General features: G+C 42.6%; 2 protein-coding genes across 4 annotated transcripts in view; both read right to left on the bottom strand.

Annotated features, from left to right (window-relative positions):
- Positions 1 to 7,612, bottom strand: part of POLR1B (RNA polymerase I subunit B) — a 24,368-nt gene extending 16,756 nt beyond the window's left edge. Inside the window, exons 1-5 of the mRNA XM_059943433.1 lie at positions 7,403 to 7,612; positions 5,262 to 5,429; positions 4,509 to 4,655; positions 3,161 to 3,293; positions 496 to 632 (exon numbers count right to left, since the gene is read on the bottom strand). Of these exons, the coding sequence (XP_059799416.1) occupies positions 496 to 632; positions 3,161 to 3,293; positions 4,509 to 4,655; positions 5,262 to 5,429; positions 7,403 to 7,579 (762 nt within the window). The 5' untranslated portion in view covers positions 7,580 to 7,612. The remainder of the gene's footprint in view (positions 1 to 495; positions 633 to 3,160; positions 3,294 to 4,508; positions 4,656 to 5,261; positions 5,430 to 7,402) is intronic.
- Positions 7,613 to 15,850: 8,238 nt separating this feature from the next.
- TTL (tubulin tyrosine ligase) lies at positions 15,851 to 52,990 on the bottom strand. 3 transcript variants are annotated; one of them, XM_059942777.1, is made up of 7 exons: positions 52,692 to 52,988; positions 49,234 to 49,312; positions 42,975 to 43,207; positions 33,524 to 33,659; positions 32,240 to 32,509; positions 25,690 to 25,833; positions 15,851 to 19,302 (listed from the first exon to the last, which is right to left on the bottom strand). In XM_059942777.1, the coding sequence occupies exons 1-7, from the start codon at positions 52,846 to 52,848 to the stop codon at positions 19,188 to 19,190; spliced, it is 1,134 nt and encodes a 377-aa protein (XP_059798760.1). In that variant the 5' UTR covers positions 52,849 to 52,988; the 3' UTR covers positions 15,851 to 19,187. The 3 variants fall into 3 exon arrangements, with proteins under 3 accessions (XP_059798760.1, XP_059798761.1, XP_059798762.1); XM_059942778.1 differs by having other exon boundaries at positions 15,851 to 16,273; XM_059942779.1 differs by lacking the exon at positions 15,851 to 19,302 and adding an exon at positions 26,524 to 26,596 and having other exon boundaries at positions 25,746 to 25,833; positions 52,692 to 52,990.
- Positions 52,991 to 72,089: the final 19,099 nt, after the last annotated feature.

Below are 72,089 nucleotides of genomic sequence, written 5' to 3'. Positions count from 1 at the left end.
AACTGAGACCTCCTGCCAACAGCCCACAGTGACTTGCCAGCCATGAGGGAACCGCCTCGGAAGGGGATCCTCCAGCCCCGGGCAAGCCTTCTAAACAACAGCAGCCCCCGCTGACATCTCACGGCAACCTCCGGAGACCCTGGCCAGAACTGCCCAAATCTGGAGCCACTTCCAAACTCCTGACCACAGAAACTGTGAGAGAAGTGTTTAGCGATGTTTTAGCCACTGCCTTTTGAGTTAACTTTTTTTTCTTGGCCGCGCCGTGTGGCTTGCAGGATCTTAGTTCCCCAACCAATGATCGAACCCCGGCCCTCGGCAATGAAAGCGAGGAGTCCTAACCATTGGACCACCGGGAAATTCCCTGAGGTAACTTGTTATGGAGTAGTAGATGCCAGCACAGCATGAACTCTATGAGGACAACCCATCCATCCCGCACAGGACACCACTTCCAGTGACTCACTCCCCAACGAAAGAAGTATATTCAGTAAGTCACACCTTGAGTGCAAATCCCAAAGGAAAAAAAAACAGTTCTTTCCGGTAAATAAAGTTCAACATAACCGTGCCATTTTCCAAGTAGTGAAGGTTCATATTGACAGCGGAATGTTCTTCTCTCACACAGTGCATTGAAACTCCTATTTAAACAAACAGAGCAAATAGTCAGAAACTCAGCAATACTACCAGTAAGTATAGTATGCGTGGCTACAATTAGAGACTGATTTTTAGCTCAATTATAAGAAAACTGTTTAACTATAGGGCTCATGAATGCAAAATGCTATTTTGTGAAGCCAGCCACTGTCACGGAGAGTGATCAAACAGAGGCCAGGTCACTGTGAGCCAGAGACCGAGGGGAGTGCCACATACCCTGAACCAGAAGACTTCCGAGGCCTGTACCTACACCTTGCCAAGTCAGCCGTCCTTCAGCACCATAAGCAGTAACATAAATACATGTGTTCATTCGGTTTGAAAAAAAATTGAACACAGTAGAAAGGTTTCCCACTATGAAATTATAACGCAGAAATGCTTAACAGAAAAACAAAAAATTATACATATATGGGAGAAAAATATCAAAGACTCTGTTTGTATGCATCTACTTTTTAATATCGGGTGGGCCAAAACGTGCCTTCAGTTTTTAAGTAAAAATAAAAGACATATTTTTCATTTTCACCAAGAACTTTATTGAACAATGTATTCACCCTTTTGCTCCACCACCTTCTGCCATTTTTCAGGCAACTTCATAATTCCATCTTCCCAAAACTTATCTTTTTGAGCAAAGAACTGTTCCAGGTGCCTTTTATAGTCTTCCAGGGAATTGAAATTTTTTCCACTAAGAGAATTTTGGGGCTTCCCTGGTGGCGCAGTGGTTAAGAATCCACCTGCCAATGCAGGGGACATGGGTTTGAGCCCTGGTCCAGGAAGATCCCACATGCCGTGGAGCAACTAAGCCCCTGCGCCACAACTACCAAGCCTACGCTCTGGAGCCCACGAGCCACAACTACTGAGCCCACGTGCTACAACTACTGAAGGCCACGTGCCTAGAGACGGTGCTCCACAACAAGAGAAGCCACCGCAATGGGAAGCCCGTGCGCTGCAATGAAGAGTAGCCCCCACTCGCCGCAACTAGAGAAAGCCTGCGCACAGCAAAAAAGACCCAACGCAACCAAAAATAAAGTAAAATAAATTTATAAAAAAAAAAAAGAGAGAATTTTGTAAAGACCAAAATAAACGGAAATCCGAAGGAGCAATGTCTGGTGAATATGGAGGGCGAATCAGAACTTCCCAGCCGAGCTGTAACAGTTTTGCGTGGTCATCAAAGAAACATGCGGTCTTGCATTATCCTGATGGAAGACTATGTGTTTTCTGTTGACTAATTCCAGACGCTTTTTGTCGAGTGCCACTTTCAGTTGGTCTAACTGGGAGCAGTACTTGTTGGAATCAATCGTTTGGTTTTCCGGAAGGAGCTCATAATAGAGGACTCCCTTCCAATCCCACCAGATACACAACATCACCTTTTTTGGATGAAGACCGGACTTTGGTGTGGTTGGTGGTGGTTGATTTCGCTTGCCCCACGATCTCTTCTGTTCCACATTGTTGTACAGTATCCACTTTTCATCGCCCGTCACAATTTGTTTTAAAAATGGAACGTTTTCATTACATTTCAGTAGAGAATCGCATGCAGAAATAAGGTCAAGAAAGTTTTTTTTGCTTAACTTACATGGAACCCAAACATCAAACCGATTCACATAACCAAGCTTATGCAAATGATTTTCAACGCTTGATTTGGATATTTTGAGTATGTCAGCTATCTCCCGCGTGGTATAATGTTGATTTTTAAAAATTTATTTTTTAATTTTTGGCTGCCTTGGGTCTTCGTTGCTGTGCGCAGGCTTTCTCTAGTTGCAGCGAGCAGGAGCTACTCTTCGTTGTGGTGCAAGTGCTTCTTATTACGGTGGCTTCTCTTGTTGCAGAGCATGGACTAGGTGCGCGGGCTTCAGTAGTTGTGGCACGTGGGCTCGGTAGTTGTGGCTCGCAGCGTCCAGAGCACAGGCTCAGTAGTTGTGGCGCACGGGCTTAGTTGCTCCGTGGCATGTGGGATCTTCCTGGACCAGGGCTCGAACCTGTGTCCCCTGCATTGGCAGGTGGATTCTTAACCACTGCGCCACCAGGGAAGTCCTATAACGTTGATTTTTCTCAATTAATGTCACGATTTGATCGCTATCAACTTCAACTGGTCTACCCGACCATGGAGCATCGTCCAGAGAAATCTCCAGCACGAAACTTTGCAAACCACTTTTGACATGTTCGATCACTCATGGCACCTTCTCCACACACTGCACAAATTTTTTTTTGCATTTCAGTTGCGTTTTTACCTTTCTTGAAATAATAAAACATAACATGCTGAAAACTGTTGCTTTTTCTCTTTCATCTTCAATATTAAAATGGCTACACAAAAATTCACTAATTTTGAAAAGTCTTTTTTTAAATGCACGCTGATATGACAGCTGTCACATACAATCTAACAAAATTGTTTTGAATGAAGTTAAAGACAACTAAGAGCTATTAGAGCCATCTTACGGAAAAAAACGAACGAACCTTTTGGCCAACCCAATAAAATAACTTAAATTTTTCTAAAAGAACATTCCAAAAAATCACTACAACTTACCATACTGAGTATAGCCAGGCCCTCTGCTTTTCCATTTTGGTCTTACCATTGCAATGGGGAAATTTCTGCGAGGCATAATCAACATTCGGATGACTTTTTCGATGCCATTGATTATAAAATAGCCTCCCATTTCCTGCCAAAGAGATGAATTAAAATTTGTTAAACAAAGATATATAACTACCCGTAAACATGAAACTGACCAACTGCAATCACCACCCTCATTCTTAAACAGATGTGCAGAAGAGGGGCACTCGGGCAAGAGGAACTGTGGATCCCTTGGAAACTGCAGACTTAATTTTACGTCTTCTTAAGCACATTAAAAAGGCTGTAGAGACTTGGGAGAAAACTATGGAAGAAAATCATAGCACTTTCTTCTACCAGACAGGCTGAACCTAACCTGCCTTTCTGTCCCTAAAATGACTGCAGTCTTCAAATGATGTTAAAAAACAAAAACAAGTTACTCCAAAGAGAAGTCTAAAGATGAAAACAGTAATCGTTCAGCTCCCAGACAAGTATGGTTTCTTGAATAAGTTAAAAAACTTCTGACTGTATGAAAGCTCTGGAAACCAGAAATTTGGATTAGCTAAATAGGAAAATATTTTTAATATTTAATTTTTAATAAGTTAATAGAACATTTCTGTAATAAATAAGGAGCTACTATGAAGCAGGCATATCACACTGAGTGCTCTATGTCAGCATAACATTTAATCCCATAATAATGAGAGAGAGCTATATGCCCATTTTCAGAAGAGAAAACTGAGGCTCAGGGAGATTAAATTTCCCAAAGGTGCAGGACTGGTAAGCGGAACAGCTGGGTGTCAAACCCAGATCAGCCACCAAAACCCTCTTCCCAACACACAACACAGCCCCTCTGTTGTAAGCAGAGTCTGCATGTCTTGATTACTTCAACTTAATACTGCAAAGCCACCTAACAGGGATTGAATGGAAGGTATATGAAGCATTTAATACGTCCACAGAATCTGACTGTGGGTAAAGCAGACATTTTAGACAGATATGTGGGTTAAGACAGCTTTAAAAAAAACCAAATACATATCTAAATATGTATCAGTAGGTAGGAAAAACCTACCAGTTCTTTCCCCATAATAATAATATTCTCTAACTGGAGTGTTTGTTTTTCATACACTGTCTCATCTGAGACTCATTATGAGGCCTATGCAGTGTGCAGACAAAACATCAATGCCCCACGTTACCTATCCGGAGACTGAAGCAGAGAAGGAAATCTGGACACCCCTCCCCCACTCCCGACAAGCTTCCGGTCCTCTCACTCCCAGCTCAGGCGCTTGCTACTGTCACCTGGCCTTTCACTGCACGGGACCCCGGCAGGTACCTCTGCTTCCTCGTGGTGCTGGATGAGGGCTTTTGGAGGAAGGTTGTATAAGTTGCAAAGCTTGGATTTCACCATGATGGGAACATAGCCAAGAAACTGTTTAATGATTCCTTTTGAGATTCCATTCACTGCCCAGCTGATATCGGCCTAAATGAAAATGAGAAAAAAAAATTATTTAGTAAAAAAGGAAATATCCTGGGCTTCCCTGGTGGCACAGTGGATAAGAATCTGCCTGCCAATGCAGGGGACATGGGTTCGATCCCTGGTCCGGGAAGATCCCACATGCCATGGAGCAATTAAGCCCGTGTGCCACAACTACTGAGCCTGCGCTCTAAAGCCCATGATCCACAACCACTGAAGTCTGTGTGCCTAGAGCCTGTGCTCTGCAACAAGAGAAGCCACTGCAATGAGAAGCCCGCGCACGCAACAAAGAGTAGCCCCCACTCACCGCAACTAGAGAAAGCCCGCGTGCAGCAACGAAGACCCAACACAGCCAAAAAATTAAAAAATAAATAAAAATTAAATTAAATAAAAATTTAAAAAAGGGAAATATCCAGATCTACAAGAATGAGTATTTGAAAAGATTAAGGCAGAAGACCATAAACTAAATGATTTTATGCTTTAGATTTAAAAGATGGGATCTCTTGGATGACAGCACTAAGAAAGTAGAATTCTGGTATAAACTGTATTAGGCACCAGACTTATTCTCAAAAATGTACAGTGTGCAAGTCATACACCGTCTTTTGTACTCACTGTCAGCTTTCCCCGGTAGGTGCTCCTTCGGCCCCGGCATTCTGCTGGATAAACATTGAGCTCTTTACAGATGCTCCCTTTTGGAACTGTGGGTGGACTGATGACAGCATCCACAATAGTAAGAGAGATCCGCTCATCTTTGAAAGCAAATTCAAAGGGAGGGATGGCCTGAAATACAATTCACACTGTTAACTGCTTGCATTTCCAAGGTACTTTTTCTCTAAGACTCTTTCAAATCCCATGTGTTCTATAAGCATTGATGGCTATAATGCTAATGTGACACATCTGAAAAACAGCTAAAGCTACATCCAGTCTACTCATATCCTCACTAAGTACCTAAAACTGTAATGCATTAACAAGATTTTTTTTGACTGTCTACTACATGTCCGATTCTGTAGTAGGTTCCAGGGATACAGCTGTGTAGAGAACAAAGCTGTTCTCTGAACCAAGTGCTTGACTTCTCTATTCTTATATATAATACACACACATACATCTATTCTTTTTCAGATTCTTTTCCATTATAGTTTATCATAAGATATCGAGTATAGTTAGTTCCCTGTGCTATACAGTAGGTCCTTGTTGTTTACCTATTTTATATATAGTAGTGTGTATGTGTTAATCTCAAACTCCTAATTTCTCCCCCACCCCACCCATTCTTACCTTGTACCCTCTGCATGCATAGCAAGACCAATGGGACTCCTGCTAACAGAGCAAGGATATGGACACACCCTCCTGATTTAGCATCAGACACTCTAATAAATGCCATTCTTTAGGCTGATCTTTGTACATTTCATTCCACGGTGGCCTCATACTGAAGCCAGAGCCACGCAAGGGGTTGGTGGTGGTCACGGTGGTTCTTCCCCTTCCACAGCAGTTGCTTCTTTGTACCACTCCCTGGGGGGAGCGCTGCTGAACTGAGGAAGGGGCATCACTGAGCTCTCCTACGTATTAACTCTGAACAACCTCCTGGCCTTAGTGCTAAAATAGCAAGAATGCCAAAAATGGGGCTAAGAAGCGATTATACTCCAATAAAGACGTTGATCATCTCAACACTGGGCTCTTTTTCATTGTTTTCATAAACCCCAGGGCCAATTAACTTTTAAGTAGATATAATTATATCTACTTAAAAGTATAATTTTTCTCATAGACATGATACAATGAGTCCAGGCATGATAGAAATTATTATTTCCCATCAGACAAAAATATCTTGTCTTCTGCAAACAGGTCAAGGAATAATTAAACTTCAAAGAAGCCTCAATGGCTCCATATTATTTGCGGAATTGAGTTCAAGCATCAGAGACTGGCACAGCTCTCCACATTCTCTCCACCCCTCCCCCAATGCAAGCCCTACCCAACAAAAGCACAGGGTAGAGTCCCCTTGAGCTCTGCTCCTTCACTTCCCCTGGAGGGAACGCACTTTCCTCTTCAATTCGTGTAATCCTGTCCTTTCTCACACAGCTGGACTAGCTAGACCTCCTCTGTGCTTCCGGAGAACCACGCGGCCGCCCCTTGTCAGAGCAGTGCTCAAGTGTACCGGCGCCGACTGCCTTCACAACTCCACCTCCTCCACCCAAAACATGATGCCAAGCAAGAACTGTCTCTTACAGGCCTGCCTCTCCCTCACCCTTAGAGCCCAGTGCCTGGAGACATGGCGACACTTACTAAATGAGACCCTCCCCCACCAGCTTCACCTGAACTCTGGTACCATCACCCTCTAGACCAATCACCTTAATGTGGACCAAATGTTACGTAATGATGGTACCAATCACTTCCTGTGGACCAAATGGTTCCTACTGAACCTCGTTTTTATGCCTCACTGATACTTTCCTCAACACAGACCCGCGCTGAGCCTAGCACGGTCAAGGAGTTACAACTATTTGAAATTATACTGCGACCTCCCAGCCCTCTCTCTGGGACCCCTGCCCGCGGCCTGTGTCCCATTCCCCCCGCCTCCTGGATCTCCCCCTCCCAGGCCCCGAGCCTCAATCACCTCTCCCCCGTCCCTCCTCCAACGCCTCACACGCCCCCCACCCCTACCCTCGCCGGGCCCCTCTCCTCCGCCCGCCTGGAGCAGGGGCTAGGGGCGCAGGCGAACCCAGAGCTGAGGGGAGCCTGGGTTCGCCTGAGGACGCCGCGCTCACCTGCACCGCGTGGCTGAGCCCCTCGCGCACAGCGTAGTTGAAGGACTCGACATGCGCCCGCGTCAGCTCCTGCAACGCTGGCTTTTGCTGCTCCCGCGGGATCCCGTAAGAGGGGTCGGTCAAGTGCTTTAGGCTGGGCCCGCTGGGTAGGTGCCGCCACCGGCCGCCGGGATCCATGAGTCCGCCTGCACACCGGATGCCAGCAACGGCTCCACACGCGCCGGAAAGCACGGCCGGCGCCGGGCCCCTACGGCTTGCTGGGAAATGTAGTTCCTCTTGTTCCTCCGGCCCTGGGTCCTCTGATTTTACGGGGTCGACTTGAAACCAATACCGTGGAGCGAATGGGCCAGTTTAAACCTGTGCGGAGTCGGAGCGTGGCGGAGTCGCCCGGCCTCCTCTGTTCCACCGCCCCCTCCCATATCCCCCTCCCGCTAGACGCCAAAGGCGGGAATCCGCTCCACGGGCAATTCCGCGTGTGACCTCTTTGGCTCTCATTCGTGCTGTTAGGGCCGGCCGAGAGCGGTGTTCAAAGATTTCCCTCTCTTCCCTTGACCGCTTTGCGATCCAATGCTGATGCAGACCCTTGGGGTGACATCCAGCCGGAGTCTTGGCTTCAAGGAAAAAGCAGTCGGGCACCAAACTGACTGCTCTCTACCCAACTCTGAAGTCGAAGGCTCATCACTGGGACGGTCAAGCGGTGGTCCGCCCTCTCTACCCACTCCCCGCGTCGTCTGGACTGGAGTCTTGAGCCGGGCGGGGCCGGGGCGGGCCGGCGGGGTGGGAAGGCGGGTGTCCGAGGGGCCTTCCAGCCTTAAGATCCTTTGAGGATCTGTGAGTCCTATGAAGTACTTATCTCCCCAGAATACGGATTTTATCAGGGACCGCCTGCAGCTGTCTTTCAACTTCATCTTTGGTGTGTATGTGTGTGTGTGTCACAGCTCTATTCTGTATTGAGGTATAATTGACATGCAATAAACTACACACATTTAAAGTGTGCACGTTGATAAGTTTTGACCTATTTATACACCCATGAAGCCATCACCACAATTAATGAGTTAATTCACCACTCCCAAAAGTGTCCTCCTTCCCCAGTTTCACCTTTACCTGGGTCAGCTGGTAATTTTCACTCCTCCGTCGCTCCCCCACCCGCATCCCATGCCGTGTGGCTTGCAGGATCTCAGTTCCCGGACCAGGAATTGAAACGGCCTGGCAGTGAAAGCCCTGAGTCCTAACCACTGGACCGCCAGGGAATTCCTCTTATATCACTTTTAAAAAGTTATCTTCTGTTTCTGTCTTTTGTCAACATCATCAAATCTCCCAAGATGCGTGCAGCTGTGACCTAAATTCTGCCTTCTCTCCCTTTACAACGTCTGCTTCTTTTAAGGAAAACTCCTCCTTCATTCCCTCTCCCTTGGTCAGGGTCTCCTGGAGGGCAGGAGAATGCAGGGATGATGGCAGGAGCAGTCATTTCCATCAGCATACAAACTTGCTGGAAAAGCTGTTAAAACAAAAAAACAGCTCACTGATCTCTTGTCCCTCTTCAGCTACTACAGGAATTCTCCCCTTCAGAACACAAAAAGCGTCCACCATCCTTACTATCTCTCCACTGCTTTTAAGGTTCATCCATGTTTTAGCATGTATCAGTACTTCATTCCTTTCACTGCTGAACAAGAATCCATTGTATGGATACATATTTTATCTATTCACTGGTTGATGGACATTTTGGTTGTTTCCACCTTTGGCTATTATGAGTAATGCTGCTAGAAATACCCATGCACAAGTTTTTGTATGGACATATGTTTTCAATTCTCTTAGGTATTACAGCTAGGAGTGGAATTTCTGGGACATATGGTAACTCCATGTTTAACTTTTTGAGGTACTGCCAAATTTTTCCAAAAGCAGCTGTACAAGTTTACATTCCCTCTAGCAATGTATGAGGATTCCAGTTTCTCCATGTCCTCACCAGTATTTGTTATTCTCTGTTTTTTAAAAATTATATCCACCCTAGTACATGTGAAGTAGTATCTAATTGTGATTTCTGTATTTCTCTAATGACTAGTGATATTGAGCATATTTTCATGGGTTTATTGACCATTTGTATATTTTCATTGGAGAAATGTCTCCAATGAATACTTGGTCCATTTTAAAATTGGGTTGTCTTTTTTATTGTTGAGTTGTCATACTTCTTTGTATTATTTCTATACTACTTATCAGATATATGATTTGCAAATATTTTTTCCCATTTTGTGGGTTATCTTTTACTTCCCTGGTTGTGTCCTTTGAAACATAAAAGTTTTTAATATTGATGAAGTCTAGTTTATTTTTTTCCTTTTGTTGCTTGTGCTTTTGATATATCTAAGAAATCATTGCCTAATCCAAGATCATGAAGGTTTACAGCTATGCTGTCTTCTGAGTTGTGTTTTGTTTTTGTTTTTGTTTTTGTTTTTTTAGCTGCAACTCTTACATTTAGGCCTTTGACCCATCTTGAGTTAATTTTTGTATATGGTGTGAGAAAGACATCCAACTTCATTCCTTTCCATGTGGATATTTAGTTCTAGCACCATTCGTTGAAAAGACTATTCTTTCTCCCATTGAACTGTCTTAGCACCTTGTCAAAAATCAATTGATCATAAATATGATGGTTCATTTCTGGACTCTCAGTTCTATTGCCTTGATGTGTATGTCTATTCTTATACCAATACCATACAATCTTGGTTAATATAGCTTTGTAATAAATTTTGAAATCAGGAAGTGTAAGTCTTCCAACTCTGTTCTTCTTTTTCTAGGTTGCTTTGGCTATTCCTGATCCTTTGTATTTCCATATGAATTTTAGGGTTGGCTTGTCAATTTCTGCAAAAAAGGCAGCTGAGCTATTTGATAGGGATTATATTCAATCTGTAGATCAATCTAGGGTCTATATTCATCTTAACTATAATTATCTTCCAACCTATGAACACGGGACGTCTTGCCATTTATTTGGGTGTTCTTTAATTTCTTTCAAAGATGTTTTGTAGTTTTTGGTGTACAAATGAACTTCTTTTGTTGAATTTACTCCTAAGTATTTAATTATTTTTGATGTTGATGTAAATGGAATTGTTTTCTTTATTTAATTTTCAAATTGCTCATTTGTAGGGTCTAGAAATACAATTGAATTTGGGTTTTATTTATTTATTTATTTATTTATTTTTAATTTTTTTTTGGCTGTGTTGGGTCTTTGTTTCTGTGCGAGGGCTTTTCTCTAGTTGCGGCAAGCGGGGGCCACTCTTCATCGTGGTGCGCGGGCCTCTCACTATTGCGGCCTCTCTTGTTGCAGAGCACAGGCTCCAGATGCGCAGGCTCAGTAGTTGTGGCTCACAGGCCTAGTTGCTCCGCGGCATGTGGGATCTTCCCAGACCAGGGCTCGAACCCGTGTCCCCTGCATTGGCAGGCAGATTCTCAACCACTGCGCCACCAGGGAAGCCCTACAATTGAGTTTTGTATATTCATCTTGTTTCTGGCAGTCTTGTGTGAACTCATTTATTAGATCTAATAGGTTTTGTGGATTTCTTAGGATTTTCTGTATGTTAGGTCTTGTCATATGCAAAAAGAGATAGTTATATTTCTTCCTTTCCAATCTAGATGCCCTTCCTTCTTTCCTTCCTCCCTCCCTTTCTTCCCTCCTTCCTTCCTTTTGAACCCTTAATCCAATGTTGAATAGAAGTGGCAAGAATAGATCTTTGTTTTATGCTTGATTTTAGGGAGAAAGCTTTCAGTCTTCCACCACTAAGTATGATGTAGGCTGTGGGTTTTTCCAAAGATTCCTTTTATCAAATTGAGGAAGTTCCCATTTCATTCCTAGTTTTTTGAGTGTTTTTACAAAGAAAGCGTTGTTTTGTCAAATGCTTTTTCTGTGTATATTGATATGATCATGTGGCTTTTATCTTTTGTTCTATAAAAAATGATTATATTGATTGAATTTTGTGTGTTAAATGAATGTAGACTTTTTAGGATAGATCCTACTTGATCATGGTGTATACAGTAGTATATACAGACAGTCCCCAACTTACAATGGTTCGACTTATGATTTTTCAACTTTACAGTGGTGCAAAAGCGATACACATTCATGAGAAAACTTACTTCAAATTTTGAATTTTGATCTTTTCTCGGGATAGGGATATGAAGTATGGTACTCTCTCATGATACCAGGGAGCAGTAGTGAGCTGAAGCTCTCAGTCAGCCCAGCGATCACAAGGGTAAACAACCAATACCCTTATAAGCATTCTGTACCCAGACAGCCATTCCATTTTTCACTCTCACTACAGTATTGAATAAATTACATGAGATAGTCAGCACTTTATTATAAAATAGGCTTTGTGTTAGATTATTTTGCCCAACTGTAGGCCAATGTAAGTGTTCTGAGCGCATTTAAAGTAGACTAGGCTAAGCTATGATGTTTGGTAGGTAAGGTGTATTAAATGCATTTTTGACTTATGGTATTTTCAACTTACAGTGGGTTTACTGGGACATAACCCATCATAAGTCAAGGAGGATCTATAATCCTTTTTATATGTTGCTGGATTTGGTTTGTTAGTATTTTGTTGAAGATTTTTTCATTTCTATTCCTAAGAGATATTGGTCTGTTGCTTGCTTTTCTTGTGATGTCTTTGTCTGGTTTTGGTATTAAAGTATTAATAGTGACCTTATAGGATGAGTTGGAAAGTGTCCCCTCCTCTTCTATATTTTGGAAGAGTTTGTGAACGATTGGTGTTAATTCCTCTTTAAACATTTGGTAGAATTTACCAGTGAAGCTATCTGGTCCTGGGCTTTTACCTGTGAAAATATTATTTATTATTAATTCAATCTCCTGTTAGGTCTATTCAGAATTTATCTTCTTGAGTTAGTTTCATCAGTTTTGTGTCTTTCTAGGAATGTGCCCATTTCATATGTTATCTAATTTGTTGGCATATCATTGTTCATTGGATTCCCCCATAATCCTTTCTATTTGTGCTGTAGTAACGTCCCTCTTTCATTCCTTATTTTTTCTTGGTCAGTCTAGCTAAAGGTTAGTCAATTTTGTTGATCTTTCAAAGCGCCAGCTTTTGGTCTCATTGATCTTATCTATTGTTTTTCTATTCTCTATTTCATTTATTTCCACTCTAATCTGTATTATTTCTTTCTACTTACTTTGGATTTAGCTTGTTCTTCTTTTTCTAGTTTCTTAAGGTGGAAGGTTAGGTTACCGATTTGAGATCTTTTCACAATATAGTCATTTAAAGATATAAATTTTCCTTTAGGCATGGCTTTAACTGCTTTCTGTAAGTTTTGGTATGTTGTGTTTTCTTTCTTTTTTATTTATTTATTTATTTATTGGCTGTGTTAGGTCTTCATTGCTGAGTGTGGGCTTTCTCTAGTTGCAGTGAGCGGGGGCTACTCTTCGTTGCAGTGGGCGGGCTTCTCATTGCAATGTCTTCTCTTGTTGCACAGCATGGGTTCTAGGCACACGGGCTTTAGTAGTTGCAGCACGCAGGCTCAGTAGTTATGGCTTGCGGGCTCTAGGGCACGGGCTCAGTAGTTGTGGCGCACGGGCTTAGTTGCTCTGCAGCATGTGGGATATTCCCAGACCGGGGCTTGAACCCGTGTCTCCTGCATTGGCAGATGGATTCTTAACCACTGTGCCACCAGGGAAGCTCTGTTGTGTTTTCATTTTCATTTCTCTCAAAGTACTTTCTAATTTCCCTTGTGACTTCTTTCCTTTGGCATTTTTAACTTCTACATACTTGTGATTTTCCCAGATTTGTTAATGATTTCTAGTTTTATTTCATTTTGTTCACAGAACATATGTAGTTTGATTCCAATCATTTTTAATTCACTGAGGCTTTATGGTGTAGCATATGGTTTATTCCTGAGAAAGTTCCATGTGCCGTTCAGAAAAATGTATATTTTGCTATTGTTGGGTGGAGTGTTCTATAGATATTTGTTAGGTCTAGTTGGTTTACATTGTCTTCTATGTTCTTGTTGATCATCTATCCATTATTGAAAATGGAAAATTGAAAGCTCCAATTATTACTGTTGAATTGTCTATTTCTCTCTTTAGTTCTGCCAGTTTTTGCTTCATGTATCTTGGGACTCTGTTGCTAGGTGCATTTGTTTATAATTGTTATATCTCCTGATGGATTGATCTTTTTATCACTATAAAGTGTCTTTCTTTGCCTGTAATACTTTTTTTTCTTAAAGCCTATTTTGTCTAATATTAGTATGGCCAGCTAAGCTCTCTTTGAGTTACTGCTTGCATGGTGTATTTTTTCCTATCCTTTTACTTTCACCTGTTTGTGTCTTTGAATCAAAGTATGTCTCTTGTAGATAGCACAGAGTTTGATCATGGTTTTTTTTTTTTTTTTTTTTTGATCCATGTTGCCAATCTCTGCCTTTTGATTGGAGTGTTTAATTCATTTACATTTAATGAAATTACTGATGTTAGGATTTGTGTCTGCATTGTGCTATTTGCTTTCTAAATGCCTCTTACCTCCCCATCCCTTCACTACTGCCTTTTCTTGTTAAATATATATTTTCTAGTGTAATATTTTAGTTCCCTTGTCCTTTTTACTATATATTTAAAGTTATTTTCTTAGTGGTTAATGTATCTTGGTGTGGATCTCTTTGAGTGTATCCTACTTAGTTTATTGAACCTCTTGGATGCATTTTAATGGTTTTCATCAAAGTGGGAAAGTTTTTGACCACTACTCCTTCCAATTTGTTTTCTGCCCCCTTCTCTCTCCCTCCTTTCTTTTAGGATTCCTGTTACATATATGTTGGTGTACATACATGTTTGTGGAGTTCTGTTCATTTTTTTATTCATTCATTTTTCTTTCTGTTCCTCAGACTGGATGATCTCAATTGAATTCAGATTCACTGATTCCTTCTTTTGCCAGCTCAAACCTGCTTTTGAACACCTCTACTGAATTTTTCATTTGCATTATCATACTTTTCAATGCCAAAATTTCTACTTTGTTCTATTTAAAAAACAATTTCTCTCTTTAATGATATTGTCTCTCTGGTGACACATCATTCTGTCTCCTTTAGTTCTTTAAACATATTTTAAATAGCTGAATTAAAGTCTTTATGTATTAAGTCCAATGCCTGGGCTTCTTCAGGTGTGGTTTCTATTGACTGTTCCTTCTATGGGCCATACTTTCTTTTTTCTTTGCATGTCCCGATAATTTGTGTAGAAAATTGGAAATTTTAAATAATACGATGGGACAACTTTGGAAACCAGACACTCTTCCCTCTCCAGGGTTTCTTGTTGTTGTTCTTTGTTTAGTGACTTTTCTGAACTAATTCTGTAAAGCTTGTATTCTTTAGTGTGTGGCCACTGAAGTCTCTGCTCAGTTAGCTTAGTGGTCAACTAATGATTGAACAGAGATTTCCTCAAATGCTTAGAACCAGTACATCTCCCAGTCCTTGTCACAGGACTGTGTGTGCATGTCTGTGTGTGTGTGTGTGTTGGGCATGCTTTCATGCTCAGGCAGGCAGTTTACAGCTCTGCCTTAGTCTTCACTTCCTGCTTGTGCAGATCCTCCTAGTCAGACAGAGGTGAAAGCTGAGGGAATTCAGGTCTCCCCTGGGCATGTACACAGCCCTACACCTGTGTGTGGCCTTCCGTATTTTTAGGAATATGTTGAAACTTTTCAAAACGTTTTATGGACATCTAATTCCCCATCTTTCCCTTCTAAATTTTTTGGTCAGCAGCTTCTTTGTTCCAGCTGCTAAAGCCATCTCAGTAAGTTGAGATGTTAAACAATTGCTGCTGATTATTTTTAACAAATGCACCTAGGGAAAAGGCTGCTCACACTGGGCACACTCTGAGACAGGTCACATAAAATAAGTCCTAAGATGGGGACTTACATAGAAGTCCTTAGTGAAGTCTTAGTAAGGACTTCTTGAACTTCTAGCTATTTGGGGAAGGAACCTCACTTCAGAAGCCCCTCTACCTCCATGTTTAAAGCACACATAACTCCTTCACAACCAGGGGTCTCACCTCACAATCTGCAGCATGATTCAGACAACACACATGACATGTGAGACATGATGGACTGGATTTTGGCAGCTGAAATTGTTTCAATGCTTCACCCTGGAGCAGCTCATCACAGTTTCAAAGGACAATCTGTTGGCTTACGTATTGAGTAGCATTCTGGGGTCAGCAAACGATGGCCACATACGTGCTTGTTTTCGTATGGCCTGTGTGCTAAGTTTTTTTGGCTTTGTTTTAATATTTTTTAAGAGTCGGGGGAAAAAAAGAAGAATATGCAAAGGAGAACCAGTTTGGCTTGCAAAGCCTAGAATATTTACTACCTGGTCCTTTATAGAAAAAGTATGCCTACCTCTGGGTAACAGAATCATGCATTCAAATAACCAGTGATATCCTAGGACAGTCAACACTCACAATAAGATGACAGAACCAAAGGGCAAAGAAACGCTTGAAATATGATTCCTTTAATGCTCCAGGCATTTTAAACATTCATAAAATCGCCTCGTTTCAGAAGTCATTTCCTCTTAGGTACAGATTCTGTGTCCAGGATCAAGGATAGTTTTCTCCATGGCACCCATGTGCTGTGGGGACCCACTCTGGCATCTAGTCTTCTCTGGCAGAGTCCCCACCACCCACAGCAGGGCTGGATGCACCCCTGCTTGACACGACTTCAATTCTTAATGGCAACACCTTCTGTAGCATCACTGCTGCTTGCGGGTCCTGTGGATCCCATCCATTTCCAGCACTACCAGATGTCCCAAGTCTGGGATGATCACCCTGAGGCACTCGTGAAACATCACGTCAGCTGGTAAGTTCACCAGCACCTGCTCCACTGCATCAGACAGACACTGAGGCACTTCCACGTCCTGGGGAAGTGGAGTTTATAGTTACCACGGGAGTCCAGAGGGAGGGGAGGGGATTTTCTCTCAATAATTCATTTATAATCTTAACACATATTTAGCAGATTTATAAATTCATGTCTGTTTATATTTGCTGACAAGGCTTCACAAACTGTTTAAGTAGATGAAAGCACAGCTGAGTTTCCAAAGGCTGTGACGGGGAGCAAAGAAAAACCTGCTTGGACTGGCACTCGCTGTATCACGTCAACATCCGGTCATTCTTAAAGCAATGCCTAGCCTTCTAAAACGAATTTTTTAAAAAGCCCTAAACCTTATCTGATTCTTCCAAGGTAATAATGTGTTTGTCCTTCCTTCTCAAGCAGTGGTTCAAGGCATCGCAAAGCATGCTGATGCCTGAGGTTCTGACTTAATGGGTCAGGGGTGTGGGAGGGGGAAGATGTGGACACCAACATTCTTTAAAAGCTTCCCAAGTGATTCCAGCAAATAGCCAGCATTGAGAACCTTGGTACTAGAGGTTCTCCAGCCTTCCTAATCTCATGTGTCCTCACTAAATGCCCTTGAGGTAGTCGCTGGGTCAGGCAACGAGCTCTTCCGTGAGATAAGAAACTAAGGCACAGAGAGGTTCACGGGCTCCTCTGATGCTGTGCAGCCAACGACAGAGTCCAGATCAGAATCGACACCTCCAAAAAACACCACCTCCTTCCCCAGCAACTGGAGACACGAACACAGACTACAGGTATGAAGACTGACTGGGGGCGAGGCACGACCACCTGTGTCACGGATATCATGGAAGGATGCGGAACAGTTCTGAGTCAACCATTCCACCTGATCAGAAATAAATGCATAAAATAGATACTTATTTGAAACCATGCGAGGAATGAAGCAGAATTTTCTCTTTAAAGCCTTCCTTCCCTCACATATATTGCTATTGATTCAGGTTTCTTAGAAAATCCATCAAGATCCACAGACTTCCTACACCTGGATTCTTAGCTCTGTCACCATAAGAGACACCGTAAGAGAAAATTCTCGAATGTCCCTGCAATTCAGGTCCAAAAGATCATTACAAATCTGCGTTCGCACGTGATAGCACTACAAACACCTCCAGGCTTTCCCCATCACCCTACACCTTCTACATAGGTGTGCACCTCACCACGATCTGCTCAGAAGCCCCCAGCACTAACCCATCAGCTGTGCTGGGCCTTCACAGTTCCCTTAACACTGTCTTATTTTGCTCTGGATGGAAACTTCATTATCTATATATTCTGGGTAACCACCCGCACGTTTATTTTGTAATTCCAAACACCCGGGAGGGCCAAGCCAGCTGGCCCTTCCTCCACTTCAGCCCGGACATAACATTTTCACATCCCACACGCACTGCTGCATCCATTGAATCATTTCCATCCTGATTCCTTTTTTCACTGTAAGCTCCCACATCTCATCATGTTTGAGGTGTTGCTTTTTCTTCTCTATGTAAAAAAAGTCGTCTCCCCTGGCTGCAGAACTGTTTTCTCGTGCCAAGTAGAGACGAATAACGGAGCACACACGTGCCAGAGGGAAGACCCCGCCGCGTCCTGGGGAGGAGGGAGCCTGTTCAGTGGGTCTGCTGTGATTCCAGCGCACCGTTCACTCATCTTACACTGGACACAGATGGCATATGGGGCTTCCTCTCGCTAGTGACATGGCCTCCTGGAAAGTCTGCAGAAAATTCGTCGATCCCGTGAGTAGAAACTACATCTAACGGGACACCGTTAACCTCTGCTGACTTAAGAGATGCTGAGTGCGGCTCTGAAACCGCATCTTCCCCATTTTAAGAGACTCTCCCACTCAGGCGAGACGCACACTGATTCAGAGCCTCTCCGTGATGTCGAGAGGCGTAGCAGACGGAGAATCTTCCCTGGAACAAAACCTGCCTGTCCAGCTCCCACAGAAGGTGCTAGAAGAGCAAGAAAAACAAAATGGGGAGGAGCCCCCTGGGGTGGAGGGGAGGGGAATTCTACCCTCTCCTGACCCCTGGAAGGGTTTTTACAAAAGTTAAATGCCCAAAAAATCAGAACTAAAGGGAACTTGGCCAAAGGGCATGTAGAATTCTGGTTAAAACAAAGAGAACTGAGAATCATATTTCAAAGACTCCCCGCCCACGCAACTATTAAGTAAAGCAGGACATTGTGTTTTTTCCTCTCTCATGCTTATTGGATGCTTACGGGTTTGCAGCAAACTTGCTGCTTGGTTTCTAAAACATGCAGAGAGCAGACTGAGAGCAGCGTTTGCTGTTCGGTGCCCAGCCCATGCCAACCCTGGCCAGTGACCAGCCAGATGCCATCAGGACCAGGACAAGCAAGCCCCCTGATGGCGAGGCAGCGTCCGCAGAGCCCAGCACCCAGGACAGTCGGTGCGCGCTTCTCCAGATGCCTGTGGGACTAGTGGGGGACACATTGGCAACCTCCCAAGTGCTCTCACATCCCGCCCCTGCCCCAGACAGGAGGCTGTAGCTGGGCACAGAGCTAAGGCACTAATGCAGCAGGTGGACAGACCCCCAACCAGATCCAACGGCTGCCACCCCAGGCAGGAGAGGCGCTGCTCACAGCACTACCTTAGGGTAAAAATCAGATTTTTCAAAGGATGAGAGCGTAAAATAAGCACATCCCTGTTTTTTGCCCCTCAGAAGAATATTCTGCTCTCCCATTGGCGAAATTTGCTGCAGTTTTCGAATCTCAGTAGCAGTGCCAAGAGCTCCACCTGGGAACCCCTGGGCAACCAACCACTCCTTGGGGAAGCTGCCTTTTCTTCTTCCAGCACGTCTCTGCAGGTTGTCTCTCTTCCTCCTGTTTGGCGTGATGACGAGCAATTCGGACACTTCTCCTTCCCCCGGGGCAGGGCCCCCTCGTGCTTCCTCCGAGGCAGCTTCGAGCACCTCCCTCGTTCACAGCTTGATGAAGGCGGCCGGCTGGGACGGCTGCTGCTCCGAGTCGGGGGGCGGGAAGAGGCTGGCGATGGCTATGTCCACAATGCCCTGGCACAGCTCGGCATAGAGCTTCCTGAAACGGGTTCAGAGAGCTATTACTGAGGATGCTCATCAAAGCGCAAGCGAAAAGTCAATGCTTTTTTCACCAGGATCTGCCCTAGAAATTCCACCTCACGTTTCTAAGACTGGTGTCTGCTGACCATACAAATCCTGCAGGAGGTACTGCAGGAAGAGAAAGCAGCCACTCAACAGATATTTCTGGAAGGTCTTGCAGGTGAACAGACAAGACGACTCCTGCTCTGACTTGAACTGCAGGGAAGACAGGCAATTCCAAAGAGAACGGGGGCCGTCTTGCCTGTCTGGGGGGGGACACCTGGAGGCGCAGGCTCTCCCCAGGGAAAGCGCCCACGCAGTGTGGCTGACAGGCCTTCAGGAAAGACTCCCCGCAGTGACAGCTCAGCCGAGACCCGCAGAGGGAATCACATCGGACAGAGAATGGATGATGGGATAGGAAACAGGATGAAGGAGGGGGAGCCGGACACAAAGAACGAGGGAGAGATGTGGACAGAAAGGAGGGGAGGGAGAAAGAGAGACTTGGGCGGGAGAGAAGAGGGGCAGTGCAAATGGAAGGAGTGGTACCCACTGAGGAGAGAGAACTCAGGGCATCTGGGGAACTGGACCATCGCAGTGCGAGGCTAGGGACAAGGCAGGGGCCAGGCCATGCAGGGTTCTGATGCCACGTGCAGGGGTCTGGACTTCAGCCAGAGGCAATGGAACCACCATAGCAGAAAAGCTAAGGAGGAAAACCTCCCATCCAGTCTCTTCAGAGGAGCGATGAGGCCCTCTAGCTCCCCACTCACTTATTGCCTATAGGATTTTGGCCCGTTTCACATGGCAGCACATGAGGCCCCAGAGCCAGCTCTCTCAGGACTGTCTCTAACACAGGGAAAAACCAGAGACATATGGTCCAAAGAGAAAACCCACATTTGGGATGATGCTCTAGACCTGATGTGCCTTCCCAACTCACTCAAGACACACTTGGAATCCAGGTGGCTGGAGCCAAGGGTAGGAGCCCAGGCCAGCTCGACCTAGAGGAACAGAGGTCTTTACTGCCCTGATTTCCAGAAGATGCTATGTCCCAATCTCCATCAGGTAGGAAATCTTCACAACCGAATTCCCATCCCTCCTGATGCAATGGCAAATCTCTGCTATCATCCTCCCCATCGCAGAAACTTTCTCCCACCCCCCATCCCCTTCTACTGCCCTTGAAGCTGGAACTTGTATGTTCTAACCTCTTGTAAGGCTCTCTGGGAAGAAAGCACATGCAAAGCCATGCTTCCATTGTCTGTCTCAGGAAGTCCTAACTGCCAGCTGACCTTCATATTTCCTGCTGGATGTCTGTTCTTCCCTCTCTCCCCTCTCCACAGTCCCCCAGCCTCTGCCCCTTCTGTCTATGAATCAAGTCCCATTTTCAACAGTTTGGTGTGGCCACACCACTCAACCTCCCACTTCTGAAGGGATAGTGACCAGGAGGTCTGCAAGGGAGTGATAGCGGCTACTAAACTTGGGACTCGGCAAGTCACCAAGAGCCACAACGGTCAAAATACAAATACACTGTGTTTGGTGTTTCGTGATGCTTATCATTAGCCACCTCGGGAAGGCATTTCCCAAAGGGGATGCTGGGGGGAGGGGAGGACGCAGCTTCAACCTGGTCAACTCATATCTTCGATATTTCTGGTGTAGGAGGTACCTGACATACAGGCAAGAGTGGGCCTTTGAACATCCTGCTCGTTTTCATACGGCAAGATGAGTAAGTCCTATTTTAACATGTACACAACAATGGAAACTGTGGTTCCTGAATAAAGACTTTCCGGGATTTCCCTGGTGGCGTACTGGTTAAGAATCTGCCTGCCAATGCAGGGGACACGGTTTCGAGCCCTGGTCCAGGAGGATCCCACATGCCACGGAGCAACTAAGCCCGGGTGCCACAACTACTGAGCCTGTGCTCTAGAGCCCGCAAGCCACAACTACTGAGCCTGCATGCCACAACTACTGAAGCCCACGCACCTAGAGCCCGTGCTCCGCAACAAGAGAAGCCACTGCAATGAGAAGCCCGCGCACTGCAACGAAGACCCAACACAGCCAAAAATAAATAAATAAATAAATTTATTTATTTATTTTAAAAAAAAAAGACTTTCCTTTGACTACGCCATCGTGTCATCGTCTCCATCGACCCTCTCCCCCCGTTCATCCTTTAGGAAGCAAGGACCCAAGAACACTCCCCACTCAAAATCATGCACCTAAAAGACAGAATCTGAGGGCCTTTCCCAGTGGTCCGGTGGTTGGGACTCCACGCTTTCACTGCCGAGGGCCTGGGTTCAATCCCTGGTCGGGGAACTAAGATCCCACAATCCATGAGGCTCGGCCAAAAAAAAAAAAAAAGATGGGATCTGTTTCTTTTCTATTACAGCAACTGTAACGCAGTATGATTCATATAATAATTAACTGGGCAGTGTCTGTCTCCCTCCTCCAGTCGACTCCTTGAGGACACTCATTTTTACATGTTCCTAAAATCCCCGCTCTTTCCCTGGACCCCACTGCTCGCGTCAGGACCCTGAACCAAGGGAATCCAACAGGCAGTGAGTGGCTGTGTGGGAGCTGGTGAGATGGAGCCCAGAGAGGACAGTGAACCCTGATGCCCAGGGGTTTATCACCAGAGGCCTCTGTTGGGCTCCAGCATGACCTGGTCCTGCAAAGCACCTCAGAGAGCAGGTGAGTTTCCACCAGGTGGGTGGGTGCTACTGTTGGGGAAAGAGGTCAAAGCCATTACTTGACACTCCAAATGAACTAAGAAGTTGCTGTTTCTCTGCCCTCCCTAGCCTTCAATCCTTACGCGGAACAAAAGAGGCAGATTCACCTTTTCCAATCCAGAGACTGGAGGTCCACCCTTGAGCCAAAGCCCTTAAGAGCAATGGTAAATAAAGGGTCCAACCTCTACGGAAAGTGTTCAGTTATGAGGACCTGCACCACATTACCTGTATCTTGACCTAGGATAATTTATGCTTGGAATCAAAGAGCTACCCTGGAGAAAAAATGCTTAGTGAACATCTCATAAGCTTCAGGAATAAACTGAAACAGAATCACTTTCGCCCACAAGACAGTGGGATTATTTTATTACTTTCTTACCTTGTATACTTGAATGCCTGACTGCATTTTAGATTCTGGTCCTTGATTCACCATCAAGACATGATGGCATTCTTGTCTTTATACACTTAAAGCTGCCATTTAAACATTCCCAAAGCTCTTCACAGTAAGCAAACAGAACCTCCCTGCTCCCTGAAACCCCATCCTGGCTGATGTGTAAGTTTGGGCCTACTGATAAATAAATTCTATGCATTGAAGCACCAATGTCATTAGGGAGTATTAGGACGATAGAAAGATGTCTCTATGTAAATAAAACCTAAGCAAGTACTGAGTCAGGTGAGTAAGAGTGTTAACCAGGAACACACACTATGTCCATCCAACTACTATTTGCAGACTAGGATGTGCCAGGCACGGTGCTAGGTGCTGGGACTCCAAGGAGAACAAGAAAAACAAGGCTACTGCCCTCACGGTGCATACATTCTGTAAAGAAAACACAAGTGGGTTGATTTGACGGCAATTAGTATAATGAAGTAAACTACAAAGGCTCTGGCTGGAGAAAATCAAAGATAGGATTGTTCAAGACTTGTGGTTGCCAAGGGGAGGGGGGGAGGGAGGGATGGATTGGGAGTTTGGGGTTAGCAGATGCAAACTATTATATATAGAATGCATAAACAACAAGGTCCTACTGTAGAGCACAGGGAACTATATTCAATATCCTGGGATAAACCATAATGGAAAAGAATGAAACCATATGAAAAAGAATGTCTATATATGTATAACTGAATCACTTTGCTGCACAGCAGAAATTAACATAACATTGTAAATCAACTATACTTCAATAAAATAAATTTTTTAAAAAAGATGGGATTATTCAGGGAAGGCTTCCTGGAGATGCCGTTTTGACAGAGTAGGAGCAGCCCTGGTAAGACTGGGTCGGGGGGGAGGGTAAGAGCAAGCCAAAGGCCCCACAGCAGGTAAGCGTCATCAGGGAAACGACGCTCTGGGTGAGGCTGGAGAGGCAGGCGGGGGGCAGTAGCCGTGCAGGCGGAGGGGAGGCAGGTTTCGGTCCCAGGCGCAGGGGGAAGGCTAGAGAACAGCAGGGCCTGGTTTCCGTTTATCACTGGCTGCTCAGGGGAGAACGGACTCCACTGGGGCAAGAGCACGAGCGGGGACCCAGTCAGCAGGCTCTCTGCAAAAGCGAAGGTGGAGGACGGTGTTTGGGAGAGCAAGGGCAGCGGCGGGGGGCGCAGAGGGCTGGCGAGGCTGGAAGCAGAACTGACCGGGACAGAACCTGAGGGTAATGGAAAGGCGGGGGCAGGGTCTCGGGCTCAGCACCTGGAAAGAGGGGGGCTGGACGTTCAGTGAGATGGGCGACTCGGGGCGGGGGGGTGGTGCCTACTGGACATCCACACACATCCTTGCAGGACGCCGGGAAGACAGGTGCAGATACTGGCCGGGAACTCCGGGTTGCAACGTCATTTGCTGGTTTTAAAATCCTGGAGTGCGATATGGACTTGGCTGGGGACCTGGAAAGAACAGTTTCTGTGCAGCGGCTGGGATGGAAGCCAGCCTGGAGTGGACCAGAGCGTGGATGGGGACAGAGGACAAGGAGACAGCGTGTGCACATGTGGCTTCTCCAGAAGTGTGGCTGTGAAGGGAACGGGGAGGGTGTGGTCACGGGAGCAGGACGGGGCATCAGAGGAGCGCTTTTCTCAATCGCTGGGGAAATCTGCTGAGTACCACATGCTGGTGGGAACGATGCAGCAAAGAGGGAGAAAGCAGATGAGGAAGGCATCCTCATCCCGTCCTCTTGCCTGGAGGGAGGGGATCGCGTCCAGAGCACAAGGAAGGGACAAACCTCTGACAGGACGGACAGGAGAAGACGGACACCCCTGTGGACTTGGTGAAGGGAGGATGTGAAACTTTCTGCTCTCCTCCACCCCGGTCTCCTTAACTTTCCCTTCTCCTTCAGATCTCGGTTCCAAACATCACCTCCCAAGGGGACTTTTTGCTCAATTATGTTACCTTCTAACATCTTTTACCCTACGAAAGGGTGTGTCCCAGTTTGTAATCTATGTTTGCCTCGTCCTTTGTCTCGGCCAGTCTCCCTCCACTAAGGGCGGGGCCTGGGTCTCTCTACTCACGACGGTGACCCAGAGCCCAGTCCGGGGCCTGGCGGGTTAGGGGTATCTGACAAGTATCCGTTAGCTGCAGGCACGGATGAATGAGACGGAATCCCACCTGCCAGGTCGCAGCCACGAAGCAGGAGGCAAATGACAGAACTGCTTACGTGTTAACACCGCCCCTTGGAGGTGCAGGCCTTTTTCCTACGCCGTCGGAAGATCACCTCAATTTCTCCAAGACGTGGACGTGGGGAACCGTGAAAGGGTCTTGACACTAATGAATGTGGATCCTCAGAAGAACCAACAGCCTTTGAGGACGAAGTCCAAATGACTCCCTTACACGTAAGGCCTCCCACAGTGGGGCCCCAACTCACCTGTTCACCCTCCCCTTTCCTTACGCCCCGACACTCGTGCCACGCTGTAGCCAGACTCCTCCCAGGAGGAACAGAAGTTCCCCGAGGGCAGGGTCTGTTCATCAGTGCGTCCCCCCTAGAGGCTGGCCCAGAGCAAGGTCCCACTGGATTCTGGGCTCCCTCCCCCTTAGCGCACATGACACTCTCCTCTTACACCCCAGCCTCAGCTCCACCATGTCCATGGTACCTTCTCAGACCACTTGCTGCCCAGGGAGCCTCTGAACTCCTTGGTCGTCACTTTCTCCCTGACTCACAGGACGCGGCTGACTCATCACCTTGTCACAGGAGAGGGTCTCTGTTGGTATTACTAGCTTTGTTTAGAACTCTCACGGCATCCACCACCCACAGGTGCTAAGTGCTCAACACATACAGGGAGGAAAAGGGATCAGAAATGACTCAGCAAAGCCCCCTGCTGGCCGGGGTCCTCCCAAAGCCCTCCCGTCGCTGGTACAGCCTCCTTGACGGCACTCAAAGGGTCAGTGGTTACCTGTCCCAGGTAACGGGAGCTCACCACCTTGCCAAGACAGACTACTTCTGCTGCAGAACTAACTTCCCACATGTTTTAACCCAAACCCTTCTCTCCCAGGGACTCAAGGAGACTAGGACTTTGTGTATTTGCCTCCCACCCCCCCATTTTAAATTTTATTTTATTTTTAAATGCATTAAAAATTGTGCTAGTCTCCTCTGCTGCATGGACTTCAAACTGCATGAAATGCAGTAAATCTCATTTTAGATAAAAAACAAACAAACAGACAAAAACCCAGTGGTGTTCAGGCTTACTGAGCACAAGCAGGGGCGCCGTTGACCTCAATGAGCCAGACCTTCAGCTCCTCATCCACCATGAAGTCGAAGCCGAAGAGCTGGAAGCTCTGGTAAGGGAGGTGTCGGGTGCTGATGGCGGGCTCCACGCTCATGAGGCAGCTCCTGCAGGGCAGAGGGGGAGCTCACTGAGGATGGGGTGGTCCAGGGAGAAGGACCAGTGGGGGAGGTGCTTGGATGATTTTACGTCGAATGTGCTGATGAAAATTAGGCTTTGGCTTAATTCTCTTTTTTAAATGTATTACCAATAGATTATTCAAGATGATGTGACTTATTTGTTAGAAAACTCTGCCATCACTCTTGGTCTTACAAGTAGTGGCTGCTTTCCCAGCAAGTACTGAGTCACCGTGGTCCCTACAAATGTGGACTCCTCCAACAGGGGGACTGCTGCCCCATTTGTTTATAATAAGCAAAACATGTCTACGTATTTTTGCTATATTAAAAAAATAGACCACCATTTAGTGATGAGCAGAATTTGCAAAAAGAATGCTGACTTCATTCATTTCTTTCACTAGCTCCAGTTCAAGTACCAAATAGTTGCTTTTAAAGCTTTATATAAGAAACAAGATATCGAAATGCAGAATAGGATTATTATTATGATCAACGACTGTTTGCAAAAATTGGAGGATTTTAGTGACACAGAAAAGTTGAAAGTGAATCTCAGAGACATAATGAAAAAGTACATGATGCCTGAGGTCAGGCTGCTGAAGCCAGAAGCTCGGACAAATTTTTTAACCTCTTTAAGCCAAGTGTTGACTTCACTGTCTGTAAAGTTGGGGTAAAAATAATACTTACTCCCAGTGCTGAGATGGTTCAATGACATAATTACATAAGGAACTTGGCATGACTTCTGGTAGCTAGGAAGCATCTAATAAATGTAAGCATATTTTATGAATTTATCATTAATTATGATAATCATGAATTTATTGTTTATGAATAATAAAGAACTGTTATCTAGTACAACCATCCCAGAAAAAACCTACGCCATTTCTGTTTTATGAAGCTCTTCACGGATTTTTCCCTCAACTAGATGTTGGGGCAAAATATTTACCTTAGTAAATGCAATATATGTTATGATGACTCTAAGATTACCAGAGATAGCTGTCCTTCTACACAGCTGTATATTTAGAAGGAAAAAGATGTGTCCTTAAAAAAAAAGAAGAAGAAGAAGAAGAAGAAATAGAAGGGGAGTTCGCTGGCGGTCCAGTGGTTAAGACTCCGCACTTCCAATGCAGAGGGCGCGGGTTTGATCCCTGGTCGGGGAACTAAGATCCCACGTGCCGTGTGGCCAAAAAGAAAAAAAAAAAAGATGTGTCCTTATAAGTAGCTTTTTTTTTTTTTTTTAATTAATTAATTAATTTTTGGCTGTGTTGGGTCTTCGTTTCTGCGCAAGGGCTTTCTCTAGTTGCGGCAAGTGGGGGCCACTCCTCATTGCGGTGCGCGGGCCTCTCACTATCGCGGCCTCTCTTGTTGCGGAGCACAGGCTCCAGACGCGCAGGCTCAGTAGTTGTGGCTCACGGGCCTAGTTGCTCCGCGGCATGTGGGATCTTCCCAGACCAGGGCTCGAACCCGTGTCCCCTGCATCAGCAGGCAGATTCTCAACCACTGTGCCACCAGGGAAGCCCTATAAGTAGCTTTTGGCTTACGACTTTAAAAGAAGAACTGAGGCTTCTGTGAACTTGGCACCAGGGTCTTGCTCCCCTCAACCTCCCTCCACCCCAAGCATCAGTTTCCTTCTTTTTTTCTCGAAGAGGAAAAATTTTCTATAGATGCGTTTAAACCTTTAAAAATCACTTTGGACAGTTAGTCACTTAAGAACCAATTGGAATAAAAATTTCTTCTCCCATTCATCTCTAACCTGCAAGCCACATATCACATGTTTTTTCTATATTTCATCTCTATTCTACGAGAGAATACCCTTTTGTTTTTATTAAAATGCCCTTTAAAATATAACTAAGAAAAAAATTTTAATTTAATAGGTGCTCATGATAAAAAAAAAAAAAAACCAACAATACTGAAGGATAAAAATTGAAAGAAACATTACACTCCAACACTTATAGGAAAAACTGAAAGCCAGAACCAAATCAATACAAAATATTTTTTTATCTGCTGGGAGTTCAAGTTAATAATTCACTTTAAAGAATTTTTTTTCATCATCAGGGACTTTATATAGTACATCTTTTTTTTTCAGCTGGAGTGGGAAGTTTGGGGGAAGCTAGCTGGGGAAAAAAAGAACATGAGAGCCGTGAGGTGCGTTAATAGCACCAAAGTAGCAACACTCTCTGAAGTGCACAGAACAATGAGGAGGAGGGGGTATAGCAAATATCAAATAAATCTTTTGCCTAAAATATGAATTCTTTCTTCAGTATACTTGACTTATCTGGTGTCAGAATTCTAACCACATATAATCCCTGAAGAAATGGAACTCTGAGCCCCGTAATTATTCTGCTAGACTCTGTGTAAGAATACATTAAGGAAAAAGGCTCAGTCATCATGACAGGGTGGTAACGACAGGGCAGATAAACAGACCACGGAACAGAATAGAGATCCCAGGAAGAGACTCTCACATAAACGGACACCTGATTTATAACAAAGGCACACCAAAACGCAGTGGGGAAAGGACAGTCATATGTACTAGTGACCTGGGGTCAATAGGATATACTTGTGGAAAAACATGACACTTGACATATAACAATTCAGATAGATTACAAGTCTAAAATATAAGAGGAAAACCCAGAGGTCCATCAACTCCAGAAGGGATAAACCGCGGAACATTCACACAATGGAATATGACATAGAAACGATATTGAAAAAAGCTGAACACAAAACAAGAAATATAGTATAGTTCCATTTACATAAAGTTTAAGAACAAGCAAAAGGAATCTATGGCATTAAAAGTCAGAAGAGTGGCTATCTTTGTCAGGGAGTATATATTTGAGGGAGCTCAAGGGTGTCTTTTGGGATGCTGTAAATGTTTTATATACTGATTTACATTATGATTAGGTGAATGTATGCATAATTAAAAACTCATTATGCTATGCATTTAAGATTTGTGAACTTTACTGTTTGCATGTGATACCTCAAAAAAAAAAATCTTTACTATTGCTATATACCTGAAACTAACACAACATTGTAAATCAACTATGCTTCAATTAAAAAAATAAAATTTAATTTAATTTAATAATATTTACTAGATTTAATATGCTGTAATAAATGAATAATAACATTACAAAATTATTTCCAGGCATATTAAGAAACAGGACCAAGAGGGAAAAACAGACAACAGAAACAGACTTGTAAGTCAGGGGTTGGCAGAATTTTTCTACAAATGGCCAGATAGAATTATTTTAGGTTTTGCAGGCTATATACAGTCTCTGTTGCAAATTCTTCTATTTTTTTCACAACTGTTAAAAAATGTAAAAACCATTTTTAGTTCATGAGCTAAACAAAAACAGGCTGTGGGCCACATTTGGCCTGCAGGGTATAGTTTGCTGACCTCTGCTATAGGTAATCCAGGATTTGGAGTTATCAGACAAGGACATTAAAGAATTGCCATTAATATGTTCAAGAAAATATAAACCATAAGTAGGAGAATTTCACAGAGAACTGTAATCTAAAAAAAAAAGAGTCAAATGGAAATTCTAGAATGAAAATGCACAATAACTAAAATCAAGAACTCAGATGTGTTTAACAGCTTTTAACTTTTTAAAAGCTATTAAAAACAGGTTTTAATAGCTGAAAAAAGAGATTAAAATGGCATACAAAATCCATAGGAGAAACGTGAGACAGTGAAAAGGATTAATATCCATGTAATTAGAGACTCATAAGGAAAGAAGGACCAGGACAAAAGCCATAACTGAAAAGATAATGGCATGAATATTCCAAAACTGATCAAAGATATCAAGCCACAGATTCAAAAAGCACCATGAAAACTGTGCAGGAATAAGTACCAGAAAAACTATACCCATCTTATAGTAGAATTTATAAAATCAACAAGAAAGAATCTTAAAAACAAAGAAAAGATACATTAAGAGCAATACTAAGATTTCAGCTGACCTAACAAACGATGGAAGCCACAAGATAATGGTATGACACCTTCAAAGTGCTAAGTAAGTTAATTGCTGATCTTTGTTTTCAGAGCAAATGTCTTTAAAAAATGATAAATATATTATCAAATAAATAAAAACTGAGATAAATCATCACCAGCAGACCTTACTTTAAAAGCACTAAAAATTAGTTTTGTAAGAATAAGGAAAATGATTCTAGACAAAAGCAAGGAAATGCAAGAAAAAAAGAGAAGCAACATAAAGGGTTAAAATGTATGGAGAAATCTAACAGGATATTAACTATACAAATAATAAAAATAATGACTTGTGATTTTAAAATATATGTAGCACTAATGACTACCCATATACTTACAATTCAATACCTTTAAACCCCCTCCTTGGGTCCCTCCTGCTTCCCCTCCAGAGTTAACCACTATTTTGAATTTTGTGTTTATCATTACTTTGTTTCTCTCTAGATTTTTATCACATATGTACATTCCTCCAAATAATGTATTACTTAGTTTTGCTTGTTTTTCAATTTATATGAACAGGACCAATTTGTAATTTTTTGCTTGACATTATATTTGTATAACTCCAGTGAAAAAAATCCTTCAGGAATAAGGTAAAATAAAGACATTCTCGGATGATGGAAAATTAAGAGGACTTATCACCAGCAGAACTGCTCTAAAAGAAATGCTGAAGTCTGAAGGGAAATGAAACTTGGAACTTTAGGACCGAAGGAAGAGCAAAGGAAATTGCAAATATCTGGGTAAATGTAAAAGAATATTTCTCTCCCTTTATATTTAAAGTGGGTTTCTCGTAGAGAGCATACGGTTTGGTCTTTTTTTTTTTTTTAATCCAACCTGACAATCTATCATATATTAAGCATGTATATAATAAACCCTGGAGTAACCACTAAAACAAACAAACAAACAAAAATACAAAGAGATATAGCCAAATATTCAATGGAAAAACTAAAATGGAACTCTAAAAAAGTTCAAATAATTCAAAAGAAGGCAGGAAACAGGGAAATGAAAAACAAACAAACAAACAAAAAAGAAGGGACAAACAGACAGCGAATAATAAAATGGTAGACGTAAATCCCATCAAGTCAGTAATTACTTTAAATTTAAATGGTATAAACACAACAATTAAAAAACAGAGATGATGATGAATTGGGCAATTGGGATTGACATGTATACACTGATGTGTATAAAACTGATGACTAATAAGAACCTGCTGTATAAAAAAATAAATAAAATAAAATACAAAAATTAAAAAAAAAAAAACAGAGATGATATATCGGATTAAAAGCAAAAGAAAACAAAATCCAATGATACGATGTCTACCAAAAGCCCATTTTAAATATAGAATAGAATAGAGAAGAAGGGTTAAGGGATGGAAAGAGACATACCATTAATCAAAAGAAAGCTGGAGTGGCTATATTAATATCAGACAAAATATACTTCAAAATAAGAAATATTACCAGAGATAAAGAAAGAAACTACATAATGATAAAGAGGTCAATTCCCCTCAACGAGATAACAATTCTAAATGTATATGCACCTGACAACAGGTCTTCAAAATGTACAAAGCAAAAACCTAATAAAACTAAAAGGAGGGACTTCCCTGGTGGCGCGGTGGTTAAGAATCCGCCTGCCAATGCAGGGGACACGGGTTCGAGCCCTGGTCCAGGAAGATCCCACATGCTGCAGAGCAACTAAGTCCGTGAGCCACAACTACTGAGCCTGCGCTCCAGAGCCCGAGAGCCACAACTACTGAAGCCCACGCACCTAGAGCCCGTGCTCCACAAGAGAAGCCACCGCAATGAGAAGCCCGCGCACCACAACGAAGCATAGCCCCTGCTCGCCACAACTAAAGAAAGCCCATGTGCAGCAACAAAGACCCAACGCAGCCAAAAATTTTTAAAAATAAAATGAAAACAAAAACATGACATAGCAAAATCTGTGGGATGCAGCTAATGAGTACTTATAAGAAAACTGATGGCCTTAAATGCTTATATTTTTTAAAAAACTAAATCTCTCCAATCAATGATCTAACCTTGCACTTTAAGGAAACTAGAAAAAGAAAAGCAAATCAAACCTCCCAAAAGCAGAAGGATGAAAATAATTAAGAACATAAATCAAAGAAACTGAAAACAAACAAAGAAAATCTATAAAGCCAAAAGCTGACTTTTAGAAGAGATGAATAAAATTGATAAGCCTCTAACCAATCTGTCCAAGTGAAAGACAGAAGATATAAATTACCAACATGAGGTAATTACCAACAGAAGGATTAAAAAAAGTGACAGCATTACAGATCCTATAGATATTAAAAGGATAATAAAGGGATATAACAAATAATTTTTGTTCTTAGACAATGTAAATGGAATAATTCCTTGAAAGGCACAAACTCCCAAAGCTCCTTTAAGACACATTTAACCAAAAGAGATATGAATAAGTTACCTTATTATATGTTTGATTTGTAGTAAGATACTACTTTCCAGGGTGATGTTCAAAGCACTTGTTAGGTACCGATTGAACTCCTCAAAGAACATTTCGTTCCCTTCTTCGTACTTCCCATAGTTCTTTGAGTACTCCTTTTGAATGCAGTGATTAGTCAAATGGCAAGTTTTATCTTGGAAATTATCCACATGATACGGTTCTGAAGCAGTCCGAAGTACACCCTCTCTATAGAGGTAGATATTATACTGATGATCCACCAAGACCCAGCTTCTGCAAGTCAATAAAATATTCAAGTTACCCAAAGTTTCTGCATATTATATATATCATCCCCACACCTTGATCTTTCTGGGAGGTAACAGAGGAAGGAGGTATGTTCTAAAACGATACGAGGCAAGCCGTAACAACATTGTAAAGCAACTATACTCCAAAAAAAATTAATTAAAAAAAAAATATACAAGGCAAGCCATGACAGCGAGCCAAGATAGTGGCTTATCACCATAACGAGGCAAAGAAAACATTTCACCATAACTGACAAGGAGACTTTGATCCATTCAAAAGATACAGCATTTCGAAGAGATCTGAGTGGCTTGGTTTTTACGGTTAATCTATGAAACCTCCAGTTGCCATGTTTGCTCTTTTAGTAATCTTAAGAAGACTTTCTGCTGAAGCTGGTCTGACAGCACTGGTGTTCGAGAAGCAGCAAGTCAATGTGAAGGCACCTAAGTGACAAAGAGTCCTGGATGGGGAGATGACAGTAAGGCTCAGGGCAAGCTGGGGCAGGGCCTTCAGCTTTTGAAAGCACCATGCAACCGCCTTCTCCTTGCAGGTCCTCTGCTCGGAAAGGTAAAGTCCAAACCCCCGAGGTGTGTTCATGAAAACCTGAAAAAGCGGGACACTGATAATCAAGTGAGGACAGGCTCTTTGGCAGGATCCCATGAGCTGCTGTGACTGTATTGTGTTCTATGTATGTCTCTCTGCTTCTTTCGTAAAGCAAGCCCCACACACTGATATCCTTTCTTTGGATCCACAAGTCATCTTCATTAAAGAGAATATTTAAAAAAAAAAGAAAAGAAAAGAAAATTCATCATCTCAATAACACTTTCTAGAAAGACAAGACAAAGAGTGAAAGAAAAACAGAAGCTCGGTTCTGTTCAGCCGCACTCAACTCGGGGAACATTAAACGAAGTCCAGTACTTCTCTAGAGTCCACGTCACCCTCCTCATCACACACCACTGCAGTTTTTCCAGATTTGTAAAACAAAAACTGCAGACACGGAAGCATTACCGGATGTCAAACTTGCGATGACCTGGTTCCAGAAGCAGCGGGCGCTCAAGGTATTTCTGGATCACGTGCACCTGGCCCTGGTTGTCTATGAAATCCAGCAGCTCCGCAGCGTCCGAGGAGATGAGGATGCCTTCACCTAACAGGGCAAAAGCAAACCGTAATCAGTCCAGTTCGTCCCAAGAGGAAAAGCTCTGTGCAAAGCCAGAAAGGAAATTCTGACAGCGGGTAGAAACCGACAGGAGGCTGTTACTGGCCGACTCGCTTTTCGTTCTCCATCCTTTCCCTCCTTCCATCTCTCTCACTCTCCCCTCTCCCCACAAAAGCACCAGGGTTATCCAACCCTCTCTCCATGTAGGATTGTAAACACTGTCGTGGCAGGCTCCATGAAATTTCATTCTTATGGATATTCGAAGGGTCTAAGCACCATAAATAAAGGCCGCTCTACTTTTGGTCACTGGCTACCGTAGTAAAGGCTGTATGCTGCTTATGACCAATAAACCGACTGGAAACACTATATCTAGTAGAAACATCAGGAGGTTAGGGCATAAAGACAAATGTACAAGAACATTCCTGCAGCGTTGTATTAGAAAAAACTGGTTACATTCAAAGTGTCCATCAACCTAGAGATTGTCATACTGAGTGAAGTAAGTCAGAGAAAGAGAAATATCATATGATATCGCTTGTATGTGGAATCTAAAAAAATGGTACAAATGAACTTATTTACAAAACAGAAACAGAGTCACAGATGTATAAAACAATCTTATGGTTACCAGGGGTGAAAGGGCAGGGGGAGGGATAAATTGGGAGATTGGGATTGACATATACACACTGCTATATATAAAATAGATAACTAATAAGGACCTACTATATAGCACAGGGAACTCTACTCAGTACTCTGTAATGGCCTATATGGGAAAATAATCTAAAAAAGAGTGGATATATGTATATGCATAACTGATTCATTTTGCTGTACAGCAGAAACTAACACATTTTATTTATTTATTTTTTTTACAATTTATTTTGACTGTGCTGGGTCTTCGTTGCGGCACATGGGCTTAGTTCCCTGACCAGGGATCGAACCCGGGCCCCCTGCCTTGGGAGCTCGGAGTCTTAACCACTGGACCACCAAGGAAGTCCTTAACACAGCATTTTAAACCAACTATACTCCAATAAAAATTTTTTTAAAAGTGTGGATATATGTATATGTATAACTGATTCACTTTGCTGTACACCTGAAACTAACACAACATTGTAAATCAACTATACTCTAATATAAAGTGTCCATCAATATTAGATAAATGATGCAATATCTTTTTAAACAGCTTTGAGATATTTTTTATATCCTACAAAATTCACCCTTTTAAAGTGTAAAATTCAATGGTGTTTGGTATATTCAAGAGGTTTGCAGCCATCACTACAATCTAATTTTAGGACATTTTCTTCACCTCCCCCCAAAGCATACCCACCAAGCAGTTACTCCCCATTCCTTCCTCACACTAGCTCCTGAGGACTACTAACCTACTTTCTGTCTCTATGGGTTTGCCTATTCTAGATGCTTCATATAAGTGGAAACACACAATATGTGGCCCTTTCTGGTCCGGCTTCTTTCATTAACATAGCGTTTTTAAGCTTCACCCATGTTATAGCATGTGTCAATATGCCATTCCACCTTCCTATGACTAAATATTCCATTGTATGGATATACCACATTTTGTTCAATCAATTGATGGACATTTGGGTTGTTTCCACTCTTGTTTGGCTCTTTTTTAAAAATTTTATATTAGCGTATAGTTGACCTACAATGTTGTGTTAGTTTCAGGTGTACAGCAAAGTTATTCAGTTATACATATACACATATCTTTGGCTCATGAATAATGCTGCTATGAAGATGTGCATTGCAGTTTTCGTGTGGATGTATGTTTTCAACTCTTTTGGAAATATACCTAGGAGTGGAATTGTTGGTCATATGGTAACTGTTTAACTTTTTAAGGAACTACCAAACTGTTTTCCAAAATAGTTTGGTAATGGCTGTACCATTTTACATTCCCATAAGCAAAGGGCAAGAGCTCCATTTCTTCACATCCTTGCCAACACATGTTGTATTCTGTCTTAACTATAGACATCCTAGTGGCTGTGGGGGAGGTGGTATGTTATTATGGTTTTGATTTGCATTTCTCTAATGACTTGTAATGTTGAGCATGATTTCACATGCTTATTGGCTATTTATGTCATTTGTTTGTTTTGAGAAATGTCTATTTAGATTCTTTGCTCATTTCTTAATGGGTTATTTGTCTTTATTACTGAGTTATAAGAGGTCTTTATACATTCTGGATACAGGTACCTTATAACATATGATTTGCAAATATCTTCTCCAATTCTGAACAGTTCCATTATTGCACAGAATCCTCATATTGCCCTTTCAAAGCCACAAGTACCTCCCCACACCCCACTCCCTGACCCCTGGTAGCCGCTAATCCGTTTTCCATTTCTATAATTTTGTCATTTCAAAAATGTTACATAAATAGAATTATATGTGATCCTTGGAAGTTGTTTTCTTCACTGATACTCCCCTGGAAATTCATCCAAGGTGTTGTATTTATTAATGGTTCATTCTCTTTTATTACTGGGTAGTATTCTACGGGATCAATTCATCCCAGTTTGTTTCATCATTCACCTGTTGAAGGACAGTTGAGTTGTTCCCAGTTTGGGCTATTACAAATAAAGCTGCTGTGAACAATCATGTACAAGTTTTTTGGGAATATAAGTTTTCATTTCTCTGGACAAATGCCCACACGTGTGGAGTTGCTGGGTCATATAATTTCAGGTTTAGTTGTATAAGAACTTGCCAAACTGTTTTCCAGAGTGGCTCTACCAATTTAAATCCCCACTAGCACTGGAAGGGTGATCTAGTTTCTCCTGACCCTTGCCAGCATCTGCTGTTGTTACCATTTCCTATTTTAGCCATTTTAATGGGAGTGCAGTGATAGCTCACTGTGGTTTTAATCTGCATTTCCCTAATGGTTAATAATATTGAAAATCTTTTCATTTGCTTATTTCTCATCTGTAGAACCTTTTCAATGGAATGTGTTTTCATGTCTTTTGCCTGTTTTCTAATTGGATTCCCCCACCCCCTTTTTTAACTGTTGAGTTTTGAATATTGTTTGTATATTCTACATATGAGTCCTTTGTCAGATATAAGGTTTGGAAATATTTTCTCCCAGTCTGTAGCTTGTCTTTTCATCCTTGTGGCTGGGTCCTTTACAGAACAAAAGTTTTTCATTTTGATGAGGTTCAACTGATCAATTTTTACTATTATGGATTATACTTTCGGTATCAAGTCTAAGAATTCTTTGCCTAGCTTTATCTCTTATTTTTTTCTGAAAAATTATAACTTTATATTTTACATTTAAGCCCACAATCCATTTTGAGTTCGGTTTTGTATAAGGGGTGTGGTTTATGTTGAGGTTCAGTTTTTTGGTCTATGGCTATCCACCTGCTCCAGCACCATTTGTTGAAAAGTCTATCCTTCCTCTATTGAATTGCTTTTGCACCTCTGTCAAAAATCAGATGGTCATTAATGTGTGGGTACATCTCTGTCCCACTGATTCATATTTCTGTCCCCTCCATCAATACCACAGTGTGCTGATTATTGTAGCTCTACAATACAGTTTGGGATCAGGGACAGTGTTTCCTCCCACTTTTCTTCTTCAATATTGTGTAAGCTATTCTAGGGCCTGTGCCTTTCCATATGAATTTTGGTAGAAGCTTTATGTTTACACAAGAACCTTGCTGAGGTCTTGACACCAATCACCTCAAACCTATAGAGCAATCTGGGGTGAAGTGACATCTTTACTATGTTGAATCTTGCAATCCATGAACGTGATATGTCTACCTGTTTATTTAGGTCCTCTTTGACCTCTTTAATAGTTGTTTTGTAATTTTGAGCAGATAGGCCCTGTACGTGTTTTGGCAAGTTTATACCTAAGCATCTCATTTTCTTTGGGGTGACTGTAACTGGTATTGTATTTTTAACCTTGGTTTCCACATGTTCATTGTTAGTATGAAATGAAAAAGACAGGAGATGAGTTCACCATGATTGAATCTGTCTTTGCCCATACATAAAAGAAACTCATATGAAAAAATAAAAATAATTATGTTGGGAACTGGGTAAGACTACGGGTAACCTTTCCATTTCTCTTTAATGTTAGGTTTTCTTTAATGATAATACTTTTTAAAAGGAAATGAAATTGGGTCATTTGTAGAGATGTGGATGGACCTAGAGTCTGTCATACAGAGTGAAGTCAGAAAGAGAAAAACAAATATTGTATATTAACACATATATGTGGAATCTAGAAAAATGGTACAGATGAACCTATTTGCAGGGCAGGAATAGAAACGCACACGTAGAGAATGGACATGTGGACCCAGAGGGGAAGGGGACGGTGGAATGAATTGGGAGATTAGGGTTGATGTATACACACTACCATGCGTAAAATAGATAGTGGCAACCTGCTGTATAGCACAGGGAGCTCAGCTCGGTGCTCTGTGATGACCTAGATGGGTAGAATGGGGTAGGGGGGAGGAGGGAGGTCCAAGAAGGAGGGGATATATGTATACATATAGCTGATTTACTTCATTGTACAGCAGAAACTAATACAACACTGTAAAGCAATTATACTCCAATTAAAAAAAAAGTTATAGGGCTTCCCTGGTGACGCAGTGGTTGAGAATCTGCCTGCCAATGCAGGGGACAGGGGTTCGAGCCCTGGTCTGGGAAGATCCCACATGCCGCGGAGCAACTAAGCCCGTGCACCACAACTACTGAGCCTGCACTCTAGAGCCCGCGAGCCACAATTGCTGAGCCCACACGCCTAGAGCCCGTGCTCTGCAACGGGAGAAGGAACTACAATGAGAAACCCGCGCACCGCAACGAAGAGTAGCCCCCACTCGCTGCAACTAGAGAAAGCCCGCACGCAGCAATGAAGACCCAACGCAGCCAAAAATAATAAATAAAATAAATAAATTTATTTTAAAAAAGTACCTGTCTCCTTACTTTCTTCTCATTATTTTTCCATCTACTAGCATTAGAGATATTAATTTTCAATAAGAAATAGTCCGTAAGGAAATTGCATAAAGAAAATATGGTTGGAGCATACAAGATGGGATGTGGCCAGATTGCAGAGAGCAAGGCATAAATAGGTGACAGAGGTAGAAATGCAATTGATTTTTGTGTGTTGATCTCATATCCTGTGACCTTGTTGGACTCACTTTTTAGTTCTAGGAACTCCCACCTATACTTTTTTTTTTTTTTAAATATTTATTTATTTATTTGGCTGTGTCAGGTCTTAGTTGCGGCATGCGGGATCTTCATTGAGGCGCGCAGGATCTTTTAGTTGCAGCATGCAGGATCTTTGGTTGCGTAATGCGGACTCTTAGTTGCAGCATGCAGGATCTAGTTCCCTGAACAGGGATCAAACCGGAGCCCCCTGCATTGGGAGCGTGGAGTCTTAGCCACTGGACCACCAGGGAAGTCACCCCCCCTACACTTTAGATTTACAGCCCATCTCTACTTGGGTCTCATGCTTTCAGTAAAAATTATTTTTTTTCCAATATATTTTTATTTGAAGTATAGTTGATTTACAATGTTGTGTTAATTTCTGCCGTACAGCAAATTAATTTAATGATTCATCTTTCCTAAAAGCCAACCCCCTTTTCAACTACCCCATTTCTATCACTCCCTCCACCACCTGGTTAGCCTCTTAAACAAGAAACAGCAAATCAACTTGGGAAACATCCTTTCCTCTCTTTTTGGATGAACATAATTCATTCTGCTTCATTTCCCTTAAGAACCGCACTCAGATTTCCTGGTTCCTCTTTATTCGCACTTGCCAGTTCTTCAGTACAGACTTTAGTCTCTCCTCCTCCACAGCACCTTGCATACTCTTTTTAGAATAATCATCCTAAAACACCATTTTCCTACTAATGCCCTGAAACTACCCATCATCTTATTTCCTAACATAATTCTTTTCATTTTTTCATATGACCTTCTTTTATGTAATATGGCAAAGACAGGTTCAATCACAGCAAACTCACCTCATTCTTTTTTCACTTTATACAGTCAGTATTTTCACTGTATCTGCATTAACTTCCCAATGTTAGTGGCCAAAGAAATATCCCATTGTGTGGATGTAAAAAATGACACGTTTACTGACTGCTGGACAATGGGGTTGTTCCTAAATACAATTTTGCTATTACAGGTAACACAATGGTAAATGTCTTTGCTGTAGATCACCCTTGTTACTTTTTAACTGTCTCCCTGGAGTAAATTTTCAGGAATGAGATGAGTGAGCCGAAAGCAAAGGAACTCTTTCTGACTCTTGCTCTGTGTGATCCTATTGCTGCTTCAAAGGGCTGTGTATCACCACTGGGAGGGAGCAGTTCACAACAAACTCAGCAACACAACCACTGAAGGGTTTTGTTTTCTTATTTTGTAGATGTAAAATGATACGTAAAATCCACATTTATTTTGTAAGTTTTGTATACCAGTGTAGCATGTTTCCATGTGTTTGTTAACTGTGTTTCTTACATCGTTTGTTTCTATCCTCACTAACTAAACCTGGAGGATATTTGTTTATATCCTCACTAAGTTATGAAGTTGGGGTTCTTCTAGGAGCTTCAAGGTCACAGTCACAATGGTTTTTTTGGTTCTTTGTTCCCATCTCAATATTTAGCTATCTGGAAATAAACGCATCATTAGCCTTCTTTCTGACTAGACTATGGGTCCCTGAGGGCAAGAGAACCATGTCCGTCTCATTTATCTCTTTATCTCCCTCCAAACGTTCATTACTTCTCTTATTCATTCATCCATCCATTCATCCATTCACTCAATACATATATTGAACCTCTGCTGCATGCCAGGTGCTGTCCTGGCCCCAGAGACAGTGCTGAGTACAGATGTGACATGGTCTGATTGTGCTCTAACAGGATCTCTGTCTGCTGTATTTTGTGTAGACTCTGGAGAATGGCCAAGAACAGGAGAACAGGGAGCAATGCTCCAGGTGACAGGTGAAGGTGACTCAGATCCCAGACGGGGGGTGGAGGAGGTGGTGAACAGTGGCTTGATCTGGATATAGTGTGAAGTTAAGCCAACTACACCCAGCATGTAGTAGGCACTAAGTATTTGTTTAACAAGAATAAAAGTCATTCATGCAGCCTATTGGTTTCATTTTGTAATTCCCAAACAAAACAAATCCACACCACTTATCTCCTCAACTCCTAAAGCAAAATGTCTTCTTTGTTTGGCATTTTATTCTCTCTTTACCTTCCTCTGCTGCTGAGCATTACTCCATATCTTGTGTTGGTGAGGGTCCAGGGACCACCTAGGTGGGATCACCGCCACAACTTCACAGATCCTTCTACCCAGGGCCCTGCCTCACTCATGCTTCTCGCGCCAGTCAAGTCCATGACACAAGGACACATGATAGCCTCATAACGGCCATCCTGATTCCAGCCCCGATCCAAAGGAGGAATCTGGAATACTGTGGATGACTATTTCCTCTTTCAATTCCCCCACTTACTATTAGAACAAAGCTAGGGGACTCTCCTGGAGAAGAAGTCCCAGGAGGGGAGGGAGAAGTAGGTGAGGTACCTGGCTTGTGGCAAGAGTCCAACTCTCCCACTTTCAGGAGATTCCAGGTGATGCCCTCCAGTCTCATGGTTGGTGGAAAAGAAGGTGAGGTCCACTGGACCAGGGACAGAAATGAGTACCAATGGCCAGATGGTCTTCCAAGGCAATAAAAGAAGAAGTAAGTTCAAAATGGAGTGGTTTTTAAGAGAGCATATGATGGTAGTTATAGAGAGGGACTGTGTCCATGTGATCATTACATTGGCAGCTGCCTACATTTTAAGCCTGAGTTAGTATGACGTACCTTATGCCTTCCCCGCATTCACTCAACACACATTTATTAAGTGCCTATGGGGAGGGTACAGAGATGAACAAGACAGAAAGTCTGTGTTTATATGGAGTGTGCAGGATTATGGGGGAGGTGAACAGATAAACTAATATGTAATAGAGTGCTGGGAAGAGGTTAGTGCAAGGATGGAAAATAAAGCAGGGAAAAGGATAGAAAGCAATGGGCACAGAGGTTATTTTAGATCAGAAAAGCCTCTCTAAAAAAAAAAGAAAAGCCTCTCTGACAAGGCAACATCTGAGCTGAGAAATGAAAAATAGTCCATGAAAGCTCATTCCAGGTACAGAGATGAATTTAGAGTATTTCAGGGATGCTAGGCAGGTGTTATGGCTACAGTACAGGGAGCAAGGCCAAGAATAAGAGATGAGATCAGAGATACAGGCAAATATCAAGTGACGGAGACTTCCCACCAGGACTCGAGTTTATTCTAGTTGCCTTGGGAAGCCAGCTGGTGAGTCTTGAGCGGGGAGTAACATGATCACTTTTCTGTTTTTAAAACATCACTCTGTCCAAGAGCAGGAGAGCTGCTGTGAGCAGGTGCTGCACTTACACAGAACAGAGAGAAAAGGAGCTTTGATTTAAGTGAGAGCAGTGGAAACGGCAAGAAAAAGTCCACTGCAGACTTTATTTTGAAGGTACAGTTAGCAAGACCTACTGATGCATTAGGTATAGATTGTAAAGCAAAGAGCAGCCAAAGACGACTCCTAGGTTTGGGGATTCAGAGGCTGGGTGAAAAGTGGAATCATATACTCCACGGGAAGGTGGAAAGAGGAGCAGGCTGGAGTGGGTGAAGCTGGGAAGGAAATAAAGAGTTCTAGGGCTTCCCTGGTGGCGCAGTGGTTGAGAATCTGCCTGCTGATGCAGGGGACACGGGTTCGAGCCCTGGTCTGGGAAGATCCCACATGCTGCAGAGCAACTAGGCCCGTGAGCCACAACTACTGAGCCTGCGCGTCTGGAGCCTGTGCTCCGCAACAACAGAGGCCGCGATAGTGAGAGGCCCGCGCACCGCGATGAAGGGTGGCCCTCGCTTGCCGCAACTGGAGAGGGCCCTCGCACAGAAACGAAGACCCAACACAGCCAGAAAAAATTAATTAATTAATTAATTAAAAAAAAAAAAAGAGTTCTATATCAGACACGTGAAGTTGAAAATGCCTGCTGTTGCATGTGGAGCTTAAAGGGAAAGACCTCAGCTCGAGTTTATTCTATTTTTTTAGAATAAATAGAGATACTTCTATTTTTTTATTTTATTTTACTTTATTTCACTTTTTTATTTTATTTTATTTTATTCTATTTTAGTTGATCTGGAGATACACGTTTCTAAGTCACCAGCACACAGATATTTTAAACTATGTAATGAAACGAGGTCTCTACCCTGGAGGATTCAGATTAGAATAGCCACTCGTCTAAAGACATCGTTTGACTCTAACAAAACACAATGGGAACCTACGGGGAAGGGAGAAGGGGCAGCAGTGCAGACTCACCTTTGGCTCCAGCTGATGACTTTGCAATCCAAACGTTGCCCTCTCCATCTTCTTTCTTTCTATTATAAGAAGCCAGGAAAAATTCTCTCTCATCTGTCCTTGAGCTATGGATTGGCGGGTGGATTCCATTCTGAGCTGGAGCAACTGGGGTCTTGAGGTTGGTTGGATAAATCACATAGGACTCGGGGAACCATATGCAGGACTCAGCCAGTTCTGGGCTGGTCTTGATGAGCCTGGCAGAGGACAGAGGGTCAGTCTCTCTTCTGAGTACCCTCTGTCCCTCTATTCAGAACAGCCAGTGCTTTGCCCCAGAGCTCTGGAAGGAAGCAGGGCACGACCAGGGCTAGGTCTCCTTATCCCACTCACGGGGCAGACCTCCAAGGCACCACGGGGCAGCTCACAGCTGTTACACACAACCTTATAGACATGCTCCAGTGAATTCAAAAGGGGCTTAATGTCCAAAACTTTAGCTCCTTTTAAAATGCATCTTTAGGGAAACTTAACTTGAAGTAATCCTGAACCAACATCTTTTCACCAGACATGCTGTAGCTGAGCTAGACCCACCCTACAAAAACAAAGTGGAGAACTGAGGAAACTATTTGGATTACTAGCAAAAATACCACCTTGGCCCAACTCTGGAGAGAAAAGGCTAATACTCAGGAATCTGAATTATCTAAAGACATTTTCGTTCTTCATTTCTTGCTTTTAGCTCAGCCTGGCTTCAGTGACAGAATAAAGGAAGAATCTTTCTAATGGAACCTGGGACTCCAGTGGTCATAACTAAACACACCTCCTGCCCCCCCCCCTCAAAAAAACCCCCATAATATAATGGAAAATAAAGAAAGGCCCTGGGCAGGCACTTAATAAACACAAAGGCTTCACACTGTGTCTCCTCTCCAATCAGACCCCTGAGGGGAGGCTCTAGCATCACATTTCACAGATGAGGCACTAGGTCACAGAGAAGTGAATTTCCCAAGATCACAAAGGTAGTAAGAAACAAGCAGGATGCAAGCCCTGAATCACTCTCATGTCCTAACTCTAAACGTATGTATCCTTGGGAATTCCCTGGTGGCCCAGTGGTTAGGACTCCGTGCTCTCACTGCCGAGGGCCCAGGTTCAATCCCTGGTTGGGGAACTAAGACCCCTCAAACCGCGAGGTGCAGCCAAAAAAAAAAAAAAAAAGAAAGAAAAAAACCTACCCTTGCTCCCCAGGAATCAGAGGAGGGAGAAACCTGCCCAAAGACATTCACAGGCCTCCCCTGAGCTGCACTCCCTCTTCTATCTAGAACAGCACTGTTAAAGCCTGGGTTATGATTCATCAGCAAAACCCAGCCTATGAGCCAACGGCAGAAATAATGAAAAGAAACTTTAAACTGAGATTTTAAATAAAGCTATTTTTAAGTTAGAGGCAATGGAATTTAACTTAAAGAACTCAAAGGAACAAAAAATCAATACATTTCTAACTCACTGACCATTCAGCTCTACCTGCATTGTCCAATACGGCGGCCACTAGCCACGTGGAGCTTCCAAGTGCTTCCGAGCACTTGAAAAGTGGCCAATGCAACTCGGGAACTGAATTTTCCATTTTGTTTAGTTTTAATTTAAAAGCTGAAGCATTGTAAAATATGTTTCCACCAAGCACAACATTACTGTTTCGGTAGATGACGTTTCACTTTAACCACCACGTGACCTCAGATGTTGTTGTTAGAGGGTGGCGTGCATGTCAGGCGTGTGTGCTGCTTCTGGTATTAGACATAAATGCATCACTGTTCTACTGGGGGACAACAGATGGATTCAGCTCATGTGAATTTTTTTCCAGGCACTGATGAAACGTTGTAATGTGTTTATTATGCACCCAGCCAAGTTACAGTAATAGCTAGGTAAATCATAATTGGTAAATAACGTATAATTAGTCTTCTAGTTAAAAAAATGAGTATGGACAAACTTTTAAGTTTAAAACAAAGGCATTCTACTGACACGGAATTGAGTGGGGATGCAGAAGCTAGAACTATGACCAGACAATAAAGAAAAAAATAAGCACTGGAAGAAGACGTGTCACAAATTTCCTAACAAATGGCAATTACAATTTGCTGTGGCAGGAAAAATGAAGTTTGTTGTATAAGGAGACATTTTCAGCAAATACATAATGAATTTGATAAGTGTTTTCCTCTCAATAGCCTAAAGAGAAGCAATGGAATTAGTGGCTGAAATCAGAATTAAAAACTCAACAAAAAAACTTTAAACATACTTTTCTTAGGATCTGAGCTTGTAACTTTGGTCAGCTACAAAGTGGCTTGGATTCTTACACACACACGCAAAAGGAACATCCTTTTAGATGGAAATGTGGTAATAGAAATTATTTTGAGGAAAAGACTAAAAAGATATTTTATAAACAGTGAACAATCTTTAGTTAAGCCATCAATAATTGCCCATAGAGTACAAAGCATTTCTAACAATATTAAAAGATTGATTCAAAATTGGAAAATTTTGAAATATTTTTCCTTAGCTTTAGATGAGTTGGGTGACATAAGAGATGCTGCCCAATTAATACTTCGTATGTTTTGCCTCAAAAGATTTCCAAATACATGAAAAAAATATTGTCAAACTGCAGCCTAAAATATAAACTCGTGGTGAAGATATTTTCTCATCTTTTGCATTTGTCCAAGAAGAATTTCATCTACATGTGAAAAGTCAGCTTCTATCATGACAGACATTATTACTTCAGCTAGGTTGGGTTAAAATCTGGATTTACTGGGATTTTAATAGACTGACATTTGCTTTGTTGCTTTATTTTGTTGTACCATACGTATTGGAAACATTTGCTTCATTGCATGATACATATTGAAAACATTTGCACTCAGTATGGATACAGTTGTTACAATGGTTCAGTATATGCTTGCAAATGCTACAATGGTTCGCAGGTATAGAACCATGAAAGAAACACAAGATGATGAATTTAATGATCCTGTGTTCTTTGCCAATGCTCACTGACTGAGAGATGCAAGAGTCTTACAAGGTTTCCCTGTACTGTAAACTCCAATTCACATTTTCTTAAAATAAGAGGAATGCTTGTCAAACCGTTCTTTTCATGCAACTATTACTTCATTCAATAATCAAAGATAAAAAATGCAGTGTGGTTTACATATTTTCACCTATAACCACGCTGCATATGAACAAGCTAAATTTAAAGCTCCAAGGAAGTTGGAAAAAAAGATCTTACTTATGATGTAGCCCAACAGGTGTGAGAATTTATGTTCCAACTTCATAATATAAGTCAATAATAACGATTTTACATATTTTTATGACTCAGTATGCATAAGATTTTCCTTGTAATAGACAGCATTATGCAAACTGGCTGCAAAAACTAAAGAAAAATTTGAAGAACACTTTGTTGATAATGACAAATTTAGAGTTTCTTTTCAATTTATTCAATACCTCCTCTGAATTCAATATTAGTAATACTGAGTTGACACATGAGTTGGTGAATTTACTTAACTTGGACATAGTTTTAAAAATGATATGCTTTTGCTTCAAAGTCAAATCAATTCTTCTAATGTTATGAACCTGCTTTGTCAATGTACATGTGAATATTAAAGGAAAATTATATTTTGGTATTTAATACAGTTATTGAAAAACTTTTAGGTACGTCAGAATGACTTGGGTATGTAAATCTACCTTTTCAACCATACATTTTTATGAAATCTAAATATAGGACTTCTAATGAAAATTTAATATCTGAGCTTAGTTGTGCTATAAATGTAAAATATACACACCAGATTTTGAAGACTCAGAAAAAGAAAAAGAATATATCTCATTAGTTGTTTTTAATATTAATTACATGACATTTTGGATTTATTTGGTTAAATAAAATATATTATTAAAATAAATTGCACCGGTTTCTTTGTACTCATTTTAATGGGGCTACTAAGCAATTTAAAATGACACATGTGGCCAGCATTCTATTTCTGCTGGCCAGCGCTGGTCTGTAGAATGCCCTTCATCTGAAGCCCTCATTTCCTGTACAGAACTTAGTCCGGTTTCTACCGGAAGTCTCTAGCATTTGTTCCCTTTCCAAAAAAGGCCCATTTGGGAAGCAGCCCCAAATGGAGGTTTAGTCACACCTCACATGAGATGTGAGAAACGCTCACAAGAGGAAAAGAAAGCTCCAACCAGGGCCAGGAGGACGGCCCTTGAGCGCCCTGAGACTATGGCCATGGGGCCCTGATGAATTTCTAAAGCTCCCCGAAGTGACAGGCGCTTGCTGTACAGGGTCCAGCATGGAACCCCATCAAGGCCCTGAGAAGCCTCGAGGGATGCCCAGGCACACTGCCCACGGGGCCCATTTGCACAGGTGAGAGCCGTCCTGGCTCAACACTAACTGCTGCGGCCATGCGCGACCTGGCTGTCTTCTCTGACTGCCACCTGAGATGACATTTTTAACTTTCTGGAGCTCTTTTGAGCCATACGAACTATGGGAGAGAGACAAAATGACAAAGGTGATCATCCCCTCCTGGAATTACTACAGTCCCTTGCAGGACACCTGAGAGAACGAAGGAAGCTTATAGAATGATGACAACCCCTAGTCTGCATAAGTCATGTCGTCATTTATCAGGTGCCATGACAGACCACGCCGCGTGCTGCGGAACGGCAAAAAGCAGGTGTGATCACCTCCGTCCCCACAGATTCTGAGTGGCACCGTCCAAGGTCACAGAGGTCCAGATACCTATTCAGACCTGCTCATGACGCCAGCTCTGTACTCTCTTCACCCTATTATAGCTGCCAAGTATGCAAATATAGAGAACATTACTTTTTACAGCACCTTCCGCTTTCTACTTCAAAAACAGAATTCAACCTCTATCTTTAGGAAAAAAAATCATCATAGAATAAAGAATGAGTAAGCGTTTTATAAAAAGCTCTAAATGGACAATCTGGATAAATAATTGTGTCCTACTTCTAGTTCTGCTGAAACAACTGTTTGCACTCTAAATGTGTAAATATGTAAGAAGACTTCAGAAAGCCTCGTTCTCCTTCAGGAGTAGCTGGTAAATCATGAAAATCCATCACAGGAAGAAGTGGATACATAAGTTAGTGGGGGCAGACAGTCTGAACAAAAAGGTGGAAATATTCCTATCAGCACTCAACCTAGTAAACAGCTAGAGCCCGGAAAGCTGTGTGACCGGGGAAAAGAGCATTTGCTTTGGGTCAAGTCTTCTAGTGTCTTCTTACCTAAATGATTCGTTTGGCTACACACACGTGTTCACCAGCCACTGTGGAGGGAATACTGGAGACCTGATTTTAGGGGCCACACCCACCTTTCATTTATACAGCGTGAACTCTGACACGCGCATTATTCCGAGCCTTTATGTAAAGTAACTCAACTAATCCTCACAACAACCCTGAGGTAGTTGCTATTATTTTCCTCGTTTCACAGCAAAGGAAACTAAGGCACAGCGTCAAACGCTCACTCTGTGTCACTGTGTTACACGCTTTACATGCATCAGAGCCTCTTTATGAGGGATGCACCGAGGCTTAGAGGGATCAGAAAATGTGCCCAAGCTGCTAAGAGCTGAAATTAAAACCCAAGCTGCTGATCCTAGATCTTAATCACTGTATAAGGCTGCTTCCTTCCACCTTATGACACGGTTCTTTTGGCACCTGGCTGTAAGTCCACTGCTCAGAGATGGGTGGTGCAGTAGACACCGGTATATCCTGCCCAGGTGTCCCTTCTGAGGGACCCCTGGCTGCTGAGCTTTGGCTGCCAAGGGCTTAGGCGCGCCTCTTCTCCAGGGACCAGCCCGTGCCTAGAAGCGCCGGGGAAGCTGTGTCCCGCCCGCAGCCGGTGGCTGAGCGACGCCAGAGTGGAGAACATCGAGGGGCTGTTCACTGCCAAGCTTCATGGAGTCAGGCTGAGGCGAGACTTGAGCTGAACCCACCTCCCCGCTTCGCGTCTTCCCCAGGTGCCCTGCCCTTGGTTCTGAGCGCATTTCTCCTGCAAGCCCTCCCCTTATAAATCACTTGCGCCAGAAGCCCTGTCTCAGGCTCTGCTTCTAGGGAGACTCAACTTAAGGGACAGACAGGCTTCACCAGGCACGTACAGCCAAGTTTGGACTGTGACGAAATGCTGATCTCTGTTGGCTTTTTAAATAAAAGTGTTTTCTCCCTTTAAAGACGATCTCACACTTTTGCTTAAGTGCTTCAGGATGAAAGCTCAAAAGGTTCAGGTGAAAAATGGAAAACACGGGTCTTAAAGAACACTTACTTCACTAAAGAAGCTTTGCGACACAGTTTGTCAGCTCCCCTGTAGTAATTCACCAACTGCATCAGGCCAGGCTCATGACCTGTGAAGGGAAGAAGAGGCTCAGAAAGGAAACAGACAATTTCTCAAGTGGGAAATGACAATGTCAGCACCAGCGCGCAGGAGGGAGAGCAGGGTCATGCTTAGCTCGTCTTTCTCCCCTTTCAGGACTGGGTGTTGGAAAGGGAGCGATTCAGTTGCCCGACCCCTCTATGCCCCTTTGCTCAGCATCTCACTGGCAATTCTCACCATCCCCAGACTGGCTATTATGATACCGCCATCGTAGGTCTGCCAAAGACCACTGCTGCCTCTGTTTTTTCTTCTTTGGGTGGGAGAGTATTTTCTATTCCACCTCTCCTGGATCCCCATTGCACCGCACACTTGGCTTAACACATATGGATTTAGTCACCTCTGTACAGTAAGGACTTAAACAGTCAGGCTTTTGATGTTGCTACCCTTGCTTTCTACAGTCATCACGGAAGGCCGTAGAACTACGATCCTGCTGTTCTCAAGCATGTCTCCCTGTGCAAGCTTCTAGGAGGGCCACTAGAAGCTGAGGGGAGGTAGTGGAGAGGCCGTGTCCGTAAATTCAGAAGCCCTGAGGATGTTCTGCGCGTCCTCTCACAGGGAAACCCATTTTCAATAGATTGTACTGCATGCCCCCTCCTCTTTAAAATTAGGGCAAAAGGATACAAATAAAAACAAAAGCCTCAATTTAAAAAAAATTTTATTATAGTATAGTTGACTTACAATACTGTGTTAGTTTCAGATGTACAGCAAAGTGATTCAGTTATACATATATATATTTCAGATTCTTTTCCATTATAGGTTACCACAAGATATTGAATATAGTTCCCTGTGCTATACAGTAAATCCTTTTTATTTTTTATGTAGTAGTGTGCATCTGTTAGTCTCATACTCCTAATTTATCCCTCCCCCCCTCCCCTTTGGTAACCATAAGTTTGTCTTCTATGTGTGTGTCTGTTTCTGTTTTGTAAATAAATTAATTTGTACTATTTTTTAGATTCAACATATAAGTGATATCATATAATATTTATCTTTCTCTGTCTGACTTACTTCACTATGATAATCTCTATAAAAGCCTCAATTTATGTTTAACATCTTAAGAAAATGCAGTTTTCAGCAACACAAAAATAGAACCCAACAATGGGAGCTTGAACTGAAGATGCCAGAGGTAAGACTAATTCATCTGAGAACAGCATACAATCAAATAAAAAGTTTCAGGCGCTAACTAGCTCTCACCATCTCCCTGGACAGACGGACTGGTTCACACCTGAACTACCCACCTTCACATCACCAAGGCAGCAGCATTCCTTGGCCTTTATCCGCTGGGCCATCTCCTTGGGTTTCGAACTGTGTGAAAGGTAAATATCCTTAACAATGAAGGCATATTATAACCATCTGGTTGTGGGATGCTGGTTTTATTGTTTTGTTTTTCTTTTTGTTTTCTTTTTCTTTTTTTTTTTTTTAAGATGCTAACCTTTTAAAAAATGTTTATTTTATTGAAGTATGGGGGGTTTTTCTGGCTGACATTCTTTTTAGAATTTTTCTTTTTTTTAATTTTATATTTGACTATAGTTGAGTTACACTGTTGTGTTAGTTTCTGGTATACAGCAAAGTGATCCAGTTATACATATGCCATAGTTTGCATCCGCTAATCCCAAACTCCCAATCAGATGCTGTTTTCTTTCCCATAAAAACCAAATGTTTCCTGAGCAGCTGCTGACTTCATGGTACCTGTTTAGGATTTGGACCTTCTAGGATTCTGCTCCTAACCCTAATCCTACACCCTAGTCCTGAGCCCCACAGCAATGCCGATCACCCCTGCAAAGAGCCATTTTTGTCAGTTTTTAATTTTAGGATTCCACCTAAGCTCTTTCAGCCAGGCACTGACCAGTCCAAAGAGGAAAGTCAGGCAGGCAGGGAAGCAGACAGAGCAAGGAGGAAATAAACGTTCTCAACTATAAGCAGGTTTTCTTCTTTCAGGGAAGGTGTTCTCGCTGAGGGCTTCCTGGGGAGACAGTTTAACAAAAGGGACTCAATCTCCAGGCACATTCCCTATATTCGAAGACTTCTGGGGGTTGGAATCAGCCCTTCCATGGAGTCCCCAATATACATCATAAATTTGTATAACAATAAAAAGTTGTCCATGGTCTCATTTCAAAGAAAAAATATCAGGAAGGCTAGGCTGAAACCCCCTTCATTCCTCAAATCATTACAATTCTACAGGCTCCCACCCAACTGTGCTCTATCAGCTCACCAAGGGCTAGTCAGTTCCAAATGGCTATTTTCAGCATTTGCCTATTCAACCTCTCCAACCCGCTGACCACACCTATTTCTAAAAACTGTCTCCTCTCCTGGACGTAGAACGCTGTTCTCTCTGGGATGCCCTCCAAGGCAGAGATGACTTTTCCTCGTTATTTTCTCCCCTTCTATCTTTGGCAGTACGATGGGGTGCCCACCCCAGGGGAATTTTGGCAGGGCACACGGCGACCCCGAGTGAGGCTGCAATTCCGGATGACTGTGCAGGGAGGAGAGGCCGTGAGACTATGTGCAGGTCAGTGGGATGTAAATGGCAGTGATCCGCACAACTTCTGGATTACGTCATCTAAAAAGGAGCCGTTGGTCCTCTCCTTCCCCCTGCCTCTTCCTACAGGGGAAGATGTAGACATGGGGGTGCCAGCTTCAACCGTGTGAATGAAGGGAACTCCCTCGGAGAGAGTAGGGCAGAGAAACCTGGGTCACGTAAAATCTGCATTCAATGCGCAACTGTGAAAACGTGTTCTTTGGTGAAACTAAGGGAAGGTCTAAAATCAGACACCCTTCCGCCCTTCCCCGGGCTGGGCTCACTGCTGAAGCTCCTGTTTTCGGAATCCAGAGGTCTTTTCCAAATCCCCTGACGCTTTATCTGAGCCTTCGGGGAGCTGAATCCTCAGGGTTTTCAACACACACAAGCTCCCCTCCCGAGCCAACACAGGCAGGGCGGAATCCCCGGTGGAGGAAATTTGCAAGATGACTCCAGCCTGATGTCAGCCGCCGGCTCCGCGGAGCCTCGCCCCGCCCGGCGATCTGCCCAGCCGACCTGCCCGATTTGGAGGCGTCGGGACCGGGGAATCCGGGGAACGCGCGGCATGGGCTCCCCGCTCCCGAGGCCGACGCCCCCGGGGCTGCAGGGCCGGGTCATTGTCAGGAGGCGGCCGCCGTCCCGGGGGCCCGCACCGCCACTCCCGCCCCGAATTCGATTTGGGACCCGAGAAGGCATGAAAAACAACGGGCTTGGCCCTTTAGGGATGCATTTCCTTATCCGCCCGAGGAACGACAGAGGGGAAGGTTTCTGACCTTAAGACAAAAGCGCTCGTTCTACCGGGAGGAGCGGGCGGGCGCGAAACGGGGAAGCTCACCCAGTCTCCCGAAGGGCAGCCGGTTCCTTTCTCCCAGCATCAGGTTGAACCTGGGGTTGTCCCGCCGCAGCCTCTTCCAGTGGCCGGTGGCGAGCAGCAGCCGGGAGACCTCGGCGTAGACGCTGCTGTTCTCGTCGCGTACCACGAAGGTGTACATGGCGAAGGGCCGCGCGACCGGGCCGCCCCGGCAGCCGCCACAGGAACCAGCCAGCCAGGCGGCGGCTCAGCGTAGGACCCGCCCGAGCGCCAGCCGGGATCCGGCCCCGCCGACCCCGCCGACCCCGCCCCGCACGCTCCGGCCGCGCCGCTGCGCCCGGCCACCGCGCAGCTAGGCTTCCCCTGGCGGCCCGCGCCCGGGTGCCCGCGCGTCGGCCCGAGCGGCGAGCGCAGCCCGGACGCCGCGCCCACCGCCGGCGCAGCCCCGCCTCCGGCCCGTGATTCCGCGCGGCCAGCCCGGCGGCGGGCGGGGGGAGCCTGTGCGCCTGGGGCGCGCCCCGCACCCTCGCTGAGCCGGCTGCCGGCGGCGGAGGGTGCGGGGGCTGGAGGAGGGGGGCGCGGCTTGAGCCGCAGCCTCGGGAGCCGGTCCCCAGGGGGACCGGAGAGTGGGGTAGTCCTTCCGAGCCCAGGGTCACTGCCGGGGGCGGAGGGGGGCGGAGGGGGGCGGCGGTGCCAGCGGAAGATCCCTTTCTAGGGGGCTTGCTCCGGTAGCTTCCCACCTACTATTTCAAAGGGACGTTTTATGGATGAAAACAAAAAGTTATACGGCCCCATCCTGTGTCCAAGATGCGCTTCTTTGACTTTCCTGCTTAAAGACGGCGGAGAACCAGAAGGGTTCCGGTGGCTGTTGGTTTCCCTTTGGGTCGAATGCTCCTTTCACCTGCTGAGACCTCCTGCGTGGCACACAGCCAGGGGGTGACTTCGGATTCCGCCGGGCACTCGCATACAGGCCCTGGGGCGCCCTGGACTCCCCCCTGCGGTTTACCGGCGTTGGGTCACTCGCTTTCTCTTCTCCGGAGCGATTTCCCCTTCCGAGTGTGTGCGTGGCGGGGTTCTTCGAAGTCCCTTCGGTCCTGATCTCACTCTGACTTCCTTTTAGGAAACGATTTTTGGTGCATTTGAGGGCCAGCGAAAGGACTCTATCAGATTTCCCGTAAACTTCCTACACTTCCCCGTAAGATAGCCACATCAGCCACGCGGCTCACATCTTTTACTCTTCTTTAGAGAAAGAACATCCTGGGACGTCTCCCCGTCCTGCTCTCCCTGTGCTCACGGTGTCTAATTAGCATATCGTAAAAGCGCTCTCCTCTCCCCCATTTTGCCCACATTCCCAGCGGCGAATACTCGCCTATTCTACGCCCCAGCCTCCAGCTCGGCCACCACCTGGAGGCATTCACTGTGGGTGGGAAGCTCGCTCAGAGGAGGAATGGGGCAGACTCAGGAGTGCCGGGTTGGTTACATTTCCTCACCCCCCCAAGCCCGCCCCCAGCAGTCAGACATCCAGGAGGAATGAGAGTTGGTAGATAGTCCCCCGGCTTCCTCACCCCTCCAGTGAACGAACCGGCGGGGAGGCATATATCCTGCACTCTACTTCGAGGTCATCTGCAGAAGCGTTCCAGTTGTCCACAGCTTGTAACCTGCTCATTCACGCACCTTCTCTTGTTGGAGTCCTTCCTTTTCCTGGTTTACTATCCCACCTCTCTTGGGATCACTTCCCAAATAAACTACTTGCTCTCAAATCCCTGTACCAGGACCACCTTTTTGGGGAACTCAGGCCCAGACATTGTAGATGCTTCTCTTCACAGCCAGTCATCTCGGAAGAGACACCCACATTGATCGTGCCCCCTTCCTCTTCACTCACTCACTCCTCCTGCATCACCCGCTCTCCCCGGCAAGCTGGCTTCTCTCTCTGCCACTCCACAGCCACGGATGTCATTAGGAACATCAGCGACCTCCGAATTTCCAAATCCAGTAGTACTTTTCTCCTTTTTCTCACCTACACTTTGTAGTGAACATCTTTTTTGTTTGTTTTAGTTCTTGTACAGCACCCCTTTTCTTTTTTTTTTTTTAAAACAATAATTAGTTGGCTTTTGGTTTTATTTATTTATTTATTTATGGCTGTGTTGGGTCTTCGTTTCTGTGCGAGGGCTTTCTCTAGTTGTGGCAAGCGGGGGCCACTCTTCATCGCAGTGCGCGGGCCTCTCACTGTCGCGGCCTCTCCCGTTGCGGAGCACAGGCTCCAGACGCGCAGGCTCAGTAATTGTGGCTCACGGGCCTAGCTGGGCCTAGCTGCTCCGCGGCATGTGGGATCTTCCCAGATCAGGGCTCGAACACCGTGTTCCCTGCATTGGCAGGCAGATTCTCAACCACTGCGCCACCAGGGAAGCCTCAAATCTAAAAGTGTAATCAAGGCCCTTAGATGCCAAATCCCATATCCTTTCTGCTATGCCAAACCTTAAGAGGACATGGTGAGTAAGTGGAGTCTTAAAATTTTCCACTTTTGTTTAATACTCCTACTAGCAATTACAACACTATTATTGTTATTATTCAGCAGATTATATATGCTAGGTACTTGCTAGGCATTTTATAAATATTTTTTCAATTGATCCTTACTATAGTTCCATGAGGTAGGTTTATGAGTGTCTTACCCATGTTACAAAGGAGAAAATGAAGCTCCAAGAGATTAAGTAACTTGCTTGGGCATTGGTACCCATGTCTCCTGACTGTGCTCTTAACCACTCCCACTTTTAACCTGTGTTAGGGCAACAGTAGCAAAAAGGAACACAATCTCAGAACCCAAGCAATTTACAGTTTAGTTGGTGAGATTAAGCATGCACAAAGGGAACCATTATAGTAATGAATTTAAGATAATTGATAGACCTAAATAAGTAGAGGTGCTAAGGGTATAGGAATACAAGAAGCATTTGCGAGAGGGGGAAATAATCAGGGAAAACTTCTTAGATGAAATCAGTTTTGAAACAGATCTAGTATGGAAGGAAATAGTCCCATGTCTATTGACCAAAGGAAAGGCCAAAGGCTACATCTTCCTTTACCCAGTTTATCCCTCTCCCACCTGACTCTGGGTATCTCTAAGGAGTCGGTTTGGCAATTTGTATCTTTTTAGGAATTTTTCCATTATGAAAGTTACCCAATTTTTCATCATGAATATGTTTGTAATATTCCCTTACATTCCTTTTAATTTCAATAGAGTCAATAGTGATGCATCCTATTTTGTGTCTAATTTGACTTCTCTCTTTTTTTTCTTGGGCAGTCTAGGTAAAGGTTTGCTAATTTTGTTGATCTTTGCAAAGAACTAATTTTTAGTTTTATTGATTTTTCTCTATCATTTTCCTGCTTTCTATTGCACTGATTTTTGCTCTAATCTTTTTTATTTCTTTTCCTTACTTTGGATTAAGTTTGCTCTTCTTTTTTAACTTTTTAAATGTGGAAGCTTAGATGATTGATTTAAGATTTGTTTTCCCTTTTCCTTTTCTGTTTTTTTTTTTAAACTAAAAGCATCTTTTTAATTGTGGAAAATATGTAAACATTTTAAAGGTGAAAGACAAAGTGGGGGGAAATGTTTGTAACCCATACAATAAGCAAAGGGCTAATTTCTTTAATATATAAACAGCTCTTATGGGTCAATTATTTAAAGAACAATAAACCAATTTTAAAAATGATCAAAACACATAGACAGGCTTTCAGATTTCTTTTTTTTTCACAACTCACACACACACACACACACACACACACTGTATTTTATTTTTACAAGAGATAAACTGACACCAAGCATTGTAAATGGATGACCACAACAAAAGCAACAATGATTGCAATTACCAAACACTTTTTTCCCTTTTTCTACTTTAGACATTTAAAGCTATAAATTTCCCACTAAGTACTGTTTTATCTGCATCCCACACATTTTGATCCATTTTGCTTTCAGGTTCATTTAACTAAAATTTTTTTCTAAGTTCTCTTGTGACTTTTCTTTGACCCATCGACTATTTACCAATGTGTCTTAATTTTCATATATTCAAGAATTCCCCAAATTTCTTTCCGATGTTGTTTTCAAATTTAAATCTACTGTGGTCAGAGATCATACTTTGCATGATTTCAATCCTTTTTATTTACTGAGACTTTTATACTTTTATGGCATAGCATGTGGTTTTTCCTGGAAATGTTCCATGTGTTCTTGAAAAGAATGTGTATTCTCCAATCATTGGGTGATGTATTCTATATATACCAGTTAGGGTGCATTTGTTGATAGTACTGTTCATGTTTTGCTCATTTTCTGACTAGCTGTTCTATTAAATATTTAAAATGGGGTCTTGAAATCTACAACTGTATATGTTAAGTTGTATATTTCTCCTTTTAAATCTGTCAGTTTTAGCTTCATGTATTTCTTCACTGACCAGGGATTGAACCCGAGCCCCAGCAGTGGAAGCACCTAGTCCTGACAACTGGACCACCAGGGAATTCCCTAGCTCCATGTACCTTGGAGTTCCATTGTAAGTGCATTTACATTTTAATTGTTACATCTTTCTGACAGATTGACTCTTTTTATCATTATGAAATGTCCCATTTTGTCTCTGATGATATCTAAACTGGGTAGCTTAAAACAACAGAAATTGATTCTGTCACAGTTCTGGAGGCTAGAACTCTGAAATCAAGGTGTTGTCAGGGTCATGCTTTCTTTCAAGGCTCTAGGATTCTCAAGGGAAGAATGTTTCCCTGCCTATTCCTGGTATTTGGTAATTGCCAGTAATATTTGATGTTCCTTGGCTTGTAGATGCATCACTCTGATCTCTGGCTCCATCATCACATGGCGTTCTCTCTGTGTGTTTGTCTCCAAATTTCTATGTTCTTATCAGTACATCAATCATTGGATTAGAGCTCACCTTAATTCAGTATGACCTTGTCTTATCTTGATTACATCTTCAAAGACTCTATTTCCAAATAAGGTCATATTCACAGATTCTGAGTAGACATGAAATTTGGGGGGAATGCTGTTCAACCCCATACAGCACTCTAGCTCTCTTTTGGTTACTATTTGCAAAGAGTATCTTTTCCCAAAATTTTACTTTCCCTTTATTTGTGTTTTTGAATCAGGGTTGTGTCTCTTGTAGACAGGATTGGACTTTGCTTTTTTATGCAGTCTTTCAATTTCTGCCTTTTGATTAGGGTGTTTAGATAATTCAGATTTAATATAATTATTGATATTGTTTGTTATATATTTGTCATTTTGCTATTTGTTTTTTATTTCCTCCTTCTTGACTGTCTTCTTTTGTGTTAACTATTTTTAGTATGCAATTTTAATTCATTGTTCATTACTTTTAGTATTTTTAAAAGTTATTTTCTTAGTGGTTACTTTGGGATTGTAATGTACATCTTAACTAAAAAAAATGTCTACTTCAGTTTGATAATAACTTAATTCTGGTAAAATAACTAAAGTTTCCTTCCATGTAGTTTCATTCTGTTTTTCCTCCCTTATGCTTTTATTGTTATAAATCCAACAATACGGTCTCATAAATATTCCTTTATATAAACTTATATCTTTTAAATCAGTTATGAGGAAAATTGTGTATTGTTTCTGATACTTATGTAAGTACCTTTATAGAAATTCTTCATTTTTTTTCTGTTGATTTGAGTTACCATGTGGTGTCATTCCCCCTTCAGGCTGAAGGACTTTCTTTAATATTCCTTATAAGACAAATCTGCTAGCAATGAATCCTCTTAGTATTTGTTTATCTGGAAATGTCTTTACTTCACCTTCATTTTTGAAGGGTATTCTTTCTGGATATAGAATTCTTGGTTGATTGACAGCTTTTCTCCCCACTGGCACTTTGAATATATAATACAGCTACCTTCTGGTTCTCATTGTTTCTGATGTGAAGTTAGCTGTTAATTGTATTGATGCTTCCCTGTACATTCTGCTTTCAATGATGAAAGGGTCTTTGGCTTTCAACAGTTTGACTGTAGTGTGTCTAGGTATGAATAGCCTTCTTGGAATTTGTTGAGTTTCTTGGATTGATAGATAAGTACTTCTCTTTTAATTTGAGAAGTTTTTGGTCATTTTTTCTTCAAATATTTTTCTGTACCTTTTTCTCTCTCCTCTCCTTTTGGGATGCCCATTAAGTATATATTAGGACACTTGACGTACAATAGCTCTTTGAGGCTCTGTTCATTTTTCTGCACACTTTATTCTTTCTGTTGTTTAAACTGGACAATTTCTCTTGATCTATCTTCAAGCTCACTGATTCTTTATTCTGCCATCTTGAATCTTTGTTGAGCCCTTCTAGTGAATTTTTTATTTCAGTTATTGTACTAACCAAAATTTTTATTTTTTAATAATTTCTCTATCTTTATTGAGATTCACTGTTGATTGTTGCCTTAATTTCCTTTGAGTCTTTGCACATAGTTTTATGTGTTTGAACATACTATATCTGCTTTGAAAACTTTGATAAATCTAACATTTTTAGTCACTTAGAGACAGTTTCTATTGACTGCTTTTTTTTCTTAAATATGGGTCACATTTTCCTTTTTATTGCATGTCTCATAATTTTTGTTAAAAATTGGTCATTTTAGGGACTTCCCTGGTGGTCCAGTGGTTAAGACTTCGCCTTCCAATGCGGGGGGTGTGGGTTCGATCCCTGGTCAGGGAGCCGGGATCCCACATGCCTCATGGCCAAAAAACCAAAACATAAAACAGAAGCAATATTGTAACAAATTCAATAAAGACTTTAAAAATGGTCCACATCAAAAAAAAAAAAATTGGTCATTTTAGTGACTCTGGATTTATTTTGTCTCTTAAAGTTGTTTTTGTAGCTGTTTATATGTTTAGTGGTTTGCCTGAACTATATCTGTGAAATCTGTCTGTCTCCTTTGTGGTGTGTGACCACATCTTCATAGATGGCTTTACTCATGAATATATTTTTGTTTTTATTTTTTAGCCTTGTTTCTATGGTTTCACTGTGTCTGCATAGCCCAGTGGGTCAGCCAATAATTGGACAGAGATTGTGCTCCAACACCTCAAAGCAGTTAAGCTTCATCCTCTGCTGATGCATTTGTATGTAGACAGGGGAGCACATTCATGGTTTAGCCTGTCTTGGGGTTTGCTCTCTGATGGGCCTTTTGAGTCTTCTATGCTTATGCACAAGACCTTAGTGTCAGCCAGGAGTCTCTAAATAGCTTGAGGATTCTTGGTCTCTGCTACATATGTGCAAAGCGTTAGCAGGGAATGTGCTTTACCCCAGTTACAGCCTCAACCTCTGGCCGGTAGAAACGAACGCTTGGGCCTCCCCAGCTCTCCTGCCTCTGGGAAACCACTTTCACTGACAAGGACCCTGAGTGTGGGCACCATCCGCTGCTCCAAATGGAGTGAGCCCCCTTTGATGGCAAGAGCAAAGCTGCTGGTTCTCATGGTCTTCCCTCCCTGACAGTACTCCACATTGAAGGGATAGACAGGATCAGCCACAGACTAGAATGCCATAGATTTCCACCAAGTCCAGCATTTGCTAAAGCATAAACACTTCTCAGATTGTTGAATGCCTATGGTCAACTTCCAGAGTGCTGAAATGATTGTTTGGGGGCAATTTTGTCCATCTTTATAGTTGTTTTTAGGGAAGAGCGTTTGACAATCTCCTCACTCAACCATAGTCAGAAGTCCTGCCTGAAATCATTATCCTTCCCAACACTTTTGTATTTAATTCTTTGAATCAAATTCCCTCTGATTTAAGTACCTAAAGTGCTTTCTGTTTTCCTGATCAGACACAACTCAAACATCACATAGTCTTTAGGAACTTATTGCAGATCAAGGAATGAGTGATAATTTGAATAGGAAATAATTCTCAAAGGTTTGGCACCATTCACCTGCCCCAGTCTTTGGTTTCCTCACTTGTAAAGTGAAGTTCATAATACTTACCTAATTAAGTTGTTCTAGGAAGTAAGTGAGATGACGTATAGGAAACACCCGGGACACAGTACAAACCTTAAATACATATTTAATTCTATTTTCCCTCCAGTTTAAGACCCCATTTCTTTTATTGTTCCTGGCAAACAGCAGCAGTGAATATTCACTCACAAACCAGATTCTTGTGAAAATCTACACATGAGGAAACTAGAAAGAAGCCAAGTTAACTAAACTGCTTCGTGATTCATCATCTGGCTTTCAGATGCCTAATTTCCTTTCAGTTGCCCACAACAAAACTTTTTGAAGACCCATAGTTGAGTCTTATTTTTATGACTGAATTGATTAAAACATTTAGATTCTTTCTCGGACTGTAATCTGGTTCCTATTCCTGTGAATAAGCAGAACATTCAATACTGCAGAAACAGCAGACTTTGAATAGCTCCATGCATAAATTATGATGTTTGCTTGTTAGCAATACTGTGTGTGATGTCAGTAGCAGAGTCAGCTAACAGACAGTGGGAGATGCCACTGTTTTGAACAGCAGTATGGATGTAAATAGATTCCTGTTGCTGGTTTTAAAAAACTGGATATTTAACATTTAGAGTGAATCCAGTATTCTGCTCTTTGGCTTAGAGAGTGGAAAGCATCTTCCCATCAAGGTAAGCAAAAATGTCCATGTTTTGCCCCTTGTTGGTTCTCTATGGGTGGCTATGCTCTCATGATTGTCAATCAAAGATGGATCATAGGGTTTTAACAACTCATGCTCTTGGCATAAGATGATATTGGCTGATCTCCAGGCATACTCAGAAGCAGGAATAACCACGTTTTCCTTTTTCTTATGTGTTAAACTCTTTCTTATCTGGAATAACTTATTTTATGTTTTTTGTTTTTCTGTTTGTTTGGTTGTTGTTCTTGTTGTTTTGGTCACGTTGGGTCTTCGTTGCTGCGTGCGGGCTCTTCTCTAGTTGCAGCGAGCGGGGGCTACTCTTTGTTGCGGTGCTCGGGCTTCTCATTGCGGTGGCTTCTCTTGTTGCGGAGCACGGGCTCTAGCCACACGGGCTTCAGTAGTTGCAGCATGCAGGGTCAGTAGTTGCAGCACACGGGCCCTAGAGCGTGAGGGCTTCAGTAGTTGCAGCGTGTGGGCTCAGTAGTTGTGGCACTCAGGCTTAGTTGCTCTGTGGCATGTGGGATCTTCCTGGACCAGGGCTCGAACCCGTGCCCCCTGCATCGTCAGGTGGATTCTTAACCACTGCGCCACCAGGGAAGTCCCAGGAATAACTTATTTTATAATACGTTTTGGTGTGTTAAAATCTTTCATGAACAGAGTTCACACTAGAAACATTGTGTGGGTATCCATTTAAAAATGAGAAAGAAGATTTTTATAAAATAAAAAAAAATACTAAATAAAAACCTTTTTTAAAATTTTTTAATTTTTTGATAACTGAGACAGCGGGCCAGGATTCTGTAGCTCCTCCCCGCCACTCTGTAAGCACGACAGGTGGCGTTGACCACCTGTAGCTATGCAGAGGGAGGGCCCTCATTCCTCTGGGAGGTTCCCAGGTATGTCAGCTGAGTCTCCCCAATGTGACCAAATGGTTTAAGCAAAACAAAAAAAGTGTGTGTTGGAAGACAACTTTTTACCTGAATCCAAGGGCGTTAGCAATGTCTTCAGGACTTGGTCTTACTTGCTCCATCCCTTGGCTACCCTTGCTGGCTCCCTCCGAGAGCAGACACCACCAGCCACGCCATCATGGGGGCAAAATGGCTGCCAGCAGCTCCAGGCGCATAGGCTGGCTCTCAACGGGTTTTGGGGGTCAGCTTTCATTGGACAGGCTGAGATCATTTGCCCTCCCTGAATCAATACATGTAGCCAGGGGAAGAGACTTAGCCCGGCTTCCCCAGAAGCAGAGACTGAGATCGTGGTTTGGGGGCACAGGATGTACTGAAGAAGTGCCCTTCAGGAAAAGCCTGAAGGGAGGACAGGGGAGGGGAAGGAGCAAGGACCTGGTCTCAGGATCAAGTCTAACCTGGTTTGACCCACAGGATATGACCATGGAGCATAAACTGCATCCTAGATTTGCCTCCCCTAAAGGCAAGGGGGCCTGACCATTTACACTCCAAAACATTCAGTCATTGGCTACAGTCTGCTCTGCCCAGGGGGAAGGAATTACTCCCCAGGGAAAGCAGCTCTGTCAGCTCAGAGCAATTCCCAGGAGAGGGGAATTGGCAGCTCACACTCACAGCACCAGCTGCACTGCTGGTGACAGTGTCCGAGCGGGCACCACTACCTTAATTTTAGAGGGACTCTTCCTGTATCCCTCCACACCCCACCCCTGTGGGAGCATGCCTGCTTGTCTGACACAGCTTTCTCAAAAAACTTGTGGGTTTTCTTTGTGTGTGTGTGAGTCTCCTTGGGATTGACTCCGTTAGATGAAACACACTACAGATCCTTGAGATAAACCCTTCACTACCCTGAGCTCCTGCATGAAGGCTGAGGAACACTGCTCTTTATCTCCCCTTATTGTTTGATTGAGAGGATCTGAGAGGAACACCCAAATCTCTTTAAAGGGACCTTTGTATGACGGAACAAAACTCGGATCCTTTGATTTTCTTGAGGTATTACAGAAGGTTGTACTTACACAGATATAGATAACCAATACCAGGGGGTAAGTAGCCGTCTCCACCACACAATGGTTTTAAAGGCAATTCCCTCTTAATCTTTGCCTTAGCTTCTTGGTTATTCTCAAGCACTTATTTTTCCGTATGAACTTTTCTGTCATTATTGTTGTTCCATATGACTGTTTTTAGCTAGCTCTAAACTCATTGTGATAGAATGGCAGTAACGTCCAAACATATTAATGTTGGGAGGGTTCTTGTTTCTATGATACTAAGTCTTCCTATCCAGACGTGTTATATCTCTCAATTGATTCAGTTTTTATGTCCTCTAGAAGATTTTATTTAAGTTAAATCATGCCTTTCATGTTAAATTTACTTCACGTTGCATATTATTACTATTATAATGAGATGTTCTTCCATTTCCAATTTTTGTCAATACAGAAAATATATGCAACCATTTAACCAAATTTTCTTTTTAAAGATTTTCTTTCCTAAAATGTCATGGATGATTTTGCCTATTTTTTAATTTAATTTTTATTTTATTTTATTTTATTTTGGTTTAATTGCATTAAATAGAACTTTGGGAAATGTTGAATAATAGTGATAGATGGCATAAGTAGTTTGAAACTGATTTTGATGAAATTGGCTCTGCATTTTACTCTTTAGTCTAAAGCTTTCTCTTGGTAAATAATCTTTATCATATTTAAGCATTTTACTTGGAAATCTTTTTAAAGATTAGGAATAGCCTTTTTACAATTTATTGATTTAATATTATCATATTTAATTTATTGATTAAATATATTGTGATCATTTATTTTTAAAAAATTAGACTTAATTTTCTTAAACAGTTTTGGATTTACAGAAAAATTAAGAAAGTAGTATGAGCTCCCTGAACCCAATTTCCCCTATTATCAACATCTTATATGAATATGGTATATTTGTTTTAATTAATGAACTAATACTGATACACACTTATTAAATTTTTATTATTTATTTATTTATTTATTTATGGCTGCATTGGGTCTTCGTTGCTGCACGTGTGCTTTCTCTAGTTGTGGTGAGTGGGGGCTACTCTTCGTTGCAGTGTGTGGGCTTCTCATTGCAGTGGCTTCTCTTGTTGCGGAGCACAGACTCTAGGCGCACAGGCTTCAGTAGTTGTGGCACACAGGCTCCGTTGTTGTGGCTTGCAGGCTCTAGAGTACAGGCTCAGTAGTTGTGGCGCACGGGCTTAGTTGCTCTGCCGCATGTGGGATCTTCCCAGACCAGGGCTCGAACCCGTGTCCCCTGCATTGGCAGGCGGTTTCTTAACCCCTGCGCCACCAGGGAAGTCCCCACAATTATTATATAAAGTCAATTCTTTATTCAGATTTCCTTAGTTTTTACCTAGCATCCTTTTTCTTTTGCAAGATTCCATTCAGGATGCCACATTAAATTTAGTTGTCATGGGTCCTTAGATTCCTCCTGGCCATGACAGTTACAAAGGTTTTCCCTGTTTTTGATCACCTTGATCAAAACAGTTTTGAGGAATACTATTTAGATTCATCACTGTTGATGTTGACCTTGATTGCTTGGCTGAGATAGTGTTGTCAGGTTTCTCTGCTGTAAAGTTACTCTCCCCCATACCCGTTCCTTACAGTCCTCTTTGGAAGGAAGCTGTTAGGCACAGCCCACACGTAAGGACTGGGGAGTTTTTCTCCCCCTCCTTGAGGGTGGAGTTGCTATAGAAATTATTTGGAATTCTACTGCATGGGAGATTTGTCATGTCTATGAAGTAACCCTCTTCATCTCCAGTAATATTTCTTGCCTTCGGTCTACTCTGTATGACATTAATTATAGCAAAACAGCTTTCTTTTAGGTAACATTTCCATGGTATGCTTCTTTATTTTACTTTCAATCTCTCTCTGTGCCCGTAACTATGCCTCCTGTAAGCAGGATTACTGTATTATAATTAGAATGAATTTGTTTTATCTAGACTGACAATTTTAGTCTTTTACATGATGAATCCAATCTGTTTACATTTAATGTAATTAGATGTATTTGTGTGTATATATATATATACACACAATATACACACAAATATATATATATACTGTCTTACTGGGGTGACTTTTCTATTCGGCATCTGTTTTATGCCCATTTTTCTTGACTTTAAAAATCAATCAGAGGGCTTCCCTGGTGGCGCAGTGGTTGAGAATCTGCCTGCTAATGCAGGGGACACGGGTTCGAGCCCTGGTCTGGGAAGATCCCACATGCCGCAGAGCAGCTGGGCCCGTGAGCCACAATTACTGAGCCTGCGCGTCTGGAGCCTGTGCTCCGCAACAAGAGAGGCCGCGATAGTGAGAGGCCCGCGCACCGCGATGAAGAGTGGCCTCCGCTTGCCACAACTAGAGAAAGCCCTCGCACAGAAACGAAGACCCAACACAGCCATAAATAAATTAATTAATTAAAAAAAAAAAAAGTGGGACTCCTGATATTCATACAAAAAAAAAATCAATCAAAATTGTAATTTTTCTGTTACTTCCATGTAATAACTTTTTAATTACACATTCCTTCACTTTTTTAGTGGTTAACCTAGAGATTATAATATGTGTCCTTACATTATTATAGTTTAACACAGATGATTATTTTTACTAATTTCTTAATGATGCTGCAACCCTAGAACACTCTGACAACATTTACCCCGTCCTGCTCTCTGTGTTATGACTGTCATGCATTTTATCTCTTTTTTTGTTTCTGGCCATGCCTCACGGCTTGAGGGATCTGAGTTCCCCGACCAGGGATCGAACCCGGGCCCTCGGCAGTGAGAGAACCGAGTCCTAACCACTGGACCACAGGGGAATTCCCTGTCATGCTTTTTTTTTTTAACACCTTTATTAGAGTATAATTACTTTACAATGGTGTGTTAGTTTCTGCTTTATAACAAAGTGAATCACCTATACATATACATATATCCCCATATCTCCTCCCTCTTGCGTCTCCCTCCCTCCCACCCTCCCTATCCCACCCCTCTAGGTGAACACAAAGCACCGAGCTGACCTCCCTGTGCTATGCAGCTGCTTCCCACTAGCTATCTCTTTTACATTTGGTAGTATATATAAGTCCATGCCACTCTCTCACTTTGTCCCAGCTTCCCCCTCCCTGTGTCCTCAAGTCCATTCTCTACGTCTGCGTCTTTATTCCTGTCCTGCCCCTAGGTTCCTATGTGTTAGCATACAGTATTTGTTTTTCTCTTTCTGACTTACTTCACTCTGCATGACAGTCTCTAGGTCCATCCACCTCATGTCATGCATTTTAGATCTACACATATTTTAAACTCTACAAAATATACCATTATATACTATTATTGTTTTGTATAAGCAATATCGTATGTTACCCTTCTGCTGTTCTTTTTCTTCTGCGTTTGTTTCCCTCTTTGGATCATCTTCCTCCTGCCTGATAAACTCCCTTTTTTTCCTTCAGTGCAGTTCCTGCTGGCAACAAATCCCCTTGGTTTTCGTTTGTCTGAAGATGCCTTTGTTTCCTTATTTTTTTTCATAAAAAAAAAAAAAACAACACAGTTTACATACAGTAAAATTTACCCTGTTTTAGTGTACAATTCTGCAACTTTTGACAAATGTACACATTTACATAATCACAACAATCAAGATTTAGGACTGTTCTATCACCCCAGCACATTCATTTTTTTAAAAGCATATTTCACTCGGTGTACAATTCTAGGTTAGCAATGATTTTCTTTTATCGCTTTAGAGATGCCATTCCATTATCTTCTGTATTCCTTTGTTTCTATAGAGAAGTCACCTGTCAAATTTAATACTGTTCCTTTAGAGATAGAGTGTCTTTTTCTCTGGATGCTCACAAATTTTTTCTCTTTGTGTTTAATTTTCAGCAGTTGGACTATGTAATGTTTCTCAGTGTGAGGTTTTTTTATTGTAAAAGCTTTCTTTTTATTTGTTTCCCCCAGCACTGGGCTTCTGAATTGTCCAGGCCCTGTTCCTTAACCTGTGCCCAGAATTAACAAATTCCCCTAAGAAAATAGTCATCTACACTAACTCATCTCTGAAAGATTCTCTCATTCCTAGAATTTTAATCTGTCTCATAATCCTTGCTGCCACAGCTCTCTGATGTATTTGGAATATAATTTTTATAATTTATCTGACTTTTCTTAATGTTATAGCAGGCACTTGGACCTGTTGTAATCTCTTATGTCTTAACTAGAAGGGCAAGTCTGAGCCTTCCTCTTTTCATCTCAGCCATGTCATACTTCTGTCCACAGATGGAGTCTTTCCTCTTGGATGACATCGGCTCCATGATACAGAACAAGGCCATTGAGAGAATCATCTCACCAATGACTGTTCAGCTTTGCCATCTGATCATCTCAATGGAGAGGAAAGACATGGACAATGAAGTATTTGCCTCTTTGGAGAAGATGGCAGAGGAATTGGCTCAAGCTAGTGAAGAGTTTGTGCAAATTGCCCAAAGGTAATAATTTTAAACAACTCAAGCGCTTTACTCTGACAAATTTGCAGAAGAAGAGTATAAATAGAGCCTTATTATAGTCTCCTTAGATACTTTTGGAAAGAAGTCAGGTGTGACAAGTAAATTGATAAAACATAAAACAAAGCTACTTAATATGTTGTTATTTATTTGTTGGGATGTAATTTCAAAAGGCAAACATTTCAGAATTAGCTGACTGAGTTTTCCACTAAGAATACATGTTTTCATCCAACATGTATTTATCGACCACCTACTAAAGTGTCAGGCACTATTCTAAGTGCTGAAATATAGCATGAATAAGACATTCACCGTCCTTGCTCTCAGGAGCAGTGGAGCAAACAGAAAAGAAAACATACAACTATATCAACAAGGAAAAGCCAAATACATAAATAGAAAAGTAAGGAAAGTACAGCTATTTCAGTGAAGAAGAAATAAAAATGAATTTTAAAATCTGGAATATATATTCAATCTTACTAATCCTCAATAATTCTTTTAGCAAACAAAGAAATGAAAATTAAAATGGTAAGATACTATTTTTCTGGCCCAACATATCAGCAACTATTAAAGAATAATGATAATACTGTGTTGGCAGAAATGGGTCATCTCATATACTCATGATAGAAATGGAAATTGGTGTTTTAGAGGGTAATTTGATAAAATAGATCCAAGACTTTAGAAATATGTACCTGTTGACTCATTAATTCCAATCTTACTAATTTATCCAAAGGAGATACTCACAAATATGAGCTAAGATGTATTTACAAGGATGTTTGTTGTGTCATTATTTAAAATTGTGAAAAAGTAGAAACAAGCTAAATGACCTAGTTTAGTAAACCATGATATAACTTTATGGTGAAACAATAAAACAAAATAGATGTTTAAAATGTCAATTAACATTTATTAATTAGGGGAAATACTTGTAGTATTGCTTTACATGGGGAAGCGGGCTATCAAACAAAATTTTTAAGCTAAGATAGAGCTAGAATTAATATGAACAGAGAATGCACCTATCATAATAATAACTGTTCCAGGCAAGGGTCGTCAGTGGATGCTAAAATTAGTGGGCAGAAGTTTAATGAGGAGTAGGATATTTGTATCGTCTCTAGTTATCTTCCGGCAGAGTTTTTATTATTTACAAAGGGGAAATAGTAGTTTTACAGAGGAGAAGCCTGGCAGATATCACCTTACCCAAGTGATCAAAGTTAACATTACTGTTATTGGGACAAAAACAACATCACATGCCCGCTGATGTGGGCCATTGAGAAGGACACAGCACCACTTCTGTGGAATCAATTGCCAAGATGTAGAACCTGAATCTATTAATAAAATACCAGGGTAGTTCCCTGGTGGTCTAGCGGTTAGAATTCAGCACTTTCACTGCTGTGACCCGAGTTCAGTCCCTGGTCGGGTGACCATGCACGTGGCCAAGTGTATATATATATATATATATATATATATATATATATATATATACTTGTATATATATCAGAAAAACCCAAATTCAGAGACCTTCTACAAATAAATGGCTTGTATTTTCCATAAAGTGTCAAGGGTCAAGACAAAGTCTCAGGAACTTCTCCAGATTAAAGGAGACTGAGGGGACGTGTATTAGTTTTTTTTTTTTTTTGCTGCTGTAACAAGTTATCACAAACTTAGGGACCTAACACAACACAAATATAGTACCTCAGAGTTTTGAAGTTGGTGGACTTGGCTGGTTCCTCCGTTTTGGGTCTCACAGGCCAAAATCGAGGTGTCTGTGGGCCGGGCTCTTCTGTAGAGGCTCTGGGAGGAATTCGTTTCCAGGCTCATTCAGGCTGTCCCTTGTGGTCATGGGACTGAGGAACCCAGTCTCTTGCTGGCTCTCAGCCAGAGGCTCATATTTGCTCTTCAAGGCTGCCTGCATTCCTGTGGCCTCTCCAGCAATGGCGGGTCAAGTTTGCCCACGCTTCAGACCTCTCTGACTTCCCCTTCTGCCTTATTCTTCTGCTTTTAAGGGCTCATGTGATCACTTTGACCCACCTGGATAGTCCAGGATAAGTTCCCTATTTTAAGGTCACCTTAATTGCATCTGCAAAGTCCCTTCCTAGCAGTACCCAATTGACTTGATTGACTTACCAGGGGATGGGAATGTTGGGGTGGGGGCATCTTTAGAACTGCCCACCACAGGACTCGACAATTAAATTTCATACATGTCCTCAGATTGGGAGCAATTAGCAAACTTAGAATATGGATTTTGGATTATGTAATGGCGTTGTACCAATGTTTAATTTTCTGATTAATTTCTGATAATTGTTTTGTGGTTATGAAAGTGAATGTGCTTGTTCTTTTTTTTTTTTTTTTTTTAAATTTTTATTATTTATTTATTATGTTTATTTCTGGCTGTGTTGGGTCTTCGTTTCTGTGTGAGGGTTTTCTCCAGTTGCGGCGAGTGGGGGCCACTCTTCATCGCGGTGCGCGGGCCTGTCACTATCGTGGCCTCTCTTGTTGCGGAGCAGAGGCTCCAGACGCTCAGGCTCAGTAGTTGTGGCTCACGGGCCCAGTTGCTCCGCGGCATGTGGGATCTTCCCAGACCAGGGCTCGAACCCGTGTCCCCTGCATTGGCAGGCAGATTCTCAACCACTGCGCCACCAGGGAAGCCCAATGTGCTTGTTCTTAGGGAATCCACACGAAATCATTTTAGGGTAAAGAAGCATCGTATCTGGAACTTTCTATACACACACACACACACATACATACGCAAAAAGAGAAAGAGAGAATGATAAAGAAAATGTGGCAAAATGAGAACAGTTGGTGAATCTCATTGAAGGATATATTGGAGTTTGTTGTATTATTTTCGCAAAAATTTTTGGAAGTTTGAAATTATTAAGAGCTACAAAAACATTGTTAAAAAGATACTCATGGGGGTTTCCCTGGTGGCACAGTGGTTAAGAATCTACCTGCCAATGCAGGGGACACGGGTTCGAGCCCTGGCCCGGGAAGATCCCACATGCCACGGAGCAACTAAGTCCATGCGCCACAACTACTGAGCCTGCGCTCTAGAGCACGTGAGCCGCAACTACTGAGCCTGCGTGCTGCAACTACTGAAGCCCGCGTGCCTAGAGTCTGTGCTCTGCAACAAGAGAAGCCACCGCAATGAGAAGCCCACACACTGTAACAAAGAGTAGCCCCCGCTCGCCACAACCAGGGAAAAAGCCCATGCACAGCAATGAAGACCCAACGCAGCCAAAATTTAAAAAAAAAAAAACCACCTCATGCTCAAAAGTTAAGTTAATTAGAAGCAAAGAGGATTCAAAATTGTACATGAGTCCTCAAAAAACCAAAAATGGAATTACCATATGATACAGCAATTCTACTCCTGGTTCTATATTAAAAAGAATTGAAAGCAGGAACTCTAACAGATATTTGTATACCCGTGCTCACAGCAGTATTATTTTCAATAGCCAAAAGGTGGACACAACCCAAGTGTCAATAGACAGATGAATGCATAAACAAAATGTGGTGTACACATACAGGGGAATATTAGTCTTAAAAAGGAAGGAAATTCCGACACATGCTACATCATGGATGAACCTTGAGGACTTAGTGTTAAGTGAAATAAACCAGGCACTAAAAGACAAATACTGTGTGATTCCACTTATGTGAGGTTCCTACAGTAGTCAAATTCATAGAGACAGAAAGTAGAATGGTGGTTGCCAGGGCTGGTGAGGGGCAGGCTCAGGAAGGGGGTAGATGGGAAGTTATCATTTAATGGGTATGGAATTTCAATTTGAGGGACTTCCCTGGTGGCACAGTGGATAAGAATCTGCCTGCCAATGCAGGGGACACAGGTTCGAGCCCTGGTCCGGGAAGATCCCACATGCCACGGAGCAACTAAGCCCGTGTGCCACAACTACCGAGCCTGCACTCTAGAGCCCGTGAGCCACAACTACTGAGCCCATGTGCTGCAACTACTGAAGCCCGCGTGCCTAGACCTCGTGCTCCGCAACAAGAGAAGCCACCACAATGAGAAGCCCGCTCACCACAACGAAGAGTAGCCCCCGCTCACCGCAACTAGAGAAAGCCCGCGCGCAGCGACAAAGACCCAATGCAGCCAAAAATAAATAAAATTAAATCTTAAAAAAAAAAAAAGAATTTCAATTTGAGATGTTGAAAAAAGTTCTGGAGATGGATGGTGGTGATAGTTGCACAACAATGTGAATGTACTTAATGCCACAGTAGCTGTGCACTTAAAAATGGGTATGATGGTAAGTTTTATGTTACGTATATTTTAATACACAGACACAAGATATGCAGCCAGAGGCACTGTACATGGTGGGACCCCAGTGATGTGAAAGGAAAAAAAAATCATGGAAAGAAACTTGCCAAAATTTTTACTTAAGAGT

The sequence above is a fragment of the Balaenoptera ricei genome, chromosome 13, assembly GCF_028023285.1.
Source record: "Balaenoptera ricei isolate mBalRic1 chromosome 13, mBalRic1.hap2, whole genome shotgun sequence".
Lineage (NCBI taxonomy): Eukaryota > Metazoa > Chordata > Mammalia > Artiodactyla > Balaenopteridae > Balaenoptera > Balaenoptera ricei.
The sequence above is the reverse complement of the archived record's forward strand: the minus strand, read 5'-3'. Positions and strand labels throughout refer to the sequence as shown.

What these genes read in the sequence shown, in the direction of transcription:
- TTL (XM_059942777.1), bottom strand. Translation starts at nt 52,848, where the DNA reads ATGTACACCTTCGTGGTACGCGACGAGAACAGCAGCGTCTACGCCGAG. An exon ending in GCTGCCCTTCGGGAGACTGG is followed by an intron (nt 49,313 to 52,691) that starts GTGAGCTTCCCC and finishes TTCCCTTCACAG; the next exon opens with GTCATGAGCCTGGCCTGATG. An exon ending in GGCGCCCCTGCTTGTGCTCA is followed by an intron (nt 19,303 to 25,689) that starts GTAAGCCTGAAC and finishes AACCCGTTTCAG; the next exon opens with GAAGCTCTATGCCGAGCTGT.